Here is a 72,089-nt window from a genome sequence, read left to right as displayed (position 1 = left end):
AAGAGAAGGGCACATGGAGCAACGTAGAAACTTGGAGCCAAAACGACAAAACATCGAACGAACAAAAGGCTCTCTCTCTCTTTCTCTCTCTACCGCAATCTGTGTTGACACCGGGGGTGGAATGGCACGACCTCTTTGAGGGCACTGGAAGTGAACAGGCAAAAGGAAGAGAAGAAGACTCGCTAAACTCGTTACGGGCACTTATCTTATCGCGAGTTACGATCAGCGAATATTGCTTTAACCGAATTTCTCCGTGCTCCGTAGTCGCCGGAACGTAGAGGGACGTGAAAGCGGGGAAGCGGCGGGACAGACTCACGCCGCCTGCGCAAACTTCTATTTGTAATGCGAACGCGTGCCCTGGCTCCAGAACGTGTTACACATCCTCAAGGAGGCACGAGCTGAACAGGACCCGAAACGTTCGGCTGGCTTCGGCGAGGCACCAAGGACAGTGAGGGTCGTTCGACGATCTGTACAACAAAGAGGATAGTAGATGAGAAAGGGGGAAGAGTGGAGGGGCGAGATGTCGGGGACGTATGGCAAATGAAGTGAGAGATAGAGAGAGAGATACACCGTACTCGAAGTCGGGCGCCACCTGCCTTATTACCGGCTTCTCAATCTCGGCTCCTCCTCTCGAGAAGCTTCGTAGGGCTGCATCCGTTTTCTTTCGTTTGACGGCATCCGAATAAGACAATCGCGAATGAAAAGAACTAGAAACGAAACAAAGAGACAAAATAGAGACGGTGTGTCTCGCTTTGGGCGTGTCTGTCTACGCTTCTCGGCGAGATCTCGATTGTTTCGTGAAGTACAGACGCATTGTACACCACACGTAGAATACGTTAATGAGGGCCTATGGCAAGGGGGGGGGGGGATAGCTGCGACTGTGTCGCAATTCAAATAACACTGCGCGATCAAGCTGTCGGAGGAGGGATGAGCTGCGATAGACTTCGGCAATGTAGAGCGAACGCTGCTTGAAACGAGTATTGGCGCCTTTGGACTTTACTGTGTCACCTCGTAAGCGCACGAGAAACGAACGTGCAAATGAAACTTTGAGATCGAAGCGCCCTGACAACTTTAATCAGGCATACGATATCTTTTTGCTCAGTGCCTCCTCAGCTTTCCGCTGAGGGCAGAAAAAACATTGCAGCACTACCGCGGACAGCCTTTTTTTGCATTTCTTAGAATTTCGTGCCACCACAGTGCCTTCGCACTTACTTGTCGCTTTCCTATTCACTTGCTCTAAACTTGATCGAATGAAGACGCCAATCGAGTGAATGGGCGAGCACCGCTAATTCGTCTACGCGACAAGAAAGACTCAATGCATCTGTGGGTTGTCGAACTTGTACGTTGAACCGCGCTCAGGCGCAAATAAACGCGGCCTCTTTGTGTAGTCCGATCCCGGGGGTTGAGCGCAGCCGCGCCAAAAACGTTACATCATTTTCAGGCTTCTCTTATTGTCTCGCACTTTTAATATTTCAATCTGAGAAGATCGAACATAAAATGCATGCGCTGTCGGTGTTTTCTTTCACGAAATTTGTTTGTGGACTGTCACTCGCAAACTTCCGAGGAATAACTTTGTCGAGAATGTAAGACAGGGTGCGAGCAACTTTAGTGATAGAATGATGTGGCAATATAACCCGCATATCCCGCATGTAATATAGCAGGGCGTGGCATATATATCTATATATATATGCGCGAATTTTCGCCCACAGTAACGCTTGCGCCCCAAGCCGATAGCGGATTTTCTACGACGTGGGGCCGTCAACGCTATCGCGTTAAGAGGAAGCTTTAGCTCGAGGGCTCCTATATAAATACATGTAAAAGGAGAATTCGTTTTTCTCGGTAACCACTGCACCAAATTTGACGAGGTATGTTGCATTTAAAAGAAAAGCTTAAAATCTAGTGATTGTTGGTTTCGAATTATTCAGTTAGGTTATCAATTTATTATTAAAAAGCGGCAAAAATTGAAAATTTTCAAAAGACGAAACTATGAAGTTTACAACTCTAACTCAACAACAAAAAAAGATAATACAATTCTGTGAATTGCATCTAATAGTTCATCTAAAGCGGAGAAAATTGATATGTTACAAATGAATATAAAAAATTTTTTAATATGGAAATACAGCTTTTGCAGAACCCTTGTAACCAACGTAACAAATTCACGTAAGATGAAAAATGACATATCGAATTTGTCCGCTTTAGATGATCTAATGGATGCGTTTGCAGAACCGCAATATCTGTCCTTCATGCCGAGCTATGAATTCGTAAACTTCGTGCTTCTATATTTTACAAACGGTCGAATATTTGAAAATTTTCTAAACAAAATTCAGGCCCTAAATCGAAATTCCGCTTCCAACAGTCACTAGAATTTAGCTTTCTCTCTCAAATGCAACACACTTCATTAAGATCGGTCCGGGGGTTATCTCAGAAAAACGTTTTTGCGTTTTACATGTATTTGAATAGGCCGCGTTGGAATTGGGCCCGAGCTAAAGCTTCCTCTTAAGGTTGCCCGGTGTTATGATTGGGGGTTCAATCCCATCGCTAGTGATCCGTTGTCAAGATTGGAGTCGGGCATGAATTAGAAGGTAGCTGGCCCATGCCGTCGTCCAACTTATCCACGCTGAGAACGTTGATGAAGGGAAGGACTGCTTCTCATCGAGAACGAGGAATAAGGGTTTATTTACAGTATTTATATCAGTCTAACATGACTGTTTGAGAAAGTACATCAGTCTAACATGACTGCTTGAGAGAGAGTGTTCTGAGCAGCCGCACAACAGCGGTTTTTAAACACTCGGTCCTCCCGTGATACAAGGTGACGCGAACGTTCGTTTAGTCATCGCAAACTAGCCGCCTCTCCGCAGCACGGTTTACACACAAACGCATACACACAGGTGCGATGGTCCGGAGCCGACGTCAGAGGGGCTTCGTAGAACTCGGAGCCGTTCCGGGTAGCGCGTTGTCTTGCGTCGTGGTCGGTGCGTGGGAAGGAGCGTTCGTCGGCGTTCCCGCGGCAGCTCCCCCGCCCGTAGGATATCAGGTCCGCTTTGTCGTGTTGCGCACAAAGCCTGCTTCGCCGAACTCCTTCAGTCACAACGCATCCTAGCTGAAGCGATGGAGAGTGGAGGATGCGCGTATTGATACCGACCCAAAGTCGACTTAGCCACGCCGTGGCTAGAGGTTGGCGGCGGCATTCCAAGATGAGGTTGCCACCGCTGGCGTAACTGGCTGGCAAACTTGCACTGCAGCTGGCCGTTCTTAACACCGGGTAGCCATCATAAATGTTTAGCCTTACAATTTGGGAGATATACTAACGCAAGGCACGAACTAACAGCAGGAGAAGGCTTAAAATTAATTATTAGCAAATAGCAGAGAGCGTAAAAGCCCAAAGAAGTAAATGGAGGTGCTTCCTACAACAGTCTGGGAATATAAGGAACTCGTTGAAGTCATGCAGCAGGAGACGCAACAAACACGGCAAAAAATTGAGGCAGTGCAAAGAGGAAACCACGTGTGTATTCAAACGCGGAAACAAAACAAGCTGTAGAAAAGAGTAAGCAGGTGTCTAGGTGTCATAGAGAAGCCGGAAAGCTGGGATTCAGTGAGGTGCTCGTTAGATGGAACAAGTACTAAAAAAAGAAAAGGAGGTCACCTCGTGCAAGAAAAAACGAGTACAATTCAACGTTGGGTGCATAACATTTGCAAAAAAGGCACGGGCACATCAAAAAGATTCTGAAACCATGTGAGAGCGTTCGGAGCTCCAATTAGAAATTCGAAAACGGCTTTAAGGCACGAAGACGGTGATATCTTCGAAGGAGACGGTGCAATGCGGTACATCAGACAAGTTGTTGTGGACAACTTTGGCAAGAAAGAACGCGCAGTCCAGATTCAACCAGATCCAGCAACACAGAAGCATGGGAGATCAAAGTGTAGCACAGGAAACGTACACTGCAAGAAAGCAGAAAAAGATGGCCCTTATAACATGGCCGCAGGACCTGAAGAAATTGCTACGCAGCTAACCAAATAGCTGGGTCCAATGAGCGAGGCACTGCTTACTAATGTCATACAACAAGTGATTAAAATGTGTCCGTTTGGATGGTCTGAAAGAAAAAAACGAATCTCGTATACAAAGGCAGAGGAGATAAGGATAAGACGAGCTCGTACAGGCAAGTAATAGTAACATCGGTGATATACAGATTGGCGATGCAAGTCATGATATTAGAGGTGGTGAAAGGGGTGGAGAGAAATGAGATATTGGGAGAACTGTAGAATTGCTTCAGAACAGGCACACGCATAGAACATAATATTTTTGTACCAACCAGTGTATAGAAATGACAACGTAGACAGGGGAAAAATATGGGATATTATTAAGCACGAAAGCCTAGATCACGATTACGCGGAACTGCTCAGGGAGATATGTAGAGAGAGAACCGAGCGCAAATTGTGTGGGAAAGCTGGAAATGCAAGGAAGAGAGAGAGAGAACTAAACTTTTATTTTCTGAAACGGTAATCCGAGTCAGAACCCTGCTCACCCTAGGTGGGAGGATTCCTCATTCCAAGAACCGTCTGGCTTGGGCTGCCTCCTTGGACCGGGCGACGAGACATCGTTGGTCGTCCAGGTCATCAGAAGAACGCCTGGCTTACCATGTTTCAGATGTCGTATGGATCAGCGGCGAGTTGGGGCGCTCTTCTTGTGCTTCTATGGGGCGGCCTTCTTTGGAGTCGTCTTGTGGAGCTTGTGAGCTAGGGTCTGCGGACGTGCCACGCAGTGGGCAATCCTGGACCATGTGTTGCAGGGTGTCTGGAACGTTGCAATGGGGTCATGTGTACGAGTACTGCGTAGGGTACAGTCTGTGCATGATTATTCCGTGTACGTAGGTGTTGGTACGTAGATGTGGCGCAGGATGACTTCTTCCTCTTCGCTCAGATTCTTGTGCGGTGAAGCGTACGTTCTTCTGCTGAGTGGGTGGTGTTGCTGAAGCTCCGAGTACTTTAGGGCGATGTCATCAACGTTGGTGGCCGGCCTAGTGTGGGGTGGCAGGAAAGCCCGGCTGGTATATTCGCAGACAGCCGCCTCATTTCCTGCCATGACCTGATGGCCTGGAACCCAGTTGATGTGGGTGTCGGAGCGCGTGCGATGTGATTCCTAAGTATCTTGAGAGCGGTTTCAGATATGCGTTCTTTCTATAGTTGCGAGCTGCTGCTTGGTGGTCTGTTCGGATTACTGCTACTTCAGGGCAAGTTGTCATTGCCAGAGCGATTGCCGCTTCCTCTGCAGCCTCGGGGCCTCTTGCTCGGATGGTGACAGCTGCAAGTTCTTTGCCTTGGTGGTCCGTGACGCTTAGGGCAAAGGCGTTTAGTTCAATATACCGGGCAGCATCGGTGTACCTCGTATCAGGGTCTCTTCCGTATTTCTTGCTGAGTGCGCGGATTCTGCTTTGCCGACGCTCCTCATGGTAAGTTGGGTGTATATTGCGCGGTATACTTGCAACTCTGATACAGTCCTGGACTGCAGGTGGGATTCTTGCTTTCTAGTCTGTGTCTGCAATGAAGCTTTCACTGTAGTTCAGGTAGCGCAAAACTGCGCGTCTGGTGGGTGTGAGCTTGAGCCGCTCTGGTTGGCTGATCTTATGAGCCTCCACAAGCTCTTCCCACGTATTCTGGACGTCGAGCTTGAGGACTTTCTCCGTTGATGCCATGGGTGGGAGAGGGTCAAGGCTACTTTGATAGCCTTCCGATTGGCAACATTGAGTTTCTTGATTTCTGCCGGCTTGAGCGTCAAGTAAAGAGTTCCGTAGGTGATACGGCTAGTAAGGAGAGCTTGAATTATGCTTAGTGTGTCGTGCTCCTTGAGTCCGCTTCTTTGGTTTGTGATCCTCTTGACGAGGTGCGTAATTTGTGACAGTGTACGTTGGAGACGCGGGAGAGTGGCCGCCCCTGATTCGTCCTTGTGGATGGAAAGTCCGAGTACGCGAAGAGAGTCCACCGTAGGGATCTTGGTTCCGTTAAGCGAGACGCTAGGATCGGGTTCGATATAGTTAGGTGGTCTTCCTCGTGTCCGTGCTCTCAGGACGAGAAGTCCCGACTTTTCGGGTGCGCTTTGGAGGCCGCAGTCTCGGAAGTATCTTTCAATAGTATCGACGGCTTCTTGTAGATTGCGTTCTGGTTGTCCAGTAGTAGGTGCTTTGGTCCAGGCACTCCCGAGGCTACATGCTCCTACTGAGCGAAATCAGACTTCTACAGCAAGGGACACTTCGACTGTTCCTGATAAACTGACGGACCAAGATCAACAAATTATTGTCATGATCAGCTCTCTGGTGAGTGCTATTCGTGTTCTTCTGGGCAAGATACAGATACCAACAGCTCGAAGTGCGTTGCAAGTGCTGGATGCCATCAATCCGGTTCTAGCGAGCCTTCAGAAGTCCAGTGCTTTAGAACTTTTACAGCAGAACCGTGGCTCATCGACAGCAACAGTGATCGTTCCGGGATGATGTCAGAAGTGCCTCCATATTCCAATGGAATGCGAGACGCCTAAGGTCACGTATTTCCGATTTTCGGCAGTTCGTGTTTGGCTACCACTTTCCTATACTGGTGATCTGTGAACCGAACTTATCAGCCTCCATAAGACTATCAGGATATGAACCTTTTGTTTCAACAACGTGTGTTCATAGTAGTAAGGTTCTGGTTTACATTCTCAAGGACCTAACGTATTTTTCGCAACCCGTAGCGCCACACGACGGTAACCAATACGTCTGTGTTAGTGTGAAAAAGAAGAGGCTGTCTTTTACTATTATTGGCGTCTACCTATCCCCAACAAGTCAGTTTGACAGCAAAAGACTAGAAGATATTATGGCTACTACTCCCGGTGCTTTGATAATAACAGGGGACTTCAACGCTCACCACCATATATGGGGAAGCTCCAGGATAAATTCGAGGGGCAGGTCACTAATATCCTTTGCATCAGACCACAACCTGTGTCTTCTAAATGACGGAAGTCCGACATTTCTGCGAGGAACAACGTACAGTAGCTGCCTTGACTTGACTTTGGTGTCACGTTGCCTGACTTCGAGCGTGCAGTGGTTCACTGATATTGAAACCCATGGAAGTGATCATATTCCGACCTATGTGAGAATCAATGGTCTAGACGCCGCATTACCGGATGTATCTCGCCAAATTGATTGGTCAGTCTTTCAAGATCGAATAGAAGACACCTGCAAGAAACATATCGCACGCAGATTAGAAGACATAATTACAGACGCAATGCAAGATTGCACGCGTTACTTCACACATTCGAAAAAGCGTACAGAGAATGACATTGAACTCGAAAGGCTTCGTACAATAAGTCACCCTGCTGGAAGGATGTACAGGCGCACAAAGTCAATTCTTGACCTCAGAGAAGCTCGGCGCATACAAAAGAAGAGAAGACGCCGAATGGATAAGCTAGCGGATCAAAGACGGAAATGCTTTTGCGAGTCATTAGATCCCCGCAAGCCATTGTCCCGTGTGTGGCGTACCCTACGGGGTCTTTGCTCAAGACCCCAGCAACGACACCCTTTTAACGCTCTCGCTCTCCATCAAAACCGCCGTGAGATAGACGTTGCAGAGGAATATTGCGCGCAAATCGCCGGCGGCACAGTTTTAGTCCCTGACATGTCTTTAAGCGATATCCCCGGTCCACGAGATACCAGTATGGAGGCTGCATTCTCTATGGAAGAGTTAGAAGCTGCTATGGCACTCTGTAGGTGTTCGTCTTCACCAGGGCCCGATGGCATAACATATACTGCTTTGCGCCACCTAGGCCGAGAAGCACGAAGAGAACTCCTCAGCCTTTTTAATATTTCATGGCAAGATGGTGTCGTCCCACAGCAATGGAAACGCAGCCGCCTGGTACCGCTACTAAAGGCAGGAAAGTCGCCGCTCGAACTGGCATCGTATCGGCATATAGCACTTGCCAGCTGCGTCGGGAAACTCGTGGAACGCATGATCCTCATGCGTCTCGAATGGTACCTAGAACACCACAAGATTTACCCTGATTCTATGGCGGGATTTTAACGAGGCCGTTCATCGATTGACAGTGTAATCGATATAATGTCATCGGTAGAACAGCAAAAATCTTGGAAACGATTATCAGTAGCGCTCTTTCTGGACGTGCAAGGCGTTTCCGATCAACCCATTCTAGACGCACTTTTGAAAATTGAACTAGGAGGGCGAGTATATCGATGGATCAGAAACTACTTGACACAAAGGTCCTTGTTCGTACGTACGGAAGATGGTCCGACTACCGACCACTACATATGCCCAAGGTGAGGTTCTGAGCCCTATTCTTTTCAACCTCGCGCTTCTTGGGCTGGCCGAATCCCTACCGGAAACAGTGAGTGTCTCAATCTACACCGACGACATCTGCATCTGGTCATCAGCGGTCACTCGTCTGCAGGTTTGTGCAAGGCTGCAGAAAGCAGCAACACAGGCATCTCACTATCTTCACACACAAGGCCTTACTATCTCAACAGAAATATGTGCGTTAGTCGCTTTTACACGAAATCCAATGTCTCGTTATCGAGTATGCATTAATGGTCAGCCTATCTCCTACAAGAGAAATCATCGGTTTTTGGGTGTCATTGTGGACCGGAACCTGTCTTGGAGCCCTCATGTTGCCCACTTGAAGAAGAAGCTCACATCTATTGTTCATGTCTTCAAGTTTATCGCCGGGAAAACATGGGGATCGTCAGTGGGCTCCATGCTACAGTTATATCGAGCACTTTTTATCGGATTGCTACGTTATAGTTCTCCCGTGCTTGCTAAAACATGCAAGTCAAATCTTCGAGAACTACAGAGCGTGCAAGCACAGGCACTACGTGTTTGCCTAGGACTTCCGCGGAGCGCCTCAACAGCAGGAATCATTATAATGGCTCGAGACCATCCGATCACGACTTGCATTAGCATCGACACGCTTAGGGCCATGTTCGTCATGTTTCACGCATGCAATCAAGCTCTCTTGCCTGCCTGCCAGAACAACGACCACAGGCGTCCTTCTCCAACGAGGTCAGCATCCATAGTGCCTGTCTACCATCGGGCTTCACACCCTCAGCACGTTCAACCTCAGCTTTGTGGTGTTTAGAACAACCTCAAGTGCGTCTCACGGTTCCAGGGATAAGAAAGAAGACCGACCTGCCTACCTTGGCCCTGAAGCAAGCAGCTCTGGATTGTTTGAACACTTTCTACTTTGACCGAGTCCACATATATACGTATGGCTTTTCCGCTCAGGCCAGCTCCACCGGCGCAGTGGTTATATCATCACGATCAATTAGCGTCCGATACGAGATATCTCCCATGACAACATCGACCGGATCTGAGCTTGTTGCCCTCCGAGGTGCCGTTGATTACATTAACAACCAACCCGCTAATCGGTGGGCAATATTCTGCGATTCGAAGGCGGCCTTACAATGTCTTCTGTCATCTCTTCGTCGTGGGTCGTGTGAACAACTAGTGTCGGAGATACGAGAAATGCACCATCGTATGATAGCGAAAGGACACGACGTCGTGTTTCAGTGGCTGCCTGACCCCCCCCCTCCCCCATTGCAGGATCTCCGGCAACGACCTCGCTGACGAAGCTGCTAGGAAAGCACACGAAGGAGCAACCCTTGTTTCTGTACCTTTACCGCGGACCGACGCAGCCCAACACCTAAGCAAGGTAGCACACCGTATGACATTACAGAAGTGGCACACACCTGAATTCACCCAAGAACGATTGCATTCCCTCGACCCCTCTATGCAACTGCGGCTGTTACCAGGGCTTCTGCGAAATGAGGAAACAATGCTGTGCCGCTTACGCTTGGGCGTCGCATTCAGCAATGCATATACGTTTTTGATTGGAATGACTGATAGCGCCGACTGTAACGCCTGCGGTGCCGAGGAAACTATAGAACATCTACAGTGCTACTGCCCATCTTTTCAAAACGAAAGACATGACCTCTGTACAGCTCTCAATCAGCTAGATAGAACACCGTTCGCCTTGAAGAAGATCTTGGGACCATGGCCTCACATATCGCAGCTACAAAAGGCCACAAAAGCTCTGCTGCTATATTTGAAGGCTACTGGATTGAGTCAGGGTCTGTGATCCGGACTGAGCGACCGAACGATATACCCAGTACACTTTCTCTTCTTTTAATCTTTCCGTCCCCTTTTCCCTTTCCCCAGTGTAGCGTAGCCAACGGGGCTCAGTCCTGGTTAACCTCCCTACCTTTCCTTTATCATTTGCTCTCTCTCTCTCTCTTTGGTCCAGAGCGTGACGTCGTCGGCGTAAACGCATGGCATAGGTTTGGGATGGCATTCAGTTGTTTCGGTAGCTTGATCATTGCGATATTGAAAAGGAGGGGTGAAATAACTGATCCTTGTGGAGTTCCCTTTTTGGGTAGCCGATGTTTATTGCTGCAGATGTTGCAGACGCCTACTGTTGCTGTTCGGTCTGTCAAAAAGCTGCTGATCTAGTTATAGATCCGCGCTCCGCAGCCTGTATCTTCGAAGTCGCGGAGAATGGCTTCGTGGCTCACGTTGTCGAATGCGCCCTTTACGTCGATGGACAGCATGGATGATTTGCGTCGGTGATCGAGGTAGTCAAGCAAGTCTTCTTTGAGGAGCAGGAGCGCGTCCTGCGTGGACAGATGCTGTCGGAATCCGAACATGGTGTACAGCAAGTGTCCGTGGTTTTCTAGGTATGGTGTTAACCGCTTGTGCAGCATGTGCTCGAGGAGTTTGCCTACACAAGATGTGAGGGAAATGGGACGGAGGTTTTCGATGCGAAGGATTTTGTTGCGGTTGGGGATCATGGTGACCTCCGAATGCTTCCAGGCTGCTGGTAGGTTCCCCTTTTCCCAGCAGTCGTCGTAGTACTGTAGCAGTGCTGTAGTGGCAGATTGCGGGATGTTGCGTGGGAGCTTATTAGTTATTCTGTCCTTGCCGGGACTAGTGTTTTTAGTGAGTTTGGCTATGGCTGCGTGGAGCTCTGCCTGGGTGAATGGTCGATAGATATCTGGGTTTGGTGCACTGTCATACGTCTTTCTGCTCGCTGATAAAGTGGGCTTGTTAAGTTTTTGCTGAAGCTCACGGAGCAGATCATGCTCCGATCCAGCGTGATTGTGGATCAGTCTGCTCAGATCTTGCTTCTGTGGCATTTTGGTGCCATCGGTAGCTAAGAGAGCGCGTAGGAGATGCCCGGTTTTCTTGGTGGTGGATGTATCTTGTATGCTGCCACAAAAGGTGTGCAAATTTTGCCTGCTAAGTTGATCCGCGTAATCTTGGGCCTGTCTGGTAAGAAGAGCGATTTGTTGCTTAAGTTTTTTATTGAGCTTTTGTCTCTTCCACCTCTTTAGGAGGCTTCTTTTGGCCTCCCAGAGATGAAGGAGATGCGGGTCGACCGCGGGGGTGTTGGTGCTTAGCTGGAAGCTCTTGGTGCGGTTTTCTGCGGTGATGAGAAGGCCCTTGAGCCAATGGTCGATGTCGTCGATTGTTGTGTTGCCACTGAGGTTGTCTCTGAAGGACTTCCAGTCTGTTAATCGAGCAACTACAGTCTTGGTTGGTTTCCGGTTATGCGCGATGTCAAGTTGGATAATGTGGGGGTCGACTCCACTTGGCCCAGTGGACGTTCGCTGTGAACGTAAGGTCCGGGTTTGTGTCCCTGGAGACACTGTTCCCGACTCTCGTGGCCTGCAGTAGGTCTTTCCAGAGGGTCACCCTGTGTTGTTGTACAGTGTCGTGCACTCGGGCTCCCTTCTTGGTGGCATTTGGATAAGCCAACGCTGTATGTTGGGAGTTGAAATCTCCTATTATGACAACTTGGTGGCCTTTCGTTCGTTTCCTGGGTTCACGGACAAAGTGGTCTATTTCGGGAAGTTGATCACGAAGAGGGCTGTATATGCTGGCCATAAACAGGCTTTGCTGCGTTTTTCTGTCTGGTATGATAAAAAAATTAGAAGGGAAAATTTCTACGATAACATAAAGTGTAGTGCTTTGCTACTTGAGGCTCGAGCTCGTTGCCTAAAGAAGAAAAAAACATACCTGAGAAAATATTCGAAACAGGATGAGGAATGTATCTGCTGCAGCGAAAATTCGGTGCCAACCCAGCACATCCTTACGGAATTCGGAGAGATTCACCCAGTTAGACCCGCAGGTAAAGTACATTTTTCATAAGCACTTGGATTTAATGTCTACGGAAGCTTCAACTGGTCAGCGGTCGTGATAAGGAGGGGACATTTAGAGTATTGGTGGGAAAAGAATCAGGGAAGAGATTGACAGGAGTTGATCCGTTACAGGCATAGGCAACAGCACCAGCTAGTTCATGGAAGTTTTAAGGAAGAGAAAAACATACTGAGATGTAGACCAAATGCTCGACTGAAAAGTGTATATAGCATACCTGATTAGCCCATGCAAACTGGCTGACAATTTAGCAGCACCCTGTTTCAATGGGGACTCCAATAAACCAGCACGCATTACCATCATCATCATTCGCACATGTGTACAATGCTCGCGTGCGATGGCGCCAAGGCTCTAGTGACACAGTTTTACCACCTGTGCACTCGCCGTCTCTTCGGACAAACCTATGGCGCCTGGTATCCTGCGGGGTGCTGTTTACGCTGCGCAGAAGCGTAGTAATCGTGTACTTGCTATTGTTGTCATCGCGTCGCCCTTTGAGTAAAGACGTACATAATAAAATACTTTGCAAATTCATCGACTTGTATTTGTTAATGTACAACGAAGCTGCCCCTGCTTCTTAGAACGCACGTTTCACTTTCGGGTTATGACCAATTCTTCTGAAAGAGGGATCAAGCATTTTTTTTCCTTCCGCTTATCGTATGCGTCACAAACTATGACATAATGCTTCGCTCAGTTGTCTCGGTTGAAGAAAGCTAGGACAGCGCTGTTCATTCCGCTGCTGGCACGAGTCACTGCTGAGCCCCTACGCACATATATTAAACACTTTTAGAACTGCGTATGCGTTGCATGCCTAAGAGTGCTGCGTTCGGCACATTCGGCATGTGCAAAACGCGACACGTACAGTACATGATGAGTACATGACCGCTGCGTACGCACGCATCTCATTCTTTTGCGCGCGCACGTTGAGGGCGGGAGGGGGGGGGGAGAAGGGAGGTCTATTTCTCTCGTGGTTCTATAGTTTTTTCGGGACAACGCGAGACTTCCTTTTCTCAAGATGGCTGCTATTGAGCTGTAATATGGCTAGGGATGCGGCTAGCGCGTTTGGATTGGCTTGACTGTAGAGAGCAAACGCTTTCGCTTTTATCTTGGGGATGGCGCAGCAGGTTTACTTGCGTTTACGTTCATGCGCGCTCCCATGTACTCAAAGGCCCTGTCGATAAATTGGTATGAGTGGAACGGGCCAGCATACGAAAAGTAAAACATGTAACCATTTTTATATGAGCGCTGACAAAGGCAGATGGTTTCTCGTCGGTCTCATTTCTTGCCCCACCGAACCGCGATGTCCGCGACGTCACCGGCGGCGTTCTTTATAACGCCAGCGTTGTGAGGTGCATGCTAGCTGCCGAGGCGCTGTTTCTGCTGCGCTGCGGCAGTTTCCTCGCGGTGTGGCGTCGCACCAACATGTTGACCCCGCACATCACTGGTGCTCTCTCCAGGAGCCCCATGTTACGGTTGGCGTGCAACACCCCGGGCAAAGAGGATGCTCAACCACCACGCCTCATCTAAACGGAGGGTGGATTCCTAATTTGGTATGGTTGTCTCGAGTCGTTGCAGCTGTTACGGTTGGCATGTAACACCCCTGGCAAAAAGGATGCTCAACCACCACGCCTCATCTAAACGGAGGGTGGATTGCTAATTTGCTATGGTTGTCTTGAGTCGTTGCTGCTGTTACGGTTGGCGTGTAACACCCCGGGCAAGAAGGATGCTGAACCACCATGCCTCATCGAAACGGAGGGTGGATTGCTAATTTGCTATGGTTGTCTTGAGTCGTTGCTGCTGTTACGGTTGGCGTGTAACACCCCGGGCAAGAAGGATGCTCAACCACCATGTCTCATCGAAACGGAGGATGGATTCCTAATTTGCCATGGTTGTCTCGAGTCGTTGCTGCTGTTACGGTTGGCGGGTAACATCCCGGGCCAAAAGGATGCCCAACCACCATGTCTCATCGAAACGGAGGACGGATTCCTAATTTGCTATGGTTGTCTCGAGTCGTTGCTGCTGTTACGGTTGGCGTGTAACACCCCGGGCAAAAAGGATGCTCAACCACCATGTCTCATCGAAACGGAGGATGGATTCCTAATTTGCTATGGTTGTCTCGAGTCGTTGCTGTTGTTACGGTTGGCGTGTAACACCCCGGGCAAAAAGGATGCTCAACCACCATGTCTCATCGAAACGGAGGATGGATTGCTAATTTGCTGTGGTTGTCTCGAGTCGTTGCTGCTGTTACGCTTGGCGGGTAAGACGCCGGGCCAAAAGGATGCTCAACCACCAAGTCTCATCGAAACGGAGGATCGATTCGTAATTTGCTATGGTTGTCTCGAGTCGTTGCTGCTGTTACGGGTGGCGTGTAACACCCCGGGCAAGAAGCATGCTCAACCACCATACCTCATCGAAACGGAGGATGGATTCTAATTTGCTATGGTTTTCTCGAGTCGTTGCTGCTGTTACGGTTGGCGTGTAACACCCCGGGCAAAAAGGATGCTCAACCACCATGCCTCATCGAAGCGCAAGATGGATGACTAATTTTTATGGTTGTTTTGAGTGGTCACCGGTCTGCCGGGCGCCCCGCAGTGTTCACAGGCCCCTTTGTGTGTGTGTGCGTGTGCGCGTGTGTGCGTGCGCGCGTGCGTGCGTGCGCATGTGTGCGTGTGTGCGTGTGTGCGTGTGTGCGTGTGTGCGTGTGTGCGTGTGTGCGTGTGCGCGTGTGTGTGTGCGCGTGTGTGTGTGTGCGTGTGCGTGTGCGCGTGTGTGTGTGCGCGTGTGTGTGTGTGCGTGTGTGTGTGTGCGTATGTGTGTGCGCGTGCGCGTGCGTGTGCGTATGTGTGTGCGCGTGCGCGTGCGTGCGCGTGCGTGCGTGTGCGCGTGCGCGTGCGTGTGCGCGTGCGTGTGCGTGCGTGCGCGTGCGTGTGTGCGCGTGTGCGCGTGCGTGTGTGCGCGTGTGCGCGTGTGCGCGTGCGTGTGTGCGCGTGTGCGCGTGCGTGTGTGCGCGTGTGCGCGTGCGTGTGTGCGCGTGCGCGCCTGCGTGTGCGCGCGTGCGTGTGTGCGCGTGCGTGTGTGCGCGTGCGTGTGTGCGCGTGCGTGTGTGCGCGTGCGTGTGCGCGCGTGTGCGCGCGTGCGTGCGCGCGCGTGCGTGCGCGTGCGTGCGTGCGTGCGTGCGTGCGCGTGCGTGCGTGCGTGCGTGCGTGCGCGTGCGTGTGCGTGCGTGCGTGCGTGCGCGTGCGTGTGCGTGCGCGTGCGTGTGCGTGCGCGTGCGTGTGCGTGCGCGTGCGTGTGCGTGCGCGCATGTGCGCGCGCGTGTGAAAGCAGCCGAGAAGCAACAACGGGGACGTACAACATCGCCCAGGAGAAAAAGGAGCAGCAGCAAAGCAACGAGGGGGACTCAGTTGACGTCGCCTGACATTGACGTGAGCAAGATCCCGCCTACGATTTTGGTGGGCCTATTTAAGGGGCCTCGCAATGTACTTTTTCATCATTCATTCTCATATTTCACATCTTTCACCAACCATTGAATAAACAGTGCAAGTTTCGCATTAGAAATTGTGTCGTCCCTACCTGGTCGCCATGGTCTACCGGACACCTGCAGCCTGCCAACACTCCACGCTACCCAATAGTAAAGCCGGTCTAGTTTGGAGAAACAGGCATCGCAAAACCCACCGCAACGGAAAATGTTAATTTGATATTGCCCTCAAGCGTCGTCCTTCGGACGAAACTGTCATGTGCTTATGCGTTTACTTAAGTTTTCTTGGAAAAAAATGTACCTGCTACGTGCGTTCCACCAGCTTCACGTTTTAACATATCATGACCAGAGAACAAAAGTAGTGATTGAGGCGTGGTGCATGCACAACGAAATAGATTAACGCATCAGGGATCCATTAAAATTTGAGGCTGCAGAGCGTGAAAAAGAATTTCTGTTTCTGAGTTATTAATGTCAGAATTTTTTTATTTTGTATATGTTTCTATGTATTGCGTGCATCTTATGATGAAAGCTTCAGTTGGAGAGTCGGCGCTTGTGCTAGCCTATCTCCTTTCGGAACTTGTCACGCATCTACCTAAGAAATGAATGAAATAAGCATTTAATGAAATAGTTTCAGAATAACTTATGTTAGCATTACTTTCTAGTGAACCTTTGAAACCACCAGTGAGTCACTTAACCATCCAACCATTTAGATAGTTGCTCATCCATGCTCATTCAGTCAGTGAGTCAGTCAGTGAGCCGTTCAGTCAGTCAAGCCAAGTAAGATCAGGTCAGGTCAGCACAAGTCAAGTCATTCAATCCATACATGATGAATAATCGTTTCTCGGCAACAAATTTCTGTCCTCTTATGCTTCTCGTCGATGGACACTCAATCTGATATTTTGACCCACCTGGAAGTACACATTATTACATAGCGCGCAACAGCACTCCACGAGCACGTTCCCAGAGGTACCTTGTGGGCTGCTCTCGTGTCGATGGATTTAAGCGATGGAATTAAGAGACAACCCCCCGCCGCCCACCCCTTCCTCCTCACTAGATGCGTTCCCCGGTTCGAAGCAGCTCAGCGCGCTAGCAGTGAGCCGATTACAAAACGAAGAGCGACGCCTGCATACCAAGGCATGTAGTAGACCGCAAGCACGCGAGCCCACTAGCGGAATCGGGTTATTCCAGACACGCACAACGTCAAAACTTCCGAAACACAAGAAAGGACGAACCGGCTCGCATTGCGCCCGCGATCGCTGGGCTGCGTTTTGTCGAAGACGTTCGGCGGAGACGGCGTTCACCTTCGCGCATTTCTTCCTCGCCTGCACCAGATCACGCCGCCGCAACGCCCTCGCCACACCGACGCGCAGGACGGGAAGCTCCCGAGTGATCCGCGTGCGAGATCGGGGCATCCGCCGAGAAGAAGCCGAAGCTGCCACCGCGAAGGAAACGCGGACGGAAAACCGCGCGATGTACGTTGTACACGGTCCGAGACTTATGCGAAAGTCGGAACGTTGCACAAGTAATGAGAACGTCCAGGTGTATGCCACGTAGTTGAGGTCATCGAAAATGTCGAACTCGTAAATTTCTCGAAACGAGATGCAAGATTAGGGCACGGTGGGAGCGTAACGAAGTGATCCCTCGTCAGCGTGCGTAAGGACGTCACGTTTCGGCAGCACGTGCCGTGTTGTAAGCGCAATCCGAGTCTTTTAAGAAAATGAATAATAAAGCTGAAGAAAGGTCCGCCCGATTTCATTGCAGCATGCTGCGGGTGCATTCACATGGGTACATTGCGTTTGCACTGCCTATAGGCATCTACCGCCCAAAGCAAGCTGAGTTTCCTGAAGAATGTTTTTTTGTTGTTGCTCTTGCAATATACTAACGCATGCTTCATGAGCGAAGACCACACTCCCCGTTCATGAGTGGTGCACTTTGAAAACAGTTCAACAGTGTCAAATTCAATAAGCTGTGTTGTCGATGTTTCGTATATCATCTTGTTGCATCACGTCGAAGCGTTTTGCCGGCGAATGACTTACTGGCATGTTTTCTGGCGAGAATATATCTGTAAGAGATCGCCTCTAACTTTCTGCCACCCCCTGTTACGCTTCCCTTCTCTGGGAATCTAGTCCTTAACCCTTAATGACCATCGGTTATTTTCCCTTCTCATTACATGCCCTGCTCATGTCCATTTTTTTTCTTGATTTCAACTAAGATTTCATTAACTCGCGTTTGTTCCCTCACCCAATCTGCTCTCTTCTTATCCGCCCCTTGACGTTACACCTATCATTCTTCTTTTCATTGCTCGTTGCGTCGTCCTCAATTTAAGTAGAACCCGTCTCGTATGCCTCCAGATTTCTGCCCCGTAGGTGAGTACTGGTAAGACACAGCTGTTATACACTTTTCTCATCAGGGCCAAAATACCTCACGTATAATAAGATTGGATTGGATAAACGTTCAAACTTACGATGATCGACAGAAACTACTCCAGTTAGTTCTCATGGTACATTTAGTGAGTATATATCCAAAAGCCTTTCGAAAATTATGCTTTTTACCCATAAGAAATCACCACAAGAGATTGTCTCCTAGGAATTGATTAGAGGTTCATCGGCTGCCCAGGATTTAAAAAAAAAGTCATCAGATCGAGGCTCCAATGCTGCTGCACCGTCCAAAATACTTTACGTCAATTAAGACTACTTCAACAATATTTCATGGCATCTCTTGTGAATATCTCCGTAGGGTTTGTTAGAATTGTGTTTTCGCTGGAGAGGTCGGCACAAAAGAACCACAGGAACGCATTGATCCGAGATTCGAAGGGCATCAGCCGTCATGAATTTGGCGCCGGGTCGTAGACGTACATCATCGCTGACGTCAGCTATGTCGCCACGCCAGTTACAACTGTCTTGGGTGACCCATCAGGCTTTGCCACCAGTGTCCCACTGGAATTTTCCCAGCTGACGACACGCAAGAGGCGGAAACACGAAGGTAAAACAGAGGGTGTGCGAGTTGCATATTCTAGCATTACCTGCCATGTGGCCAGAAAGGACGATCAGGTGTGGCCGGACACTCAGTCCGTAGAGTTTGGTAGGACAAAAATATCGCTAAAGTGACTCCTGGCTCGTAAATGTCTTGTCCCCTTTTATCTCAAGAGAGAAAGATTGCACATAGTTTCTAGGAACTACGAAAGAGCATTCTTGTAAAGCTTTCTTCCCCTTTGACACCGCGCCGCAAGAAGCACCTGCCAGAGCCACGAATTCTCCGCAGAAAGCCAACTAAAGATAAAGCTACGAGTCAAGAATCAAAGCTTAAAGTACACAAATTCTATGCGGCACGAATAACGATGCATTTGGTATTGCATTCTTATCTTGTACGCGTTGTTCATGCCATTCATAAATCGCTGCCAACTTGAGCCGAAGCGTTGCTATAAGCAACGCGTACAGCCACAGCAACAAATCCCAACGCATATTCAACACGCGTTCTTCACACCTCGGAAAACATGATCACGAAACCTCTAATCAGAGTAAGAATCGGACGATGCAAACGCGAGTAATCTCTCGTTCTTTGTTTTTTTTTTTTTTTTTTTCAAAACGCGCGTTTCATAACAAACCGGAGGCCCGCCTATTCGTGCATCTCATCGCAGATTTCATCCAAACAGAGCTTGGGCACGCACGCCACGAGGCTCGGCTGTGCTGCGCCGATCGTCTCCCGAATGCCCCGGAGCCAACACCGTCGGCTGGCACGGAGAAAAAAAAAAACACGAGATACGAGTCTCAAAAGCGCCGGCAGGCTTCCGATGCAAGCAGCACCCGCGGCGGCGATCAACGTTTTAAGCCCCCAGCCGCGCACGCTGAAAGAGACGCTTTCATATTTCATTTCGCCGTCGTACACGATGTTGCCTCGCAGCGTTTCGTCGACAATTAGGGTTATATCGTGTGAAAAGGGCGTGTGAGCGAGCTCCGACACAATCTTGAGTGCCGCCTTCTCAGCCAATGTCGACCGGAATCCACGTCACCAAAGAAGAAGAAAAAAAAAAGGTGGCCTCGCTTCGGTTATTTGTATCACTTTGGGGGAGCTGTGCGGTCTATTCAAATGATGCTATTTCTATGCCGGATGTGAAAGTACAAAAGAAGTAAGGCGCCGGTGTTGTGATGGTCGGGCTCTCTTTCCATCTGCGAACGGCTTCGGTTAAAAGATCTGGCTCCGACGCGAAGACGTCTGGCACGCGTTTCGCTGTACAGGGTGTGTACTGTCGCGCTTTTCCTTTCTTTCTTTTTTTTTTTTTTGCAGCTTGCCCTTGTTGCTCTCTGTGTGAACGGAAATTGGAGCATGGTGCTGTGCCGCCTTGTCGCTTTCTTTTTTTTTTTTTTAGTGGAGGTCCTTTCTACCCGTGGGTGGAAAGGCTACTGGTGCACTTTAACGGCGTTCGCTTGATAGCGGAACTACAGGACTAGGCGACGAGGATGCCATTGCAGGAGAAGCAGCGTTGCTTTTTGTATGCAAAGCATGCGTTATGTCTGTGTGTGTCGGGGGGGGGGGGGGGGAGGGGGCTGGAGTAGTTAACTGAAGGTCGAGTTCTTGTTTTAAACTACTCGGTTGGATAAGGAGAGCGGCTGGAACCAGGCGGCACTTTGAAGCTGTATAGGGGCATACATCTTTTATCGACGCGTGGCGAATCGAAGTGCGGAATAGGAATTAGGAAAGGGCGTGTTTCGTGCGCTGTCTGCCAGAGGTCTATGGCGTCGACGAATGTTTTTTTTTTTCTATACGTCTGTGTTCAGGATCATAGGAAGAAACAAAAGAATAGGGACTTTCTTGAGCGCATAATACGAGAAACAGAAGGAAGCGTCTCTATTATTCAAAGCGAGAACAAACACGCTGAAGTATCCAAAGGCATAGCGCCAGGTGCTCGTCGGCAACGTTAATCAAATTTTAGCCGAACTATTGCTTTCTGAACAGACCTTTTTCAGCCGCGATACCGCAAACCATGCAGCATGTCATAATTAAGAAAGCAACGTCTGCCTAACTATTCCACGCCACGAACTTAACCCCTAGGTACTCGATTCCGCAAAATGCCGCTTTCTTTAAGTACGCGAACGATGCTCTTTTGAAATTCCTAGCACACACGCCTTGGCATGCCTCTTGGTATGGTATGGTATGAATAACTTTATTTAGGTCCTGAGGGATCAGTCTGCGACTGATGCGGGCCGCTCCCACGTCGGTACAGAGAGGCCGAGCCCCTCTGCCGTCACAGGGGCCCTCTGGACAGCCCTGAGTTGATCCGCCAGCACTTCACTGTGCAGCATCCGCTGCCACCACTGTTCACCTCGAGAACCATCACCGGCCAACGCCAAGCAGTGCCAAAGCATGTGTTCTAAATCGAGCAAACCCCCACACTTACTACAATAGAGTGAAACCCCGCAGTCCGGATTAATTTTGTTCATGATGACCGGGTTAGGGTACGTACGTGTCTGCAGAAGCCTGTGGCCTGTGGCCTATTTAATTTAGAATGTGGCAGGGGGAATGCCCTGCGCCCTAGGTAATAGTGCTTGGTGATTTCGTTGCAGGTTAACAGCTGGTCCCTGTACTCAGGAGCGGGAGATCCAGCCCCTTCAGGGAGTACACGGCACACTAATCCTCGTGCCTCCCTTGGTCAGTGTGGTTTTATACGATAAATGTACAGCACAGCCCTACTGTTAACTCTACAAATTCGTTTATGCTTGTGGCTGTGATGGGGGTGATAACTGCAGGTGAGTTGAGCAAGGTGACGTAGGCCGCCAATTTCTCCGCCTAAGCACACAGCCAGAGTTCCAAAAAAAACAGTGTAGCTAAGAAAAACAAGGCTGGATCGTGAAACCTCCTCACGGTCAATGATTGATCCCATGGTATACATATGATGTTCTAAACATTCATGACCTTCGCTGTGTGGGCTCCTCAAAAATTATTTCTTTCCAGCACGAGCACGACAAAACAAAAAAAGTGTTTGATGTCACGTACCTCATGGTCAAGAGCAACAAAGCGGAGAGAAGGAAAGTCGCCCCTTAAAATATAGCCATGATGGCGTGCAAAGAATTGTTGACGCAAAAACACATTCGGAAGTTATTTTCATTCGGACTTCTCAATGTTAGACCCACGTCGATGAAAAGAAGCACCGTTTAATACCTGCAACGTTTAGGCAGTTTTTGCAATCATGAAAGGAACATTTAAAGAGCAGACGGACATTGAGGGAGAATGAAGACTTAAATAGCAACGTAGGAAAAACGAGAGGTCGCATACCATAGGGATCAGTTAGCGTAAGCCTGCTGATAGCTGGTGCTCAGAGGCATCAAAATTTGAATGGAAGCAAGAGAGAAAGACAAAAGGGAAGGAAAGAAAGGGAGGTTAGCCAGTGTAAGCATCGGCTGGCTACCCTGTGCTGGGGAAAGGCGTAAAGGGTACAAAAGGTGAAAGAACAAACAAATAAAAAAAATAAAGTGAGAAGAATTCACCACAATAACGTTATGCTACGCGCTACAACTTTCAAAGCCTGTCGCACAGTTCAGACGCCATTAAGAAATTCAGCAGAGCTCTTAGGGCCTCGAGTGCCGAAACCCGTCTGGACCACTATCCTAGAACTTTTTTTCTCTGTGAAGAAACGATCGTACAGTTTTTCGATCGTGGTCGCGAGCACTTTTTTTCTTGCCGCATTGTAGCAGGGGCAGTCACAGAGAAGGTGCTCGATCGTATCCTCGCCACCACAGTTGTCACAAGCAGGGCTTGAGGCGATTCCAATGCGGAGGGAATAGGCGTTCGTTAATGCCACACCGAGACACAGGCGTCATAGAAGTGTTGCTTCCGCTTGTGGTAACCACAGCGGAAGACGGAGTTGCAGACGTGGATCGAATCTGTGGAGACGTGCGTTGGCGAATTCACTGGTGTTCCCCAGAGTCTGCGTAGGCTCGCGTGTGAGGGAGCGATGCGTTGTGGCTGCATCTGTTCTCGAGAGCGGTATTGGTATAATATGGGCACCATCGTGGGCCGATCGGGCAGCGTCCTCCGCACTGTGATTTCCCGAAGTTGCGCAGTGACCCAGAATTCACTGGTAGGTGATTGTGTGCCCCTTTTCGATTGCGTGATGGTGAAGTAGTCGGATGTCTGCGAATAATCGCACGTTAGGTCCGCGGTTAAAAGGGGGCAGCACACACTGGAGAACTGCCTTCGAGTCACAAAAGATGAACCTCGACTGTCATGATATGTGACTAATAAACTCCAGAGCGACATGGAAATCTGCGAGCTCTGCAGCTGTCAATGATGTAATGTGAGACGTCTTGAATTGGATAGTGACAGGTTTCGCGAAAATTACCATTACTCCAGCTGAACTTTTGGAGGAGACAGACCTTCCGTGTAAACGTGCATGTCTTCTTGTGCTCCTCACGCAGGAGTGAAAGCACGGTTTGTTTGAGGGCGAGAAGATGACATCTCTGTTTTCTTTTTGATGCCAGGTATGACAAGAAGGGCTTGTAGTGAATGCAGGTACCACAGCGGTAGAGATGGTCGTGCTGTAGGTGTGAAGTTCAATGGTAAAGTTCCATGGTTGGCGGCGATTATCCTGCCAAACGCTGAACGAGGTCGAGCGGCAGGAAGGGAGGCGAGATAATGTAACGGAATTTGGGACAAAGTGCCTGATGTGCCTCCTTAAAGCATCGACAGACGGCTCAAGAGCACCTGCTCAGCAGTGTCAGATGTTTTGGTGAGATCGCGGGAGCTCAAGGCCAGTTGCTAATGGTAACGGCGGTGACACCATTCCAGCTACTATCATCATCACCTGTGATCTTCTCCTTCTGTTACCTGTGCACCTTAGGTAGCCCTAGCGCCGGTCTCTGTGCAGTGGCATGACAGTGAGCGAGCGGCTGCACCCTGTGGCGACCTGCTGCGTGCACTAGTCAGAACTGGGTCGGCGAGAAGCCCATACCAGGTGTCCGTCGAGGAATGGTTTTGGGCCTTCGGGTTCCTGCAAGACCTCGACAACTGTCCTCGACCTCGACCTCGACAAGCTGGTCTGCCGCCTCTTCGCGAGGTGTGCGTCCGGGAAGCCACCCAGGTTTAGAATGCTGTTTCTCCATCTATCCTCGTTTGGTACAGCAGTCTGCAAGGTTTGCTCGCCGGTAGGGATGCCGTGCCGGCGCTGCAAGTCACCCTGGGCCAGAGCCATCATAGCCTTCGCAGAGGCAGGGGCAGTATGGGAGCGCCACCGTGATTTACATTAGAGCCATTGGTGAAAAAGGACCACGACAAACGCGCGAGCAGAGGCGCAAGTCATGGCTGGGCACTCTTGGGTGCGGCCGGCCAGGACTGAGGCCAGCTGGCCTGGATTGCGGGGCCGCGCAGTCCAGGCCCACAGACCCATACAACTAAGAACGAATTCACAGAATGACACCGGTTTCGAGATATGCATTCCTAAAACGTGCTACGAAATATGCTGTTGTTCAGGCAACTTTTTTTTGCTTCAATGCATACGGCACCAACCTTAGAAGTGGTGCAAGTTTAAAAATTTGTTCCAAGTCCATTCAATTCGTTCCAAATTTTCTTCTTGTGAATTTATTTCCTGCAGTAGCGCTCTACAAGCATAATGTATAAAATATCTTAAGATTTGCGTGTTCTTGGGCCGTAGCTCGTATGTTAGCCATGGCACAAGATTAGTTTTCAATGTAGACATCAGTGGAGCGAAAAGAACACAGCAACAACCTTTTCAATATCGAACTACATTCTTATCTCTGAGCAAACTCGCTACCTATGTAACAGATACTGCAAAACCAGCTTGCAGCAACCTCTCATCGGAATGGAAGCCGTCTCACTACTTTTCTTTTTCATCAACTCGCGCTCACAACGGCCCTCGGAGCTCGGTGCTCTACGCAATCAAGCGGACTTTCTGTACTGCTGCAAAGACCAACGTAATGCATCGACAAAACGGCGACCCATTTGTAGCACATCTCGTTGCGAAAGGGCCGTTTACTCAAAGGTGATGAAAAAGGTAGAAACGTGAAGCGCGTACAAAACGATTTATTTCATCGATTGAAGAAAAAAAACGAAGTGCGAAAATCGTCATTCTCGAAGGCGGTACTGTTCCTGATGGGCAGCCGATTGCGTTCATTGACAGGCTTAAGCAAACGACTCTTCACGCTCTGAGACACGTAATCGGACATCTGTGGTTGCGGAGGCACCAGAGGTAGGGATTCTCCCGGACGGTGTTGTTGGTGTTAGAATGTGAAGAAGTTTTCACTTTCTTTCCGGGCGCTCTTTAACCCCGATTCTGCTTTAGAGCCAAGGTCGTTGCCGCGTCGAGGTTGTTAGCCTGCTTTCCATCTCCCTCTACAACCCTCTCCCCGCTCGCTTCAGTAACACCTCTCCACCGCAGCAAGCAAGGGTTCGAAGGTAGGGGCGAGCATAAAGATCCGTTGTATACCTTCTTCCGACCGAGAAAAACACAGCCTTCCCTTGCCTTACGGTGTACAGCCCACACACGATCTCATCTGAACTGAATTCGAATTACGCCGAAATACGGCCTCTTCTTCGAACCAATACAGCACCGTTTAGAGGGTGGGATTCTCGACGCATCTGTTCACTTGTGCGGGACCCTTCAAGACGTAAAGGCGAGGAGAGAGGGTGAGGTTGTCCTCCTGCAAACGCCAATTAAGTCCCGCGACGTCGCGTCGTGTTCCCGCCGCTCGTGACTCCTTGAAGCCAAGGGAGTCGCCGTGCGGGGAGAAAGATCTCTCCACGAGCCGCGGCTTATCTTTACAGTATACCTCGCGCTCATCGGATTAGCCGCCGGCGGCATCGGGCCTAGCGGGGGTGGGGGTGGGGGGGCTTCGCGCACTCCTTGCGACGTCTCCGCGCGCCCGCGATGTTGAGGACGATGCGACAAACTTTTCGTCGCCGGCGATCGTTTCCGAGACATCGTCGTTCCTTCGCCATGAAAGGAGGGGCACAGAGGAGGAGAGGAGGTGGAGAAGGGGCAGGCGCGGATTTGTGTTGTGTGGGAGGGTGGCGGCAGAAGAAGAGACGTTGTTTCGAAGCCCCGTAGATCCTCTTACTTCGTAACGCTCGTCGAGGCGTTCCACGCGCGAGGCACAGGAGAGGAGCAGCGATCGCGGAGACTGATTTTCGAGCCGGTATATAAAAGTGAAGGGGCGCCAAGGATCAGAGGCCATCCGTTCGAAAAGTGCCACAACGGTTGGGACGAGGGGGGACCAGCCACCACACTTCAGGATGCAGGCCCTCGTGAGTACCGGGACACGCCCCGCGCGACGCTGCCGTAGTTCTCGATGGCACTGCCATGTGCGACGGTGCGCCGCGAAACCGGCTACACGTCGCTTTCCGAAGACGCGGTCCGTGATCCAGCGGTTCTGGGACCCTGATGGATTACTCTGCGTCATCGTCTTCAGTGAGACCAGCGACTCCCTCGGCTCGGCTCCCGATGCGCGCACCATGCCTTGATGTCAGAATAACCCTGTGCTAGTTTCGATTACTCGCGGCGTAACGGGCGAGTTGCTTTGCAGTCCGGTGTGCTTCCTTTTTCTCTGAGTGGTAGTTGTACGTTGGCTCTGAAAGAAAAGTGCAGACGTCTTGCGAACACCGATGGCACATGGTAGACTGTTAAAACGGGTGACGTGCCGACAGGGTACCGGCAGCTTTTCTTCTCTAAGCTTTAGGCCGGTGCCAGCAATGCACCTCAGCCATATGAAGCTGCTGTAATACTGCGACCCAGGTGACCAAGCCCTTGACAAGACATTTGCTCTGATAGTAGCTGCTCCGTTATGGGACTGGGCGTGTGCCCAGAGCTGCTGTACCTGCAGGCCTGTTCCCGACTAAGACGAACATCAAAAGAAATTGATTAACAAATAACCTTGGTTATATACATAATGTTCAAAAGACTCCGGAACCCTTCTTTCGTGCAGCGGTTCCCTTGAAATCAACTTTCTTCGTTTTTAGCGATGGACAAGCTAGGCAGGCTCTTGACCAGGCCTTAGTATATGAAACCCACACGATACTTGGCCGATGATGCGTATCGAAGCATTGTATCTCTTCTCTCTTTCACTAATGTTTCCATCGGCATGCTGCGTTCGATCGCTCAAGGCGATCACCGAGTGGTAGCTTGTGTCTGAATAGAAACGGGGAAAGAACGGGAATTACTAAAGCTCAAGAAAGTGGTCAGGAAGATGGAGATTTGAAATGATCAACAGTAGACAAACAAGAGAAGTCTCAGTATGGAATCAACGATTCGGCAAGAGGGCTTATCTTCTTCAGGAATACAAGTCCCCTCGCCGGATCACTGGTTCCGTGGTTTCATTTGTTCACTCCGTGGCTGTGGCTTCATTTGTTCGGCCGACATGGATCCCTGAAGAACAAGAGCGGTGTGACAACCTTTACGGTGCTTTGTTGTGACGACGGACGCGAAACGACAGTTTCTTTTGGGCGACCTACAATATTTCACCCGTCAGCCAATTCCACTCACTCTTTTGATCGACGCCGCTGAAATCCACAGCTCCCGTCCATCTCGTTTCTGTGTTCCTTTCCTGTCTCCGTTCTTTATTGCGCTGCACAAATTTTGTACATTTCAAGAAGATGTACCAACTTGTTCGCGAGCGGATTCTTCTAACCTAATATGCTGCCGAAAAGCTTTCAGTGCAACAGGAGCTACTTCTTCGCCACTCATAGAACTTCCACCTTTCATCGTTTGTTTCATTCAGTGGTTCGAAGAGCTCTCGATTCTTTTGGCAAAATCTGCGTATCAAGAAAGCCTATAGCTCACTCCTGTTTTCAAGAGGCAACGCTGATGTCCCGACCCCTTTGCATTCGCGTTCACACTTCTCAATAGTTACAGGCCCTTATAGGAGTAGTAGCCATCCAGCAATTGCGGTAATTCATATAGAGTCGACTGTTATTTATTAAACAATGCACAAATGAAAGATGGTGCTCTTCCAAGGTGGGCGGAAATTCTTAACCGCACTTGCTTCATGTGCCCATATACAGCCAGGCTACAACGTCACAATTAGCCTACAACTATATGGCTGAGAGCTACGAGTCTTCGGGAAATAGTGCACATCTAATTTTTGCTTTCTAGGTGTCACATATCTTGCCAGCAAATGTCAGGACGGCAATTATCCTGGCAAACCTCAGATAGGCTTCGAAACTCTTGAGCAAATAGTAAGACTGCATCTTCACCAATCATGTCACCTCCTCTGCCTTACGACAGAACAATATTGATTTGGGCAATACGATCTATATACTAATTGGAAGAAGTGGTCAATGAAAACAATAGGCTCGGATAGGTTCCGTAGGTTGCAGTTGAGAAACTGTCTCAGCCTTTGTCCGATCGTACACATTCACAGTTACTTTGTATCTTTCACTGGTGTTGTCCACTTGAGCAGTAAATTGGCTCTCTAGTATCCGGTGGCAAAAGGCCGAGGCGTCCGCGAGGTCAACAAAAAATTATCAATATTCCCCGACGATTACGGCACTCCATAATGTAACTTTGGAGAGCAGCTGTTAAAGTACTTCAATTCGCGACAAATTATGGCAAAGAATTTGATTTTGAACGATAAGGTCCTCTCGGCGGCATAGCTGTGCCTCTGCTCGGTCAGCGCGTTTGCAAGCAGCGGCTGACGAAGCATTTCCACCGGTTGCGTCGCTCCTTGTTCAGAAAGAAAGCGTGAACACGGGAACGCGCTGCCCGCGCGGTGCACATTCTCTGGCGGTGGAGCAGCAGGCTAAGCCGCCAAAGCACACAGGTTCCGAAGCCCACGCCAGTGCTTCGTTTCCATATATGATATGCGTGGACGCGCTCACCACATGCCTGGTCGCCGCCGTTGAGCACGTCTCGTGTGGCACTCCGCTTTCCTCCTCACACTTTAGCCATGCTCTCCTCCTCCTCTTTCATCCTCACGTTCTCTTCGCTGTCGCCGTCCTTCATCTTCCTCTGCGCTCCGTATTCGCTCTTTCATCCTTCGCTGAGCTCGTTCGCTCGGTTACGCCGAGGGACGCCGACGCTCAAAGCAGGAACGGGTGCCTAAGAACTGCACTTCAGAAAGAGAAAGCGTAGCGTGTCTCTAAGCGTAGTCGGTGCTGCGGCGTCAATTGAACTAGAAACAGTAAATATCGGCTTACCATTCTTTCATATGGCGTAACGACGACAAAGAAGTAAATGAGAAAAAAGAACATTTCCCGAAGGGTAATCTACTACAACGACAAATAATACGTAGCCCAATGAAGAATGGATAATTGCAACAATCGCTGGCATTAACGTCTTTGCCGACATCTCGCACAGAGAGCTTGGCTTCTCCGAGCACATTTGAGCCTCTTATCGAACGTTGTAGCTTAGCTGAGACTTCATCCGAGTTCAAGCCAGCCACCGTTAAATAATGTACAGACACCAATGGTACACAGATACGCTGAGCCTGAAGTTAATATGTGTTGGCACGTGTACAATCAGGAAGTACAACAGATGCATCTCCAGTCCCATGAAAAGCTTTTAACAGTCATCCTTACAGTCATTTAGATACAACGAATTGGCTTCACGATCTCTTCCAAAGGCCATATAATATTCCTTCGTCTTAAATTGCGTGCTAGGATATGTCTTCCCAAACCTCTCCCTCCTACCTTTAGTACATGCCAACTAAACAATAGAAAGTGTGTGAGAAAACAGTGTGAGAAAACAGTGTGAGAAAACAGTGTGAGAGATAGGCAAACCCCAGGTTAGACAACGTTTTGACAACGTTTTGACTTTGGACCCTATTAACATAACATTATTCCAATCTGTTTTTAATCCCCGCCGTCGAATTTACGTAACCGCCGACACAAGCATTAGGTGGTGACGCGCGGCGTTGTCCGAACAGCCCAATTAAACGCCCTCCTCGTTTACAAGAGGTCACCTTAGTATGCTTTCCAAACGAATAAAATTGCATGCATTGAGCGGTTTTTCTTATCTGATTGGCTGACAAGAGGCGAGGAGCACGCTCATCTGGAGAGGGTTAGGACGGCGCAGAGCTAGTGCAGTGACAACAGATAACCAGATGAGGAGCGTGGTACTGGCGTCAGCGATTGGTCAGCTTCCCCTTACTTTGCTTGCAGTGGCTGGTCGAAAGTCGTGGTGGCGTGCAATGGAATGTTAAGAATGCCGCTTGAGCGTATTCTCAGCAAAGTTGGCAAAATGATGTCGTATCCGTGCCAAAAGGACTCGATAACGTCACACTGACAGGCAACAAAAAGTTTATTGTACGCAAATTAATGCATGCTCTCTGGCAGGTGCGAATAGCAAGTGCATGAGCGATTGGCGGAAAGCCATCTTCTATTCTTGTCAGAACGGGGCAGTCTCCGGCTATTCAGAAAAAAAATCTCAGTGCCCTTCCACTCTGTGAAGGAGGATGACCAGCGGAGCTGTCTATGTGGGCCCATAATGGCGAACTGCACCTCCGCCGGGGGTCGACCCGGCATTGCACTATCTTCGGGATCGGCCCACGTATGGGGAGTGATTAACGCCTGCTAAACCTCCACCGCGGGTCGACCCGGCATCGCACTATCTTCGGGATCGGCCCACGTATGGGGAGTGATTAACGCCTGCTAAACCTCCGCCGGGGGTCGACCCGGCATTGCACTATCTTCGGGATCGGCCCACGTATGGGGAGTGAGTAACGCCTGCTAAACCTCCGCCGCGGGTCGACCCGGCATTGCACTATCTTCAGGATCGGCCCACGTATGGGGAATGCTTAACGCCTGCTTCACCTCCACCGTGGGTCGGCTCGGCATTGCACTATCTTCAGGATCGGCCCACGTATGGGGAGTGCTTAATGCCCGCTTCACCTCCGCCGCGGGTAGTCGCGGTATTGCACTACCTTCGGTATTGGTCCATGCATGGTGAGTGCTTAACGCCTGCTCCACCTCCGCAATGGGTCGGCCCGGCATTGCACTGTCTACGGGATCGGCCCAGGTGTGAGGAGCATTTTTCTTACGACACGTAAATTTCCTTGGACGGTAGAGGTATACAACTTCGCTGTAAACTTCAGTTTTCTTCGGCATATTAATGCGTTGTTAACACGTATACGGGATTTTAACGCGGTGAGTTTTCGTGGTATTGTGAGGTCGTGTGACCGACAGGCAAAGTGGGCGCAGCCCCAAAACTTTTGACCAATAGCAGAGGGCTATTGGCGAAAAGTCACCGAATCAAAAATGATTATTTTTCTTTTATTTGGTCTATTCATGCATAATCAGTGCTTGCACGTCATATCAGATGGGGAGCTACCGCGGTTTTAGTGACGTCGCGTGACAAGCTGGAGCGCGCGCAGCATATATCGCGTTCAATTAAACGTGTTTATGTGACAAAGCATTATTATTTCTAATAATACAAACATGCCAACCACTCAGCACAATGGAGAGGCTAGCTAAGTTACACTCACATTAAATCTTGTTCAGTCTCAGTTGCGCTGCTTGGTCGAAGGAAAGGCTGGCAGAACATGGCGGTGTTAATGGTGTTACATTCCGCTGACTGATGGGAGATATAGATTAAATGGGTAGTACAAGCCTACTCTCCAACCTCCATTCATAGTGATGAATAAATATAACAGCTTGATGAAGATGTCGAGTTATCAGTGATAAAGGTGCAACAACAGTATACTGAACTCATGGACAACTTCAGTGCAAAAGTGGTGAAAAAGCAGGCTGGGAAACAAGCGACTGGCAACCACGGCATCGATTCTAGGAAGAGTAGAGGAAAGATGTTGGTAGAATTCGAGGAAAAAAGTAGACTCCGAATAATGAATACCTTCTTCAGGAAGCGCAGTAAGAGGAAGTGCACCGGGAAATGCCCCGATGGAGAAACAAGAAATTAAATAGGTTTCACACACTATCCCGGTCCCAGCATAGTGCCGCGTGTAGAAGTGTTAGGTAGGGTAAAGAGTAGTGATCATAGGTTAGTGAGGAATATTATTGAACTGAAGTTTAAGAGCGAAAGAACAAAATGATCAATAAGAAACAGGCCAGCCAAGATGCAGTGTGGGTAAAAACAAACGTATTTGCGCTGGTGTTCGCAAACAAAGATGCAGCTTTAGGACAGGAAGATAAAGACACAGTAGAGGTAATTAATGAAAAAGTAACTAGGCTGATATCAGAAGTTGCAATTAAAGTGAGAGGTACGGGAGCAAGGCAACCAGTAGGTAAGCTCGTCAATGTAACAAAGGACCTAATGAAGAAATTGCAAAGAATACGCGATAACTAAACGATTTCCTCGTGATCCTATTTACCACGAAAGCATACAGATATATTAACTCGAAATCCGAATTTTACAAACTAGTATGGAAATTACAGTGAATAACTTTTTGACCGAAAAGGCAACAAGATTGGTCCTGATGTGAGGTTTGAAACTTGTCATTCGAGGCGTTCGTAACCATTGGAGACATGAAAAATATGTCATGCTTCTGATTTATGCAGTTCACTGAATTTCAGCCAGTGTCACCTAGGGTAACAAAACTGAACTGCCGAAGAACGCAGCTGTATCGCTTTTAGCAAATGGCAATGAATGACGTGAATGTTTATGCCTCGCCGTCGAGAAAGATTCAGGCGAGAGACAGGGAGGCTAAACAGTTACATCATTCGTGGGCACCTGGTGAGGGCGTAACAGTTCCATCCTTCGGTAGTTTCGGTGTCCAAAGTAACATTGGCTGGCATTCACTAAGTAGCGTAAACCAGCAACGCCGACTTGTCGCATGCCTGGAAATGATTATAAACTACTACGACGAAGGATTTCAAGTCTGGAATTGGTAACACTCGCAAAGCTCATTTGGTTGAAATGCATTTATTTATTTATTTATTTATTTATTTATTTATTTATTTATTTATTTAAAAATACTGCAGGCAGCAATGCTGCCGTAGCAGGAGAGGTTTAAATTAAGTGCAATGACAAAGATTTCACAAAGGAATCTACATTCGCACAATCAACAAGAGACGCTGGCAGACAATTCCACTCTTCAATTGTGAGCGCAAAAAACAGATTTCTGAAACATCTTCGTCCTCGCAAAGTACGGGCGGATAAGATTCGAGTGATTAATTCTAGAAAACCTGTGTTGTGCGCAGGAAAGATAAGTTTCGCGCGGCATACCGATATTGTTCTGATAGATGAAATAAAGCATTTTTAGTCTCGCAATCTTTCGGCGGACACGGAGGGGTTCCAGATTCAGTCGCAGCAACCTGTCAGTAACAGATGAAGAAGACCGATAGTCAGATACAATAAATCGAGCAGCGAGGCGCTGAATTCGTTCTACTTGTGCAATATCTTTAACGTAGTATGTGTTCCATACTGCGGAAGCGTACTCAAGGACTGGTCGAACCATAGTGCGGTATACCTCAAGTTGAACACTTGACGGTGAGTCCTTTAATTTCCTGCGCAAAAAGCAAATTTTATTAAACGCTGTTGTACAAATGTTCTTCAAAAGTTTGTCCCATATTAAGTTGCTTGTGATAGTTAGTCCTAGATATTTGACAGACGTTACTGATTGAATAGTTTTATTAGCAATGTGGCACGTATGAGACAGTGGCTTTTTCTTTGTGGTTATTTTCATAGCAACTTTTTTATCAAAATTGATTTGCATACCGTTTCGTTCGCATCAGTCCGCGAACTTACACAGGCTATTCTTCAGTAGTGTTTGGCAAGAGGAGCTATTGACAACACTATACATCACGCAGTCGTCAGCGAAGATTTTACTGTAACAGAATGGTCAATGTTAGAAGCAATGCTGTTTATATAAATTAAAAACAACAGAGGACCTAGCACGGAACCTTGTGGATCCCCAGGGAATACCGGCAGATCAGCAGACCCAACACCCACACACTCCACAAACTGTGAGCGATTATTCAGACAAGCCTGCACGCACAATATCAATCTCTCAGGAAGCCCGGGATTCCTTAATCTGTCAGTGAGTAAAGTGTGTGGCACACGATCAAAAGCCCTTGACACGTCAAGAAAAACCGCATCTATCTACCTGCGATTATCTAGGGCTGAAGCAAAATCATGTATAACCGAAATTAATTGTGTAATTGTTGAGACAGTCTTCCGGAAACCATGCTGATACTCAACGAATAATTTTTTTATTCAAGGTGCTGAGACATATGGTGAGGTATTACATCTTCAACCAATTTACAGCATGTGCTTATTAGAGAAATTGGTCTGTAGTTACAAGCTTCGAGCCTATTTGCCGATTTAAATATTGGAACTACTCTTGTCGTGAGCCAATCCGCGAGTAAGGAGCTGTGATTGAGTGATGCGTTAAACAGTTCATAAAGTAAATGGTACACAATCTCTGAGTACCGTACAAGGAAGGCATTCGGTATGCCGTCAGCGCCGCTTAACGCTTTCATTTTTACATTTAAAAGAAGAGAAAGTATTCCTTCGCGACCAAGAACTAGGTCAGGCATTCAGTTTGCAACGGGCGGTGAGTTAAAGTATTGCGTTCGTAAATATTGAACATTTGGTCTTGTAAACGCTTGGTGAAAAGTAGTGCTAAATTCATTTACAATTAAAGTAAGGTTTGTACACATGTTACCATTAATCTTTAGATAATTCACACACGGTTGGGAACCTGACAAGTAGCGCCAGAATTTCTCAGGAGATTCCTTAAAGAAAGCTGTAAGAGTTTCGCCATAAGATTTACTACGCGCAAGCTTTAATTTAGTAACCAGCCGTTCTTGAAGGGCGGTTAATGCTGACGTAGTTTTACCCTTCCTTTTCGTTTAATACGCCACTTTAGATGGATTATGTCCCGACTAATCCATGGGTTCCGACGCTTTGTAATCTTTCTACGCAAAGGAACAAACCTGTCAATGCATGATGACACTAATTTCTGGAACTCGTTCCAAAGATGAGAAACGTCGCCACCATGCTCAAAATCGGAAAGCGAGAGATGCATTGCATCTAGGACATTGGCATAATTTCCATAACTCCTTGTTTAATTACTGCCTCGAATCATTTTCAAATGTAGCTGTGCTTGTTATAAATGCAATACATTGTAAGTTAGACAATTATTACATATTACAAATGTTTTATAAACTTCTAATGCATTTTCTGCAACATCCTGCACTAATGTCGAGTTGTGTTGGAGTCTGTAGCCATCATTTAGTAAGAACAGATGAAAACCTGTAACGTGCTTTGAATATGAGCTCATAAGAGGGGCTGCGTAAGCCGCCAATCTAAATGCGGTTATGATTATTTGGTTTACATAGCACACAGGCCCGCTAGAAAGTTGGTCTCGTCGTGTCCAGAGTATAGAATTCACAGGTACACGCGCGCAATGGCTGGCATGTTTCAATAGCTGCTGTGGTCTAAGATGCGGTGCCCGCACAATGCAAATACTGCGTAATCTTCTGCGCAGTGCATCATCGTACTCTTGGGCCTGGCCAGCAGCGCCTTCGCAGGATTCCTCCACGGGGGTGGCGCCGCCATCCTCCAGCCCGCCGCGCCCACCGGAGTAGCCGTCGGCACAGCCTACCCGGCAAACCTCGCATACAGGCCTGCCCCGGCAGCCACGTTCGTGCAGCAGGCAGCGCCCGTCGCAGTATCACGGCCTACCGTGACGGTAGCCGCCGCGCCCGCTGCAAACTTCGCTTACCAGCAGGCGGCACCGGTCGCCTTCCGAGGCCTACTTGGGGGCGCCGCACCGACGGCGACATTCGTCAGCCATGGCCCTGCCGTGGCTCAAGTTCGGCCGTCGTTCGTCCAGTCGGCTCCGGTTAGATTCAGTGTAGCGCAGCCGGTGTCCTACGCCGCACAAGCACCCGTGCCAGCCGTGGGACAGACCCTGGTCGGACCCGGGCCGGGAGGTGGAATACACGTGAAGCACATTGTTCCCGCCGCCGCGCCCGTTCAGCTGAGACAGTTCGTTGCCGCTGCGCCAGCGCCGGCAGTCATCCAGCAGGCCCCCGTGCACGTCAAGCACTTCGTATCGGCCCCTGCGCCCACTTTTGTACAGCAGGCGCCCGTCGTGAGACAGGTCGCAGTCGCGGCACCTGCGCCAACGTTCGTCCAGCAAGCACCAGTCTACCGACAGGTTGCCGTTGCTGCTCCGGCTCCGGCAGTCGTCCACCAAGCTCCTGTACACGTCAAACAGATATTCTCCGCCCCAGCTCCCGCGACCTTCGTTCAACCGGCACCAGCCGTAAGGCAGTTCGCCGTACCAGCACCGGCCCAGACCTTCGTTCAGCAAGCGCCTGTGCACGTCAAGCACATCGTCCCTGCGCCAGCTCCGGCAATCGTTCAACAGGCTGCGCCAGTCTTTAGCGCTCCTCGCGTGACCGTTGCAGCGGCTCCAGCTCCTGCGTTCGGTTTCCGTCAGGTCGCTTTCCCTGCTCCGGCGCCTGTGCATGTTAAGCAGTTCGTGTCGGCGCCAGCGCCGGCTTTCGTCCATCACGCAGCTCCAACATTCGCCGCTCCTAGATTTCCAGTAGCCGCTCCAGCCGTCAGCGTTGCCGCTCCCGCAGTCGCTTACCGAAGTGCTGCTCTTGCTGCTCCAGTGGCGACCTTTGGAGCAGGTCTTGGCTTCGGTCACACACTCGCTGCTCCGGCTTTTGCTGCGCCAGCACCCGTGCATGTTAAACACTTCGTGTCCGCTCCCGCACCAACGGTTGTTCACCACGCCGCGCCAGCGTTCGCAGCGCCACGCTTCGCTGTAGCTGCCCCAGCCGCGCCTGTATTCGCCGCTCCGCGTGTCACGGTGGCCGCACCAGCACCGGCTGTTGTCCATCATGCCGCTCCCGCGGTTGCTTATCGTACTGCTGCCCTTGCCGCACCGGTAGCGACCTTCGGAGCTGGTCTTGGCTTCGGCCACACACTCGCTGCACCAGCGTTTGGTGCCCCAGCGCCCGTCCACGTTAAACAGTTTGTGTCCGCTCCCGCGCCAGCGTTCGCAGCGCCACGCTTCGCTGTAGCTGCCCCAGCCGCGCCTGTATTCGCCGCTCCGCGTGTCACGGTGGCCGCACCAGCACCGGCCGTTGTCCATCATGCCGCTCCCGCGGTTGCTTATCGTACTGCTGCCCTTGCCGCACCGGTAGCGACCTTCGGAGCTGGTCTTGGCTTCGGCCACACACTCGCTGCACCAGCGTTTGCTGCCCCAGCGCCCGTCCACTTCAAACAGTTTGTGTCCGCTCCAGCACCAACGGTTGTTCACCACGCCGCGCCAGCGTTCGCAGCGCCACGCTTCGCTGTAGCTGCCCCAGCCGCGCCTGTATTCGCCGCTCCGCGTGTCACGGTGGCCGCACCAGCACCGGCTGTTGTCCATCATGCTGCTCCCGCGGTTCCTTATCGTACTGCTGCCCTCGCCGCTCCGGTAGCGACCTTCGGAGCTGGTCTTGGCTTCGGCCACACACTCGCTGCACCAGCGTTTGCTGCCCCAGCGCCCGTCCACTTCAAACAGTTTGTGTCCGCTCCCGCAACAACGGTTGTTCGCCACGCCGCGCCAGCGTTCGCAGCGCCACGCTTCGCTGTAGCTGCCCCAGCCGCGCCTGTATTCGCCGCTCCGCGTGTCACGGTAGCTGCACCAGCACCGGCTGTTGTCCATCATGCCGCTCCCGCAGTTGCTTACCGCACTGCTGCCCTTGCCGCTCCGGTAGCGACCTTCGGAGCTGGTCTTGGCTTCGGCCACACACTTGCTGCACCAGCGTTTGCTGCCCCAGCGCCCGTCCACTTTAAACAGTTTGTGTCCGCACCCGCACCTACGTTTGTTCACCACGCCGCGCCAGCGTTCGCAGCGCCACGCTTCGCTGTAGCTGCCCCAGCCGCGCCTGTATACGCCGCTCCGCGTGTAACGCTGGCTGCACCAGCACCGGCTGTTGTCCATCATGGCGCTCCCGCGGTTGCTTACCGCACTGCTGCCCTTGCCGCTCCGGTAGCGACCTTCGGAGCTGGTCTTGGCTTCGGCCACACACTTGCTGCACCAGCGTTTGCTGCCCCTGCGCCCGTCCACTTTAAACAGTTTGTGTCCGCCCCCGCACCAACGGTTGTTCACCACGCCGCGCCAGCGTTCGCAGCGCCACGCTTCGCTGTAGCTGCCCCAGCCGCGCCTGTATACGCCGCTCCGCGTGTAACGGTGGCCGCACCAGCACCGGCTGTTGTCCATCATGCCGCTCCCGCGGTTGCTTACCGCACTGCTGCCCTTGCCGCTCCGGTAGCGACCTTCGGAGCTGGTCTTGGCTTCGGCCACACACTTACTGCACCAGCGTTTGCTGCCCCAGCGCCCGTCCACTTTAAACAGTTTGTGTCCGCCCCCGCACCAACGGTTGTTCACCACGCCGCGCCAGCGTTCGCAGCGCCACGCTTCGCTGTAGCTGCCCCAGCCGCGCCTGTATACGCCGCTCCGCGTGTAACGGTGGCCGCACCAGCACCGGCTGTTGTCCATCATGCCGCTCCCGCGGTTGCTTACCGCACTGCTGCCCTTGCCGCTCCGGTAGCGACTTTCGGAGCTGGTCTTGGCTTCGGCCACACACTTGCTGCACCAGCGTTTGCTGCCCCTGCGCCCGTCCACTTTAAACAGTTTGTGTCCGCTCCCGCACCAACGGTTGTTCACCACGCCGCGCCAGCGTTCGCAGCGCCACGCTTCGCTGTAGCTGCCCCAGCCGCGCCTGTATTCGCCGCTCCGCGTGTAACGGTGGCCGCACCAGCGCCGGCTGTTGTCCATCATGCCGCTCCCGCGGTTGCTTACCGCACTGCTGCCCTTGCCGCTCCGGTAGCGACCTTCGGAGCTGGTCTTGGCTTCGGCCACACACTCGCTGCACCAGCGTTTGCTGCCCCAGCGCCCGTCCACTTTAAACAGTTTGTGTCCGCTCCCGCACCAACGGTTGTTCACCACACCGCGCCAGCGTTCGCAGCGCCACGCTTCGCTGTAGCTGCCCCAGCCGCGCCTGTATTCGCCGCTCCGCGCGTAACGGTGGCCGCACCAGCACCGGCTGTTGTCCATCATGCCGCTCCCGCGGTTGCTTACCGCACTGCTGCCCTTGCCGCTCCGGTAGCGACCTTCGGAGCTGGTCTTGGCTTCGGCCACACACTTGCTGCACCAGCGTTTGCTGCCCCAGCGCCCGTCCACTTTAAACAGTTTGTGTCCGCCCCCGCACCAACGGTTGTTCACCACGCCGCGCCAGCGTTCGCAGCGCCACGCTTCGCTGTAGCTGCCCCAGCCGCGCCTGTATACGCCGCTCCGCGTGTAACGGTGGCCGCACCAGCACCGGCTGTTGTCCATCATGCCGCTCCCGCGGTTGCTTACCGCACTGCTGCCCTTGCCGCTCCGGTAGCGACCTTCGGAGCTGGTCTTGGCTTCGGCCATACACTCGCTGCTCCAGCATTTGCTGCCCCAGCGCCCGTCCACATTAAACAGTTTGTGTCCGCTCCCGCACCGACGGTTGTTCACCACGCCTCGCCAGCGTTCGCAGCGCCACGCTTCACTGTAGCTGCCCCAGCCGCGCCTGTATTCGCCGCTCCGCGTGTAACGGTGGCCGCACCAGCACCGGCTGTTGTCCATCATGCCGCTCCCGCGGTTGCTTACCGCACTGCTGCCCTTGCCGCTCCGGTAGCGACCTTCGGAGCTGGTCTTGGCTTCGGCCACACACTCGCTGCACCAGCGTTTGCTGCCCCAGCGCCCGTCCACTTTAAACAGTTCGTGTCCGCTCCCGCACCAACGGTTGTTCACCACGCGGCGCCAGCGTTCGCAGCGCCGCGCTTCGCCGTAGCTGCCCCAGCCGCGCCTGTATTCGCCGCTCCGCGTGTAACGGTGGCCGCACCAGCACCGGCTGTTGTCCATCATGCCGCTCCCGCGGTTGCCTACCGCACTGCTGCCCTTGCCGCTCCAGTAGCAACCTTTGGAGCGGGTCTTGGCTTCGGCCACACACTCGCTGCTCCAGCTTTTGCTGCTCCAGCGCCCGTGCACGTTAAACAGTTTGTGTCCGCTCCCGCAGCTACGGTTGTTCACCACGCCGCGCCAGCGTTCGCAGCGCCACGCTTCGCTGTAGCAGCCCCAGCCGCGCCTGTGTTCGCGGCTCCGCGTGTCACAGTGGCCGCACCAGCCCCGGCTGTTGTCCATCATGCCGCTCCCGCGGTTGCCTACCGCACTGCTGCGCTTGCCGCTCCAGTTGCAACCTTTGGAGCGGGTCTGGGATTCGGTCATACTTTTGGAGCTCCAGCTTTTGCTGCTCCAGCGCCTGTGCACGTTAAGCAATTCGTGTCTGCTCCCGCACCGGCCGTGGTCCATCACACCGCTCCACAGTTCGCCGTTGCTGCTCCCGCGCCTTTGCATGTTAAGCAATTCGTGTCTGCTCCCGCACCGGCCGTGGTCCATCACGCCGCTCCACAGTTGACCGTTGGTGCTCCCGCGCCGGCGGCCACACTAGTCCACCACGCGGATCCTGTCGTTGCTTATCGCACTGCTGCCCTTGCCGCTCCAGTGGCGACCTTTGGAGCGGGTCTGGGATTCGGTCATACTTTTGGCGCTCCAGCTTTTGCTGCTCCAGCGCCTGTGCACGTTAAGCAATTCGTGTCTGCTCCAGCGCCAGCCGTGGTCCATCACGCTGCTCCACAGTTCGCCATTGCTGCTCCCGCGCATTTGCATGTTAAGCAATTCGTGTCTGCTCCCGCACCGGCCGTGGTCCATCACGCCGCTCCACAATTCGCCGTTGCTGCTCCCGCGCCTTTGCATGTTAAGCAATTCGTCTCTGCTCCCGCACCGGCCGTGGTCCATCACGCTGCTCCACAGTTGACTGTTGCTGCTCCCGCGCCGGCGGCCACACTAGTCCACCACGCGGATCCTGTCGTTGCTTACCGTACTGCTGCTCTAGCGGCACCGCTGGCGATGTTCGGCGCTGGACTCGGTCTTGGCCACACTCTTGCTGCACCCGCTCCGCCCTTCTTCGCGCAGGCTCCGGTTCACGTTAAGCATTTCGTCAGTGCTCCTGCACCTACCGCGGCTGTAGTCCACCACGCTCCACTTGTGAGGCAGGTCGTCGCCGCTCCTGCTCCATCTTTTGTTCACCACGCCCCAGCGGCACCTGTGTTTAACGTCCCACGCATCACGGTAGCCGCTGCTGCTCCGGTTGTGCACCACGCTGCTCCCGCCGTCGCCTACCGTACCGCTGCTCTCGCCGCTCCTTTGGCAACATTCGGAGCTGGACTCGGCTTCGGCCATACTCTTGCCGCACCTGCATTTGCGGCAGCGCCAGCTCCCGTGCACGTAAAGCAATTTGTATCGGCTCCAGCGCCGGCTCCAAGTTTCTTCCACCATGCCCCAGTTTTCGCTGCGCCCCGCGTCGCAGTAGCAGCTGCTCCAACGATCGTCCATCACGCCGCTCCAGCCGTGGTTCAGCACACCGCTCCGGCTCTTGCATACCGCAGTGCTGCCCTGACAGCTCCACTGGCCACTTTCGGTGCAGGACTCGGCTTTGGACACACGTTCGCTCCTGCGTCAGCTCTGGTCCACCAAGCCCCTGCCGTCGCAGCTGCCGTTCCTCACGTTAAGCACTTCGTTTCCGCTCCAGCTGTGGCTCCAGCACCCGCCGTGTTCGCTGGACCAGCAGTCGCTCCTGCTCCTGTCGTTCACCACGTGAAGCAGTTTGTATCCGCCCCGGCCGTCGCTGCTGCGCCAGCATTCGCTGCAGCTCCCGCCCTAGTCCACGCCGCTCCAGCAGCCAACCTAGTCGCTTACCGCACTGCTGCCCTGGGCGCTCCCCTCTCCACGTTCGGAGCCGGTCTCGGTTTGGGCCACACACTCGCTGCTCCCGCGGTACCTCATGTCAAGCACATCTTCTCTGCTCCAGCTGCCGCACCTGCAGCTGTCTTTCAACATGCTCCCGTGGTCCAGCAAGTACACGCCGCTGCCCCAGCCGCCTTCGTCCAACACGCCCCCGTAGTCCAGCACGTTCAGGCAGCGCCCAGTGTAGTTGCCTACCGCCAAGCCGCGCTAGCAGCTCCACTAGCGACGTTCGGAGCTGGTCTGGGTTTCGGTCACACCTTCGCCAGCCCGGCTACTTCGGTGCTCCACCACGCCACTCCGGCCGTCCACCATGTGAAGCACATTGTCCCCGCTGCTCCAACCTTCGCTGCTCCAGCTGCCCCTGCCGTCGCCGTCGCCCACGCTCCGGCGCCAGCTTTGGTCCACCACCTTGCCGCGCCTGCAGTCGCCGCGGCTCCCCAGGTCGTCGCTTACAAGACTGCTGCCCTGTCCGCTCCACTGGCCACTTTTGGCGCCGGTTTGGGTTTCGGACACACCTTCGGAGCTCCAGCCCTGCTGCAGGCTCCCGCTGCCGTTCCTCACGTCAAGACGCTCGTACACCACGCTCCGGCGGCCGTCGTCCAGCAGGCAGCTCCGGTGACAGTGGTCCAACAGCAGCACGCAGTAGTCCATCACGCCGCTCCGGCCGGCGCAGTGGTCCACCACGCCGCTCCTGCAGCAGCCGTCTTCCACCACGCTGCTCCCGCCGCGGCTGTTGTAGACCCGCTGGCTTTCGATCTCAGTTACCAGAAGCTCTTCGCTTCTGGTCTCGGTCTGGGCCAGACCATCTCGTACGGCAACGGCCTCGACGAGGAGCCCGGCTGGGAGGTGAAGTACGTCGAGTTGCTTCGCAGGAGGAAGAAGAAGTGAGCGGCGCGCTCAGCTCCGTCGGGAAAACTAATGTATTGTTGCGCGAGTATGTTGTTGAAAGGAAAATAAACTTGTACAGGTTGATAATAAATTTTGGCTTGCGAAAACTGACACGAAGGCGCTTTTATTTCGCGAACCAGCCCACTCTTCATGTATGCGGACAAACCAGCCAATCTGTACAATGATTAGAGGCCGCTTGCACGTGGCATTTTAGCCGTGATTGATTTTAACCACTGTTCAACAGCGCTACATCTGCGAGAGTATGTTCCAGCAAACTAGACTGTCGATGAGCAAAGAAGACATTCGAGCGAAAGCACTTTTGCTGTTTCACTTGATGACATACGGTGCAGCAACATAGCGTCGTTTGTGGGACACGTTTTAGCCTCGGCTATACTGACCCAATGGCGTCGCATCCCTCAGAGGAGGGACCCACGATGTCTCAATGGTTTCGATAATAGCGTTTAATTGAACAGGACAGAGCATTGCCATAACTTGTATTTTTTCCCCTCTTGCGCTTTGGTCACACGCCATAATGTGGGTTCGTATACTTAGTGTTTGAATGACCACGGTCTGAGATTATTCAATGTTCAAGATTCGAGAGAAAGAAAAATTACTGCATTCAAAACAGCGCTTCATAAGAGCTTCAAAACAGCGGTGTACATCAACAGTGGCGCGATCAATCCCAATTTCAAAAGCAATAAAGTTGACTTTTTAAACACCGACTTTACAGAGCACGCTGTAATTACAAAATTGAAGCCAGCCAGTGCTCGAACCACAGCCTCCGGCTGCAACCGCTCTTCTTTTATTATTATTCATTATTATTATTATTCATATACCCTAAGGGCCCATTCGGGCATTACATGCCCGAATGCGTCAATTAGCATGAGCAGGTACTTAAATGTGCAGCTAAGTGCATTGCTGTTGCAATATATATGAGCTCCTTAGAGTAAAACTATGCCGTACGCAATACTTAACTTGAACAGCAATGTACATAATGGCACAATTTGAATGCGTGGGTCTCAAAAGTGGCACTATGCGTGCCACGTTTCTAGCACAATGTTGTGATTTGGGTACTCGCAGATTTCAATTCTGCAATTATAAAACGCGTCCCAAGATCATTAACCAAAAAAGTACAAGTGTAAGCTTCGCCTGTATATATATATATATATATATATATATATATATGTGTGTGTGTGTGTGTGTGTGTGTGTGTGTGAACATAAATAAAGTTGATCCAAGGCGCAAGAGGTCATCTCGCGCCGTCGTATACCTCGCAGATATATATATATATATATATATATATATATATATATATATATATATATATATATATATATATATATATATATATATATATCCTGAACGTCACGGCGACGCTGAAAATTCTTCTTAAGTGTCCAAATATTTGCTATCACACTAAAAGCTCATTAATGCGAAATGCGTAGATAATCCACCTGCAGATAATCCCATCCACCACTATTACGAAGCTCGGTAAGTAAAAAAAAACGATCAGTTTATCTCCGATATCCCATTTCTAAATAATCGCAGATCTTCGTCACAGGAACATGCGACATCTTGCGCCCTTAAAGTAAAAGACAGAAAGCTCTTTTCCAAGAAATATGGCCTTCGAGTTGAGTAAAATGATCCCTATCGTAGACGAGAAAATTTACGTAACAGAGGAACACGCCAGTTTTCATCAACGTTAAACTTCCTCGGCAGGAAGTCCGATGCAATAGCGACTTCGCTCTACTTATACGTTGATGGCTACACACTATTGACCCGCCGTGGTTGCTCAGTGGCTATGCTGTTGGGCTGCTGAGCACGAGGTCGCGGGACCGAATCCCGGCCCCGGCGGCCGCATTTCGATGGGGGCGAAAACACCCGTGTACTTAGATTTAGGTGCACGTTAAAGAACCCCAGGTGAACAAAATTTCCGGAGTCCTCCACTACGGCGTGCCTCGTAATTAGAAAGTGGTTTTGGCACGTAAAACCCCATAATTTAATTTTTTACACACTATTATGCCTCGTGCGCGAACATCTATTATGGCATAAGCAATAAAGTTGAATGATACAAGCATATCAGTTTGCCTGGTAACCATTTTTTCAATGCCGGAAGTGAACCACCATGAATGTATATGGATTAGAGTTATATTCTTCAGAAGATGTCTAGCGCTTCCGTGCGAAATCAGCAGTCCATTTTTCGGCAATACCGTTATCACTATCACAGACACGCGTTCAAAAAAGAAACTGTGCTTGGTCGTACCAATTTTTTTAAAAGCGAAAAATATGCTTTGTGCTTCGCAGCTACAGCACCCTATACAACTTCATCTAACCAGAAAAAGAAACAAAACTACTGACGATTTCACCTGACCATTTCCACCCTCTCGTACTCATAATTCTAATGTGCCATATCCGTGCGATCGGAAAGATTTGATATGGCGCTGTATGATATATCAGGTCATCAGGTGCTCCAGCTAGGCATGTGACGTTGTAGTGGCACATGCGTTATCACCGTCTTGTTTCGCTTTAAAAAAATTCGCCGATGATTACGATGCCTCCTATTTCGAAATCCGAGCGCTCGTGTGTGCGTGATATGTGGGCTGGCGCTGACAATCTGCCTCGTGCGGCACGTTGCAAAAGCAGCCAACTAAGGCGCGACTGCCTCCCTAATCGTGGGATCGTGAGAGGAAGCGCTTAGGTGACGCGTGGGTGCGATTCACAGCAGCCGCCGCCAACTTCCGCTCATGCAGCGCCTTGTTTCGATGCAGACGGTGCGCGCTACTTTGGCGCCATCTCGTAGCCATCGTCGCCGCAGAGCTCTTCGTTCGCGGCACTACGCTTCTCTTCTGACGCCTCCATCATACCCTCCTCCACCGTTTTCCTCCTCGCGCTCTCTTCGCTCTCGCCGTTTCTTTTTTCATCCCTCACTACGCACGCTCTCATCTTTCGTTGTGCTCGTTCGCTCGGTTACGCCGACGCTTGCCGAAGGAACGGGCAGCGCCAGTGACCGCGCTGGCGCGGCACTTGCTTGTAACGTAGGACCGGGCAGTCCGCCGTCACCATTCACTCGATGACTAAATGAAGCCTCTACGTCTGACGGCAGGACCACTACACTGTCGTTCCGTCAGGCATGACGGTAAGCAAACAAGATCTACAAGTACAGTTCGATTGACATGGCCGGTCATTGCCGAATTTAACCCATTATGATATACTTCCTTTGGAGTCTAAGCTTCGAGTACGCTTATAGGGAGGTTCGCTGTGTCACTGCGTTTCTCTTGTGTTCTATTTTTATTCAACGAACTTATCTTGCTAAAATTTTTCATCTTGTTATAGTTTCTATTTTATTTCAGGTTTTTTTTCCGTCAATCTCTCCATCGTTATTATGAGTGCAGTTGATCTTATCGACTAGTACTACCGTGCCCTTAGTTAACCCTCAATAACGGTATTGTGGTAATCACAGGCCGAAAAGAATTAATTAAATAAGGAAGATCATATCTTGGTTTTTGTTTTTTTACCGCACACTTGTAATTACCACACAGATGTGGCAAACAGATGTAGTTTACGTAGTTTACCACACAGATGTAGTTAGATAAATGAGGGCAGGACTTGTTCGTCAAGAAGTTCCATAAGTGACCAGATAAGTCAATTTTATTTCCTGACGGGTCACCGCTTCTCCTCTCTGAGCAGTAGGAGGGCATCGGAAATCCTTGTACGCTAGTCTGGCCGGCTCTTGAATGTTCCTGTGTTTTTATCATTCGGATCATAAATGATAAGGCAAACCCATAGCAATCTATGCGTTAATTGTCATGGAATTTTTCTAAAAAAGCTTATTTCTGACTCCCACTGAGTAGTCCACATTACTGCGCTTATTTTTCTTTATCTCCTCCTAGTAGTCCTTTCTTCATTCGTTTAGTTCAAACACAAACACGAAACTTCCATCACCCTATTCTGATTGCCCGATTTCACTTTTTTATTTCACTTCCTCGGCTTTATTGATTGATTTTGTAAAGTTTGTTTTGATAAGTCTTTTTGTTTTTTTCTTGAGCCGCCTCAATCCTGTGTAGCCCCCCTTAGAGGGTGTGCGCCACAACATTTCGAGATTATCATCATTATCAGGTCAAATCAAAGTCAACATGGCGTAGCGTGGCGTCGCAAGACGACTAGACCTGCAATATAAATTGTCACGTAACACTAAATTGTCGCCCCCGTTCCGTTCGCACCGGCTGACGTGACGATCCCGTCAAAGTCGTCGCACTATGCCAGCAAGCAAGGAGGCTAGCAAAGCAAGCATCTCAGGGCTCTAATATAGAAGACCTACAGCATCCGTCCACGTGTGGCATAGGAAACATCCGGTGGTGTTTGAAGTATTCACAGGTCCCGGTGACGATGTATGGTAGTGTCCCCGACTACGGAAGGCACACCATCGGGCCGTGTACCTAGCCTACAAGAGTGTGTTGACCGGCAAGAGGTTGGTGGCCATGAAGCTAAGAAGATGCATCGCGGTGGCACTGCTTATGCTGTTATGGCCTACGCTGGTCTGGGGACTGCAAAAGCCGCATATTGTCGTCATCATGGTCGAAAGTTTGGTGAGTTTGCATGCAGGATTTTATTATCTCAATTAGACCACTGAGCGAGTATAACCCTCGTAGTCATAAATTAGGGTTTGTGCTAAGTAAACCTCAAGCGAGATTGACGAGAAGTGCTTGTGCCTGTTGGCGTTCTTTCCTCTACGCTTTCGAGAGAGAGAGAGAGAGAGAGAGAGACAGGCACTCTTTAATGGCTGCTGGAGATGTTTGCCTGGTTGTACACCTGGCACGCTACTGCGAATTACTTTCGTGATGCGTGGAATTATCCACTCGTACGTGATACACACGTACACAACATGCGCGAGTAACAAGCACAATCACACACGGTAACAAGCTGAGTGTCCCGGAGGTAAAGTAAGAGCGCCTGCGTTGCATGCAAAGAAGTAGCAGAGCTGTGCCAAGCTTGAGGAATATGTTCCAGCTCTAATTAAGCCGCCACATATATTTAAAGCAGATTTTAGGACAATTATATGTGGTGTAAGCAAAGCATGTGCAGCCGCAGAAAACTTGGTGTAAGTCGTATCACGCACATTGTACAGTTGCGACCGCATCAATTGCCGCACCGCTTGCTGCACGAGCTATCATGAATGCCACAGTTGCGCGGTGAAGCCTTTGCCAGCGCAACTGAAACCAAACACAAGAAACCGGACACTACTGGCGATGTCACAACGCTTCATGTTTGTTTTATTTGCGCTAGAATTGCTTCACCAAGCATCAACTCACTTGCGCACGAACGAGAGACTTTCAAATTGCAGTGGTTCATGGGAGCACAATGGCGAAGCCAGAGTCCAAAGTCTGACATTATCTGCGTATGGAGAATTCAGGTACCAAAACTCTGATGTGTGGCTGGGGGGGGGGGGGGATTATTCAAATGACCCCGAGCTCACTGAGCCCTGCCGATTAGCGTCGCCCTCGAGTCGTTCGAGCCGACTTTGTGGCATTGAATCAACTTGACCTGTTCCTGTCAGAGAAAATTTACACGCCAGAGGAATTTTAAATCGGGCTTCATTGGTAAATTATACTTTGGTGTATCATAGCAAATGTCGTTAGGTGGAGGGATTGGGGCGGCAAGGAACGCTTAGAAACTAAAGGCAGATGGCGATGCCACATGGAAGTTCCGACACTAGTTTCCCGTGTCATCACGGATTTCGACAGCGTCAGCTGGGAAATATTAGACTCTCCATAAACATAGGATTACATACTATATAAAAATTGAAAGAATTTACCTAGCGAGCTTTGAAACCTTGGACAATACAATAACATACGGGCTATGATCATAGTGCGAAAATAAAAACGGAAAACTTCCTCTCACTCTTTCTCATCTACTGCGTTGCCTTTTTCTTTCACTAATTAAATAAAAATGGCGTATTGAAATAATGTTACACCAGCCGCAGAAATCTATACGTTCGCGCTGAGTGGAAATTGTACCGCTGGTACAATCTAGGAGACACACGCAGTTCTCGGTCATAAATTGAATAGCAGTATGTGCTCAGTGCTATTTAGCCTAGTGCTTTATCGACCCTCAGGTAAAGGGATTGCAGTCTGCATAATTTAATCATGCATCACTGGAATTTCATGCTCTGTGACAAAGGAGAAGCAATGCGAATGTATCAGATGTGACGAAAGATAGCGAGGCTGATGTACAGCACCTGCAGGCGAGATAAGCACTACCAGAAAGTCTTACAAGGTCCGTCAAAAAGTGGCACACATCGCGATTAACCTGTCATTATGGTACGCCATTTCTTTATCACGATACGCCACACTCTATCCGTAGCATTGATATAGGAAGCTCATTTTAAAGTTTTTGTGCTGGAAGGCAAATAAGAGGGACCTAAAGGCTTGATCAGACTTCCTGTTACTTAGGCTTCCACCATGGGTGCGAGACTTCAACCATGCCTTACTTTGAGAATGTTGCATTACTCGTAAAATACGCCGGCATTTGCAGGCTTAAAGTTGGAATTGCGAATTTCTGCTTGCCCTAGCTTTCTTCTTTGTTTGTTCCTTCTAAAACGGCGACTATGTTATGCGCGCACCCTAAAATGTTTGCTTATGTGACAGATTAGGCAACCAATAGGCGTCGCAAACCTGGGTGCACAACTACCCTTTACGTTCTACTCCACAAAACCTGTTGCCCAGGGTTGGGCTGACGTCGGCTTCCACGGTTCGCGCCAGATGCGCACGCCCAACATCGACGCTCTGGCGGCGGACGGCGTCATCCTCAACAAGTACTACACCCTGCCTTCCGGCGTGGCCTCGAGGGTTGGCCTCCTCACCGGGGTGTATCCCTACCGAGCAGGTACTAAGCGGGCATCACCGTGCTGTCTGGCGCCGAAGTCCTTATGCCGCCAGGACAGGAAAATGTGGCATCAAAATTACAGAAATAGCCGATTTTCGCGAAACCACCTTTTCATCAAACTTTGCTCCGCCTGCCAAACGCGTGCCCCATCGTTTTCACAAGTGCCATTTTGCTTTATTCGTGCTATGTGCTTCAGTTTGCCGAACTATCTGCTCTTCCTTGACTGTCTACTGGTCTCCTGGTTGGCTGAATTGCAATACTCAGTGCATCAGAAACACAGAAACACAACTTATTCTTGCTCACCTACGAAGCTTTCCTTGTGAAAAAAACTAGCATGCGTTCTTATTGGCATCGAACTTTATCTTTCATCGTGAAACGCCTATAATTGAGCGATGCAATAGGAATCCCTTACATTATTAGCACCCCAAGCTGCGCAGAGGTAATGCCTGGGCTACGGGCAATAACCTCTGAGGGATCGCAGTTTAGCAGGCGTGAAAAGCTTAGGTATCTCAAAAGTTCTGTTGCGCCGGCACTTGGTTCGAAGGGCGACGAGCAGAAGACCGCTTAACGAATCGTTGGCTCCCGCCTTCATACATACTTCCACATTAGACAACCTATGCTTCACTTAACTCGTAACACGGGAATGCTCAACCTGGAGCCAATGTTTCCACGACGCATCTTCATCCTGTCTTTGTCTCCCAAACGTTGTCGAAACGTTCGCTCCGAGTGGAGCTTTCCTGGTTTGGACACTCTCTATCCCTTAGGCTATAGTGGACTTTGAACAACGTGAAAGAGACCTTATTTAAAGAGATGTACTGTCTACAGAGGCTAAAGCTACGAAACATGTGTTTCTCACCCGTAGGTATAACAAGAGTGATACACCCTTCGCAACCGACTGCGCTCCCTACGCTATTCACGACGCTACCGACGTTTCTAAAGAACTTGGGCTACGCTACGCACTTCGTTGGAGTTGTGAGTCTGTATTCTTGGGCCACGCTTACAGATATACAGGCTGTCCCAACTTAAATGCTCCAACATTTAAAAATATACAATAGTCACGTAGCTGGACAGAACCCAAGGTAATGTTGTGTGCCGGCGCTTGGAGATACACAGATTATTATTATTTTTTCATTCAGCCTAATCACATGATTAGTCTTAACAAGTCATCAACTTCTTAAATATTATAGTTAGATGAAAAGTGTCAATGGGAATATTGTGGAACGACATGAAAAACTCCCGATACAGCTTTATCTTGCTCCACGCGAGCTATGTAAAAGTGTTCTTCCGAGCGTGAAAGAAGCCCGCAAATGGACGTAAAATTGCCGTGTGACTGGCCACTCGAGGCACTTTGCGGTATTCGCGGGCTTCTTTCACGCTCGGAAAAGCAGTTTTATATAGCACCTGTGGAGCAACAAAAAGCTGTATCTGGACTTTTTCATGTCGTTCTACAATATTCCCATTGACACATTTCAAATAATTATGATATTTAAGAAGTTGATGAGTTATTAAGACTAATTACGACATTAGGTGGAATGCAAAAACATAATAATTTCAGTATCTCCGAGCGACGGCAAAAAAACATTACTTTGGTTCTGTCCAGCTACATGGCATACGCATATTTTTAAGTCTTGGTGCATGATAGTTCGAACACCCTGTATATCGCGCAACCTGCTCTCGCGCAGTTTCCATACGTTTTCAACTCCGTGCAATCTGGCGTTCGCGTTTAGGACGTTCAGATGCACCAATGGGTTTCAGCGAAGAAGCGAATTCTTTTCAAGACTGTGTAAACAGATACAAAGAGGTTATTCTCTCGGTGACGGAACATTTGCTTTGGCAAGCGTCAGAGACTGAGAGGTAATTGCAGGCTAACTGTTTAAATAACTTAAATTCCGTCATTGTCTGCAATATCCATTGTCAGTTGCTGCCACGTGTTAAAATTCGCGGAACGGGAGCCAGTCACGGGAAAACCTGTAAAATTTTCAAGATTTCGCATGGTCGCGGCCCGAAATGCTATGTCTTGGCAAGACGGTCCCAAAGCAGAGATCATAATCATGAGTATGTCGTGCTATGAGTTTTGTATTCTTTTAATTTTTTCCTAGATGTCTTTTAATAATTTCTTTTTAAAGTACAGTTTGAAATTCCCACTCGTCGGGGCCAATCAGCGGTGGCAGTGTGAAAAGGCAAACTAAGATTTTCTAAAAACGGCATCAGATCTCAGTGTTGTGTTTTGTTAGAAAAGCAGCTTTCATAATAAGCTCTTCCATACATTTTAGAAGTAGACCGAAATCGAGGTTCCTATACCTTCCTTGTAATAAAATAGGCGCGTGACATTGAACTTATTCCAAGATTCTCTGTGCCGATTTAGCTGGACAATTTACGGGCTATTCATGTCTCAAAAAAAAAAAAAAAGATGCACTATGAACCAAAAAGGAAGAATCTGTCGTTAGCTTTACTAAAAGTTCACGAGATTCAGCGAATATCTGGCTAAGTTACCGACACTGAGTCAGTGCTCAAGCCGTGTCCAGTGAGAATTATCTCCGCTATTGCCACTAGTTTCCATACTCTGGCCCTTAAGTTCTTGTACGGAGTAACGCGTTTCCTGAAGAAGCACTAGATATACTTAAACGGGGAAAAAGGTGGGACACGACTGCTTTTTGGTTATACAGCTGGCTTCTGCGTTCTTGGGACGCTGCTGGATTTAGACACCCTCGAGGCTCTCACCTTACACCTTGCTTACGTCTCCTCACTGAACAGTTGCTGAGATTGCTTTAAAAAAAAGTTGCCTTGTAGAATGCATTACTTCAGCCAAATGAAAATGCAACATCTTCGTCACGTAGAAACAAACTGTAATAGTGGCTAACCCACCTCGTCACCCATCAGCCAGCCCGCATAACTCGCAGAATGACCACTCCATAAGTAGACCGTTCTAGCATAACATCCCGTGTACTGTCTCTTTTTGCTGGGAATTGCCACAAAAACTAGCACTGTGAATGTTGGAGAGCAATTATTTTAGCAGTTTCAGCTCTCTTCAGGTGTCAGGTGTGTGTGTGTGCTTAAAACGAAGCCGAAGTTAGAGCTTCGAGCGTAAATAGTGACGTAGCATTCGCTGTTTCTTTCACTTCCAACTCGCCGGAGCAGTGGAGCCTGGGCTTCTTCAAGGACGAGTTCACACCCGAGAACCGCGGTTTTGACACGGCCTTCGCGAAGTGGAGCGGACCGGGTGACTACTGGACACACGTCTCATCGGATGTGAGTCGTGTGCATGTTTTACACTATGCGAATGCATCTGACTCAGCAACAAAACAAAGAAACAGGCATTGTACCGTAAACTCCGCGTCAGCGAGCATTTCAAGACGATACAAGTTTAATGTGTTGAGCTGAACTCTACCACGCCTTACTGCCGCTTAGCTCACGTGTCTCTCGCATAAATCTCATTGAGGAGATACGGATGCACTGCAGGAGCAAAGTTTAGAGTGCGACAAATTGGACCTTAATAGGCGGTCTGACAATTGTAAGCTACGAAATCGCCGTACTTGAACACTTGAAAGCATCTTATCATCTTCGAATTTTCTGCGATTCCTTGGGGTACATCGTGCTGGTTGACGCCACAAGGGATGTTTCAGTGACTCCCAAGAGTGACATTTTTTTTTTAAAGAGCAAATGCACAGACGTTACCCGGATGAATGTTTCCGATTCAACGCCCGGATCACGGGCAGGTAAATATTTGGAAAGTAGTAGTAGCACAAACAAAGAACATCAAAAAGTTACGAGAAATTCAACGCACTTGGATCAAACGTTAAGTTAACCTTTTTTGTATCGTTACAATTAAATGCCATTGAAATAAACACTTGATACGTGCAACCTGTGCAAACCCGTCTTACCATGGAGACTAAGCTGAGTGTATCCGGCAAGATATATTTCCTGGCTATCATTTCGTACCTTGAATATTCTATGTGTTTTCCCTCTCCGCGCCACAGCTATTGAAGAGGTTCCCCCGGTATCTCTTTTTTCCCCGCTCTCCCCCAACTACATTTGCGCTGAGCCGTGCACCCTCAAAAACTCCAGAAGATAGGGCCAACCTTTTCCTTCCCAACACACAATTATTTCTCCCTCTTTCCCTGCTACATGCTCTCCACGCGACAGTGTCGCCCGATACGGAGAAAGAGGCAAAAAGGGCAAAAGAGGAAAAAAAGAGACGTCCACATTATTTGTCATAACAACTGTAATATGCTTAACAGCTACTGTAACATCGTGCAATACGATAGCAGGAACCATGATTATCAAAACTGAACTACCCTCACGATCGGCTCGTTTTACGAACCACGCGGCAAGCTTGCGAGGACGCATACGTAGCAGAATGGTGTTAGGATCGGCCGACCAAGCCACCATCTTGCTTACCCGGTCTCCGGGATCAGCCCAATTTGGATCGCCACATCTCCGGCCGTGGTTCTGCTTACTCCTACACTGCCTCAGAGATCGGTTCAGTGAACGTATCCGTTGACGCACACCAAACCCCGGGAGGTGGAAAACGAAAGCTCTCTTAAAGAATAGGGAGTACTCTAGGCGTTCATGCAATCCAGCGAGTCGCTCACTAATGCTTTGCACGGCTTTTTGCTGGGAACACAGGTCACGTCATCTCAACTGAAAAACCGTCGTCTGATTGGCTCGGAATACTGGAAAATGTGCGTCATTGCGCATATTCCTGTGGGAATTTGAACCCACCGCGGTAGTTTATCGGCCAAAATGTTGCGCTGCTAACCGCTAGGTTGCGGGATCAAATCCGGGCCGCGGCGGCCACATTTTGATGGGGGTAAAATGCAGAAACGCCGGTGTCCCGTGCGTTGGGGGCACGTTGAAGATCCCCTCGTGGTCAAAATTAATTTGGAGTGCCCTACTATGGCGCACCTTATAATCAAATCGGGGTTTTGGCACGCAAGGCGCCAGAATTCAATTGAACTGTGGGAACTTGGCCTCCAATTTGTTGAATCGGTGGCTTGTGGGCAAGGAGCGCATTTCGATCATTTGCATGGAAAAAGCAAATAACTATTGTCTTCAATAAGAGTGAAGTTAATGTAATTTTCCCCAGCTGAAGTACAACTACTTTCACGGCTACGACCTGCGGCTAAATCGGGAGGTGCTGTGGAACAAGACGGGGACATACGCGACCCGCGCCTTCACGGAAAGGGCAACGGAAATCATCGCACACCACGACAAGGCGAAGGTGAGCGTATTGTAAGTAATACCGGTGGCGTGGTCCTCCATTGATGCAGTTATAACTCGCTGTGCAGGTGTTTACAGTTAATCGTGAAACATCCCTTCCGGCATCTGCCATAGCCAGGCGTTGCAGCCCATGTCATTTGACAATGTCGCTGAATCGACAGTTGCCTATCTAGATACACATATACTCATGTGACACTCTGTGTTTTAGTTTTCTCAACCTGTCTTTTCGTCCTGTGCTCTGCGTCTTCTACAGAGTTCGATACCACTACTGGAGGGAACTTTGGCGCTGGTGTCTACAGGAGCTGCATGCAGGACGGGCCAGCCAGATTGGGAAGGGTTGGCAATACAGGAATTTGCCTAAACTTCGTCATTTTGGCTTTAAACGGCTTCGCGATTTAACTAAGTGGTCATATTCAACAAAACACTGCGTTATAGAGATAAGTAAATAAATATTATTAAAACAGTCTCATGGTAGGATTCGAACACAGGGCCGCTCTACCATCTAAGCTAACCAGGCGGCTCAGATGAAGAGTGGGTGCCCCGGAAACGCGGTGGTCCTGGGTTCGAGTCCCGTACCAGGACGAATTTCTCTTCAACTGCGAGGTTTTTCTTTCGAGGAACCCGTATGGGGTTTCCTTTGTAGAAATTGCTACGATTGGGTGAATGTCTCATTTTCCTTTCATTAATTACCTCTCTCCAACTCTGGGCTACCGAGCAGGCCTGCGAAGCGGCGAAGAGGCAAGACCTCGACGTCCCATCGTGGGAGGCCTACGCCCAGCAGACTAAACTGCTGGTTCTCATTAAAGTTTACTCTCCCTCTCTCTCTCTCTCTCTCTCTCTCTCTCCATCTTGCAGGTTTCCGCAGAACTATTGCGTCAAACTTTCTGATGTGGAACGCTTTGCTTATTTCTCTCTCCGGTCAACTGCGCTCTCTCCCAACTATCGAAACACAATGAAAAACTGGTCAGTACTCGCATCTTTTGCAATGGAAGGATAAGTTCCCCGCTGTGCCTGTAGGAAGCAAATTTCGGTGCTCACGCATTCGCTCATATATACAGTGGCTTACCTCGCCAAAGTAAGACTGCCCCGTGGACTGTCCGCACGAGAGACGTATAAATGTGACACCCGACCGATGATCCACATCTTTTCGTGAAAAAAAAGTGCGTACACTTTTTGCATCCCAAAAAGTGATGCACACATTTTTTTGTCAGAAAGTGTGCATCATTGCTTTTGATAGTGTTTCGATAGTTGGGAGAGAGCGCAGTAGACCGGAGAGAGAAACAAGGTAAGCGTTCCACATCAGAAAGTTCCACGCGCATTTATGTGTGAGTGAACCTACGGTCCATACCACTGATAAGGAACTTCAATTTTTAAAATTATCTCACTAATCCACGTATTGTAGCCATTGTCGGGAGGGGGTGTGGCCTGGATTTTTCGCGTTCATCTCTGACTACAAACCTTGTTATTGTTCTAGTTTTCTACGCATGCGTGGCGGAGAATTTATGGAATCCATTCGCAATAAGTTTCAGTAGCAAGCCCTGTGGGTTTCTTTTTCTTGTGCTCGCCTCTGTACTTGTTGGAACCACTTTACTTTCATCATGCGCCAACTGGCCCACAAAACCCCACTACTTTACAAATAAAGCTAACAATGTAAAGGCTTAGCTGCCGCTTCGTTTACCACTGCCGGCGCTGCGCTGTCGTCGTTTCGATGGCGGCGACACCCCAAGGCTTGGACGCGCAACAAGCCACATGTCGCAGGCTTGACGCCGTCTCGACGCTGATGCCGACGCGACGGGAAACGCGCGGGCTAACGAGAGCCCAGACAGCTTCAACACCAGGGTGAACTACAGAGTGACGGTGCTAGCCCACAATAGTCCATGCTTAGGCAGAGTTAAATTGATAGCCACTTTTCGTATAACGTCAGCTATCGGCGAATGGAAAGCTCTAAAGGAATCTGCCCGCTGACGCCAAGGGGCAGCACTGAAAGAATGATGAGAAGTTGAAAGAAGTGTTTGAGAAAAAGGTGACTTCGCACTCCACTTGTGAGCCCCACGTGCCACGTACGAGTGCGAAGCTGGTGTGAGAAACCTTCAATAGCGCATTCTATCCGCAGAGTTTCTCACTTAGCAGAAGGGTGGTTCAGGGCCTCCTTAAGTGAGCTCGAGCGATTACGCAGCAAGGTTGAGTGGGTCATGTATATGTAAACGATGCATCTGAGCCACACTTCAGGTATGCAATATCAGCGATTCTGCTCGCCGCTGTCATTGTGCTCAGTGTGACCTTCTTTGCCGGACACAGGTTCACCCGATGACCAGTTAGTTCAGTCACTTTCGTTGTTCCATAGTGATTGTAATTGAGCTCATAGCGCTCAACTGACACGCAGAAGAAAAACGACAGGACGTAACAGAATGTCTTTCTTGTTCGTGTCAATTCAGCGCTATGACCTCAATTATCTTCAACGAACCAACTAGCTCAGAAATCTGTAAGCCTTAACCTTGTTGACGGTTTCGTTACAGCCTCTGTTCATGCTGATCGCTCATCAAGGTGTCCAGGCAGCCAACAACTACGGTTCAGTTCAGTGTCCACCCGAGCACCTGGACACATTTGCGACCATCGCACACAGAAAAAGGATCCTACTGGCCGGTAAGGCGGCATGTACCTTACGTGAAAAAAATTAAACTGGAGGGTTTTACGTGGCAAAACTTCGATCTGATCATGAGGCACGCCGTAGTGGGGGGCTCCGGAAATTTGGACCACCTAGGGTTCTTTAACCTGCACTTAAATCTAAGTACACGGGTGCTTTCGCATTTCGCCCCCATCGAAATGCGGCCGCCGTGGCCTGTACCTTATATGACTCGATGTCCAAAACAATCGCCTTACGTGGTATAAAGCTACGAAGTAAAGATCCCGCTATCGGCGAGATGATCTTGTTCGAGATTTTTTTTTTTTTCACGTGAGGCCTGCCTTCGCTGCGTCAATCCAAGTAATGCTATAGCTAAAAGGGATAGTCCCGATTGCTTCCCATGCAGAACGGGATGGGTTCGCGTCTCCTAACTCTGGAAAGCACTGACTCTAGTCGTTTCTTGGTACCGGAACAAATTTGCTTTTGTGAGCACCTACTCCTACGTCTCCATTAGGAATGCCGCATAGGTGGACAAGGGCCATCTAAGGTTGCGAGACGCTGCCGTTCTCAGAATTCACAATATATAATGCGGACGTATACTTACCGAACGACGTTCGCAGGAGCCTATAGTCCCCTGTTTCCCAACCGAAAATGCTTTTGGAATCCTTCGCAAGGCTTGATGAGGCGTATCAGTCTTCGTCGTGGTGTTCGTTAAATGCTGCAAACACGGCTGTATCGAGTAGGACGGTTCCTATTTAGTGGGAAACTTAGCATGTCAAGTTTCGTTACGTTAATTGTTCTATGCCAGCGTTCTTATTCAGTGCGAAGTTCTGCCCAGAAGGGGAAGGGGGATCCTTTTGCTCACGAGAAGAGCAGCCGAAAGCCTTCCTGGGCTCACCTGGGGTTGTATTTTATGTGTGCCCACGAAGTGAACTGATCACTTCAGCGCGCGCTGATATTGGATAGAGCTGGAAGGCGGTAGGGCAGGCTTCGTTGCCACCGTTGTCAACGCTGTCCTCACCGTTGTCACCACCGGCGAAAGTGGGAGAGTTACGTTTGAGCACGCAAGGTAGCACGTTGATACGATTATGCGGTATGCTTCATGTCCATCTTTACCAACTGAATATGGATGAGCGGCCCTCCTGCTTTTTCCAAACGCTCGGCGCATGCGCCGTATGCAACAAGCAGGCGCCCTGGCCGAAGTGGACGACTCCGTGGGCAAGGTGTTCGGCGCGCTGCACAACCGGTCCATGCTAAACGACACGGTGCTGATATTCGTCTCCTCCAGCGGCGGCCTTGCGGATCGGGAAGACGAGAGCAGCAACTGGTCCTTCAACTGGCCCCTGCGAGGCACTAAGGGAACGTACTTCGAAGGCGGCATCCGGGTGCCTGCCTTTGTCTGGAGCCCGCTTCTCGGCGACTGGTCACCGCGAGTGTCCAGTCAATTGATGCACGTCACCGACTGGCTTCCTACACTAGTAAACGTCGCCGGTACGCAAGCGAGCGGTGGGAAAGCGCGGCGTGCTTGGTGAACTGGGTGCAGGGTCGAAGGGACGCGATTAAAGTGGATACAATTGCCGTCAGCCAGGTTTAAGCTTACTGCAAGCGAAAAGATGTAATCCTCCCTGGTCTGCACAAGTTGACTTGATGAAGAAGCACTCGGCGAGCAACGACTTGCTTGTTTAGGTGCGTCATCGGCGCATTCCGAAACGGGCCGGGACGAATAAGAAACAATCGAGCGCATTCCGAAAGCGCGAACCATTGTGTCAAAGCAAAGCATGCGGGCCTATATGCCTGCCTGGCTATTCGCTAGTCACGTCATCGCCGATGGCGTGGTTGGTCATCAGGACACGATGTACACGGAGCGTTGGCTAGGCTACGCTCGCACGTGACGCTGCGTTTTTATTGTTATCTAAAACTGTTTTCGATGCCAAGATATTGCTCTATATAATGGTAGCACTTGTGGCAGCAACTACGAAATGTGAAAGCGACCTAATTTTCACCGACTGAATGGACCTTTAAGAAATGCACTGAAGGCTTACTACACACACACGTGTGTGTGTGTGTGTGTGTGTGTGTGTGTGTGTGTGTGTGTGTGTGTGTGTGTGTGTGTGTGTGTGTGTGTGTGTGTGTGTGTGTGTGTGTGTGGTAAGCCTTAAGTGCATTTGTTAACGGTCCTTATAGTCCTCCAAACACACACACACACACGCGCACGTGTGTGTGTGAGGACTACAAGCATGTTATCTGCGAAAGACGATTTTTAAAAATTCCGGAAAACTTGAACATTATCACCCCATATAGTGGTCTTGCTTAGGATGCCCTTTTTGCGCTGACATGCGCAATTGCGCACGCATCGCCTGAAGCGGATGAATGCGCCATATTTTATTCTTATCAGCGCAGCGGTTCCTTGAGAAAAAATTTTTATGCTTCACGTGTATTTGCACAAGAATTTAGGATTTCGCACCCGAGCCGACGCTGCTTCTTAACCATTCTATTCCTGCACCGACAAGAATGACGACTCTGTCTTGCGCAGGCGGGGATGCGAAGATTTTAGGAGACCTGGCCGACTTCGATTCGTTCAACCAATGGCCGACGATCAGCAAGAGCCTCGTCTCGCCAAGGAAGTCCATCATCCACAACTTCGACCTAGCCCGCCAAAATTTCGTGATCCTTCTGGGTCAATACAAGGGCTTAATCGCCAAGCACCGCAGCGTCAGCTGGGATAGGAAGTCGAAGTGGTTCCCACTTGAGGGTCTTGAGCTCAAGCAATTGTTGAAGTTCGAGAAACGCATCTGCTCCGGCGAGGCCTACAAGGTGCAAACATCCAGTACTGTTTTAAAACCAAATGTGCAGAAACATCGACGACTATTGTTATCGTATACGTGAAGAATAGCGGAACGCTTGTAGAACGCCATTCACTTTAAAGGGACACTAAAGGTTACTATGAAACCAAGTTAAAGTGATAAAGCAATGCTGTAGAACGTCTAAGGCGTCAATATAATCGCGAACAGAGCTTTAGTAGCCGAGAAATCGAGGTAAGTGCATGACACGATTTGAGACTCCCCAGCGACATTCCGGTACTAGTCCGATTGCGAAGGCACTCCTCATCGTAATTTATGTCACTAGTACTCAACTACTCGTATTAAAAAGATCATTTCATTAGCTTATAAGAAGGAAGAAAACGCTACTTGTCTACTTCTGTTCGATTCTAAGAAAAAATAACATTTTAACGTTACCCTTGAGTACTATGAGTGGTCGAAAGGTTTCGTTTTCGCTCGACTCTGCGCACTCGACTCTGCGCCGCGCGCGCTTTGGAGTTTCAGTTGTTTCGTTATCGCGTCGTGCTGCGCTGGTTCTGCTGGCTCGCGAAACTTGCATTTGGAACAGGCAGCGAGAATGCCACGTCCATGTGATGTCGCGGGATGGCGAACGGTCCGCAGAACTTGGCCAAAGGCAGTTGTAGCGGCAAATCCAACATTACTTATCACTGTGTGCCAACGAGTCAACCTCTCCGTTCGAAGTGGTTAAGTGCCGTAACTCTGCCACAGCGCACTGGCAGAAAAAAAGAGCCGAAAAATCGCACAGTATGCTCGCTACACTTTCGTCCAGAAGATTTGGAGTGCAACGCCGACTTACTAAAGTCGTGTGGAGTGCATGTCAAAGCAATGCTTTCCCGAAGCGCTGTTCCGTCGGTCTTGCCTGCATTCTCTGAAGCACAAGAACAACTGCAGGTCGAAGACGAGGCGGTGAGTGCGGCATTTGGCTTTCACGAAGGAAAATCTACAAATGTGCGAATATGTACAGCCATGACATACAGTTGCCGTCGTAGTAGTACGCAACGACGCCGGCAGCGCGAGCCCTCAGCTGCAGGTCACGTTCATCAGTGCTTAAATCGCTGAAGTCGAGCCCAGCATCGCGAGCCAATGTGTCGTTGTCAGGGTCATCCATTGCAACGAGCGTCAAAGTTGGCGTCATAAAATAAAGAGCCAGCTTATCGTCGCGCCCTTTCCCTTCCGCTAGCCACCATAGTTCCGCTTTCGCGCTGATGTCGGCTTTGTCTTGGCTTTGTTTCTGGCCACGCGTTCGCGTTTTGCGCAAAAAGCTGTAGCGCCGTCACCGACGGCGCGACGTTACTATGAGACCATGACGTCACCACTCCTTGATCGGAGGGTGGGCGATTTGAACTGCGCTACAGGTACACGGACGCTTCAGAGCGTATTTTCTCTTAAAATAAGTCTCTTCGCATGAAACAAGCGTTTGAGGTTTCTGGGATGGTATTCCAACAGTCCACGTTGACTTAATATTAAACTTTAGTGTCCCTTTAATAAATGACGCGCTTGAAGATGCATATGTGTTGCAGTGAGGATATCTAGGTAACCTTTTTTCACTCACTGCGTAATTTAGTAGATAACAGAGCCATTCACCAGCATAGATGTGGCGCCAATGTAGGATGCTATACATGTAAGCCGCGAAATTGAAAAAGAAAATTGTCATCCACCCAAATCAAGCACCAAGCTACAAAGGAAAACGATGCGGGTATTTCAGAAAGGAAGCAGGATAAATTTTTTTCTGAACTACGAAGCTTTCATTCTTTGAAACAAGTATGCCTTTCCGCCGTAGCTTCGTGATACATTTTGGAAGACGACAATTTTTTTTCCCATTCACGACCATTCTTCGACCTTGCGGGATTCCGCAGAACCGACTCGACATATAAACCTAATTGTCATATATATGTTGTCTTCAGCGACGCGAGCAGAAGCATGAAAGGCGACTGCCATCATCCTATTCTTCCGCAGCAGCCACAGATAAAGAGCTCGACTGTAGAGGAGGAAGGTTGTCTTTCCCGAGCCTTCTACCAGATAATGTAAATGTCCAGACGCTCCGAAGCTTTCGCGCGGCAAATCGTACGTCAGACCCTGAACACCCTAGTGGGCGATCTTGTGCGCGACAGCTACGAAACGGGCCGTCCCGCGAACAGGATGTCCTTGTCTTGTCGCTCGATCGCTCGGTTCTGGCAATCTAGAACTCGTCGCCCGGAAGCGCCATTAGTGACTAGCCAATATCGCCAAAGCCGGAACGGGATGTATCATCGGCGCCGTACGTACAACCGGTTGTCGCGCGGCGCGAGCAAGTGGCCAAATTTTGAACTACTGCAAGACCTTCAGAGATATTTATGCTGCTCTGCGCAGCAAAAATAATCAAATTAACTTACTGTAGCGTGCGTCAAGCCACTTGCGGTGCGTATTCGCAGCCCTCATACCGGAGCCACCGGGGAGACGTCGATCAAGGTCGGTCGTTGTGGGGGTTCGCCTAGTACAGACGGACGAGTGGACGCGACAGCCGTCTCCATCGCGTCGCTTTCCGCCGTCCGCGCAAAATCGCTTCTACACGGGGTTTATACCTTATAGCTGGCGTTGGGTGACCGGCAGGCCTCGCAACTCGGTTGCGCGAGAGCACACGCGAGAGCAGGCGCGAGAGCAACGAGAACAGGCGAGAGCACATGCATCAGTGCCTTTGGATCGGCGGTGAAAATCAGAGCCACCGGCCACCATGACGAAAACTGGCGCGAAAGCGAAAGCAAAGCTATTCGCTTTAGGAAAACAAACAAACAACATATTCATCCGGTGTCCGCGAAGCCGAGCAACTTATGATACATCGAAGACAGCCGAAACAGTATGAAGTCATTTCTCACACTCTTCCAACGTCATATGGGCGTGGTTTACGTCACTATCTGGAATCTGCCCAACCGCGACGCCGGCGTCCGGTTGGCCGTTCACACCGACGTCCTGGCCAAAAGGCCGTTTATTTTGCTTAGTCGGACGCAAGCTGCGTTGGTGGCTCTTTATTCTTTTTTTTTGGGGGGGGGGGGGGGCATTAGAGACCGTCTATACGCTGCCGCACGTCGCCGTCACACGAGCACTGCTTCGGAACTCCCGTTAACACATTCACCGCAAATTTACACTTCCTGCACCGTTGACAATCCTGGGACGATGCGATTCTTGGGTTGGATAACTATTCCTCGCAAGAAATTCGCACATAAACCATCAGAAGGGATTGGTCAGAGTCATGCGATAGCTCTCCTGTGGACCGGTTGAGATATGTCGCTTGAGATGCTTACAGGTCAGATCTATTAGTTAACGCTACGAAGGGCGCGGGTGCGGCGACAAAGCGCATCCTCCAGGATTGACCCTTGTTACAGGTCGCAAACCCTCTCGAGGACATATATCCCGAACTGGTACCAGTATCGGAACACCAAGACATCACTTTTGATTAGGTGTCTATCAAGTCAATCCAGTTTGCACGGCCAGACAGCCATCCGAGTAAAATGGGGAACAGCTAATGAGAGCTTCGCTTTAATTAAAGTTTTAACGCCAAACCTTTATATGCCCCATTACGCGAAAATCCGGCGGCGTAGTAGGCGTGACCGAAATATGGTATCGAAGATCGCCGACGACGCAACGAGTAAAAAAATGCTCGGAGTGACGTCAAATTTCTCGGTAAGGTTCCTGTGAACAAAGTAAATCAACGGCTTTGAAAGAAAATTTGGTAATTTTCTGTCTGGGTGGGAATCGGACCCGGGCCTTGGGGGTGCGAGACGAGCACGCTCCCCCACCGCCCCGGCGGACCCACGGTTCTGGTTGAGTAAGGTGTGGCCTAGAGCGTGCGTCATTGTGCACGTGACGGCGCAGCCAATGGGGAGGTGGCGGCGCCACGTCGTGAGTGTATAACATGAGCGCGTTCATGGGGCTCCGAGATCTACAAGCGGTACAATGCTTTAGTATTCCCACGCGTAAGCAGCCTTAACGGTGTCCAAGTTTTCTTACGTCTTCTGTAGAATGTATACATCGAGTTCTTTTTATGAACTATGTCGACTGTCTATGGACTTAAGTCTTCGCATCTGCGCATATTGTGCGTAAAAGGAACTATTCTAGGATTCTACAGATAACGAATAGCTAGAATTAGATTTGTCCATAATTCGCTGAAGACGAAAACTGGACCTTAGTACATAACAATAGAATACAAATAGCTCATCAATAGTGTTAAAATCCCACTTTCTGTAACCATGACCGTTGATTGTCAGATGACGCTATGGTCAGAGGACTATTACGTGCGAAACTACAATTACGCCGCGTAAAGAAAGCCTACCGAGGTCTTCTTCTAATCTTTGTATACTACCAATGGACTAACTGCCTGATAACTTCTTGCTTAGTATTTTCAATAGTCAGTGCAAAAGTAACGACTTCGGAACTTCACGGACCATACACGGCCTGCTGTAGCCTCATTAAATAGACAACAGATAAATACCGGGCATCGTTATTTGTTTATTTTATGTTATTGAGTACTGCGGATACATGGTCCAAGCACAGAAGTCCCCAGACAGTACGTACAATGGCAACAACTGTGACAGGGAATGGTAACGTAACACTGAAGCACAGAAATTGATTAATACAAGAATTGGGACCTGAATTCAATCATACAACTGCATTCTATTAAAAGTAGGCGGGAAGATACTTGTGTTTCTTCCTGCAAAGTACGATCTTAACGCATTCCACCTGTAATGTAAGAAGCGTCAGCAGAGCTAACATAATTTTTTTTGCTTTGACCATCGCGAGTGATTTGATACGATATGATTCTACGGTGATTGAAATAGTGCTAATAAATCAATTGAAGCTATTTGGGAGATGCGTATAGATATATTTAAGTAAGTTCTTCAGAATATCAATGAATATCTATCTATATCTCAAGAGCATCATCATCATCATCATCATCATCATCAGCCTGATTACGCCCACTGCAGGGCAAAGGCCTCTCCCATACTTCTCCAACAACCCCGGTCATGTACTAATTGTGGCCATGCCATGCCTGCAAACTTCTTAATCTCATCCGCCCGCCTAACTCTCTGCCGCCCCCTGCTACGCTTCCCTTCCCTTGGGATCCAGTCCGTAACCCTTAATGACCATCGGTCATCTTCCCTCCTCATTACATGTCCTGCCCATGCCCATTTATTTTTCTTGATTTCAACCAAGATGTCATTAACTCGCGTTTGTTCCCTCTCCCAATCTGCTCTTTTCTTATCCCTTAACGTTACACCTATCTCAAGAGCGATGCACTTAAAAACAATGATATCTGGCTTTTCGGACGCCGTAAGCGTGACGTAACCTTTTATCCCCCTTGTTGAATATGTAAAGGGTTTCGCGCCCAACGGTCGGTAGTGGGGCTATGTGGCGTTTGACCTTCAACAGTCTGGTCGTTAGAAGGGTTTCGCTATGAGTAAATAAGTAATGCACTACCGCTCGACGCTTATAGTTTATGTCCATTTGTGCAGGTACTTCAACAGCTTCGTGGCAAAGGCTTCAATCTGACAGACCCCACACAAAGGGGCTCTTTACTGAAATGTAAGACCATCGCGAAGCCCCGGGGTTGTCACCTTGGGCGAGGTCCGTGCCTGTTCGACTTGGCCAATGACCCTTGCGAGCAAGATAACGTTGTTGATAAACATCCCGCTGTGAGTCTGCACACTTCTTTTTATTTGAAAAAGGGCTCTACGAGGAAGTCGGTGTGTTATCGTGATCATTTAAGGCGATTATCCAATTTGTACTAAGCAAATGTTTCATTCGTTCGTTATCTCATCGTCACGTGACCTTGTGGCACACAAATGTCATAAGCTTTGCTCCTGAACGGTGTCGGCTATTGGCTACGGAAGTTTTTTTGTACAGCGATTTTATATGCAAATCACTTGTAAGGCTGCCTTTGTGATGTTGCGGTAGCCACAGTAATGACCCGGTAACGATCGTTATTGTAGTAAAGAGTTGAATGAAGGTTTGCCTTGTCAGTCCTTGTGATGAAAGGTGTAAATTGAAGCCATGCACCTTCTTAGCCAAGAACAGTGTGGGGAGAAGTGTCTACGTGTTTGACCGTTCAGGAACCTTTCAATGCTCTACTTGTCCTCAGGAAGGGTTATTGTCAACAAGGAACACAATCAACCCCTAACATTCCGACCTCCCCCAATTCTCCCTCTCGAATTCGTCAATACCCTTTTAATATCACACTATTAATTCACCAGCTTCAACCTACGCCACGACGGCTACTGACTGATTGACTCATTCATTTTTTTGTGGATTGATCAATTGGAATGGCTGAGTGTCCGAGAGAAACACCTGGTTTACGGTGTACGCCGATAGGCCCATAAGAAAAAACCGCGATTTGAAATAAACGGACGGTACCCTACAAGACAACTTCGAACTCATCTTAGGACTGGCTCGAAGGTACAGCCGACGAGGGACGAAAGGTTACATGCGCTTGTGCTTTGCACAGGGTTTTTTTTTTGGGGGGGGGGGGGGGGGGTGGGGGCTGTCCTACACGAGCAAAACACGTTAATTAACTTTGCTACGCCTGCTACGCAGGTTGTGGCGAAAATGAAGCAGACCATCATATACGGCGACAGCTTCGTTCCCTGGGAGAACGAGAAGATGGGGGACTCAGACGCCGACCCGGGACTGTTCGGCGGTGTGTGGGTCCCGTGGCGGAGCCCACCGCACAACCGCTACGGCCAGAACAAGCGCACCCAGGACTGTCACTTCGACTGCTAAAGGGCGAGAGCTCTGCGCCGTGTTCCTCCGTCATTGATATCCACACGGCTTGCCCCATCCACCCGTCAAGATGCGGCCTAAAGAATGCTAAAATATATCCCTGAGTCAGTTACACGCAGGGACTCATTAAAGAAGGCTGCTAGAAGTGGATGAGAGGCGCTTCGTCTTTGAGCTCCAGGAGCTCCCGGAGCATTGCGCGCTGCGGGAGTGCTGGAACTGGAGGTCTCCTGCAAAGCGATGGCTTCTTTTCGTTACCGGCACTGCCATGGCGAAGCATTCAAAGCTAGGTGTGCTTAGGTGAACCGGTACGCCATTCTTTCCTGGTGCATTTCCTGTAGAGGTTGAAGCCTTTCATGGCGGCTAACAATTGGGCACTGACGGCGCTCGCAAATCGGTACACATGGACGTGGTGAAATGTGCACGGCGCGAAATATATATCGACGGCCAGTCGGAGTTGCGAGAAAGCATTGTTTTCTTGGACCTTTCAGAAGATTGAACATTTCGCGTGCGGCTGTGGCATAATACCCATTCACAAGCAAACCATGCGTGTACGCAACAGAGGCTTATTCGGTGGCGAGGGTGCCACATGGTGGGAGAAGGTCATCGCTTCGTTTTTTGGCCTTTGGTGCATGACAAGCTTCCGCAAAGACAAATCACGCGTCATCGCCTCAGCTAGCTGGGTACCGTTATTTGGTAGTGTAACTTCCAGTTGCAGGAGGTCGTTCTAGTTTTTTTTTTTTACATTTCGTACATCACGAGATTATGCCATCCACTAGATGGATCCGAGAACCAAATTAGAGTCATAATGCTTTCGTCAAAGCACTGTGACAATACTTCGTACTTCCTTGAAAATACGCTGAACTCGTTGATCTACGTATCCACGGTAGTACGTACGCTGTAGTCGACTAGGTCCCATGAGGTGTCTCTCGGTGTCCTCTGCTGCAACTGATATCAGGAACGCGAGGCATTTCGAATAGTGTTGCATGCGCTCAAGACACCCAGCTGCTCAGCATTGGTCTGGCTGCGCCTCAACACATGTCACCTCTTCAGCCTGGACACTTGGCGTCGTTCTTAAGGGCCACGGTGTATTCCGGAAACTCACGTCTCCACGTCTCGTTTGGTTCCAGTCCGTGTGACTCGATAACGGAGTATACGCGGCATTTGTAACTTGTCAAGGCCACGAAAAAAAGGAAAAAAGAACGTCTCGTCAGGCGATCGGCGTCAGACACTCTTGATTCCAAGTTTCGAGGCCTCTATGCTAAATATACAGGTTTCAATCAGACTTAAATACTGATTGAGCACAAGAAATAACTCCCACTTGCGTTGCTCTGCTAATTCAATCGAGTATTTGTAGCGACGTACGCAATTCATTTGATGCCGCGGCAGTGCCGCCAACGTGTTTTGGGAATCCACAGCTCTATCATGGTAACGAGAGATAGCTTTTACCGCGGGCTCCTCTACTTTCACGTACATACGTGTTGGCGAAATAAAAACAACTGGCAACGAATGTTGTACGCTTGTGTGTGTTTCCCTCTTCTACAGTGGCTGCGAATTTAAACTCGCAACTCGCAGCGAAAAAAAGAAATAAACGCAGCCGAGTTGTGCCCCTCAAACATACACTTCTTGCGTGTGCGCTCTTATTTACGGCGGCAGTAACTGTAGGGTCCCGGCGAGCGCGAGGGGAGGATTATCTTAATGCATACATTTATCACATCGAAGGTTTTCCTGGGAGTAGGTCGCCCGCACCGTCCCAGCTGCAGAAGCAGATTAATCGCCCGCCCGAACGCGCGCCGCCTGGCTTTTTGCTCCATCTCGAATGCGCGAGGTTTGCGGGGCGATTGCCTCGCGCGATGGCCTTGCAGGAGCCAGCCCGCTGGCAGTGCCTGCACCGTCTTTCCCCTCTTGCGAAACAAGAGCGAATGGATGAGGGGAAAAAGAAAAGTCAAGAGGGGAGAAGAGAAAGTGGGAGGGAAGCCAGGATGCAGGGCTTTCCGCTGTCAAGTGTCGCCATCTGGCGCCGAAAAGTGAAGATGCTTAGGCACGAAGTGTGCGTGCAACCCTAGCCGAAATAAAAGGAGAACGGGCGACGGTGAAAGGAGAGTAAGCAGAGGAGGAAGGAATTTGTGCGTGTGCGTGTGCGTGTGCGTGCGTGCGCATGTGCGTTCGTGTGCGCGCGCGTGCGCGCGTGTGCGGGTGTGTGTGTGCGTGTGCGTGTGCGTGTGCCTGTGTGTGTGTGTGTGTGTGTGTGTGTGTGTGTGTGTGTGTGTGTGTGTGTGTGTGTGTGTGTGTGTGTGTGTGTGTGTGTGTGTGTGCGTGTGTGTGTAACGTAACGCCGTAGCGCGACCCGAATTTATGGCCTTAGTCAAAATTCGTAATAACGTAGAACAAGATCTTCTCCATTTTGTATTCTTGTGTTTCACCGTTCACATTTCTTTCTGTCCCATTTATTCTTCTCTTTTGTTTCTACAATAGCCATTATTTCTCGCCATGAGATATTTCTATGCTATCACTATTCAATGTAACATGATCGTGAATTTCGCAGCTACTACGTAATTACGCATTGATTTCGCGTCCTCTTTCATGTCAATCTTTGTTTCTCCTTTGCACCCTCTCTTCCTTGTTACCGTGTCGTTGACAAGCGAAGGTTCTTAAGTTCTTTTTTAATCGTCAACGAAGGCCTATTGCGGGACTCTCCTAAACCATGTCCATCAGTGGCGTAGCCGGAAATGTCTTGCAAGAGGAAGGGTAGGGACACTTGATCAGGGCGGGGGAGCTTGAGGGGAGGGAAGGGGAAGTTGGATAGGCCCCATATTAACACATAAATGTCTGGGGGGGGGGCGGGGGGGGGGGTAGGCTGCCATGTGCTACCATGTGGTAGCACACATGCCCGGTGTGCTACCACATGGCTACGCCACTAATCAGCACAACTCCGACTCATATTGGCGTGCTTGCCTCTTGATGTCAAAACGAAGGCTCTAGTTTCAGTCGGCCAACGCTTGACTAATAAGGGGCTTGTTTCGAAGAGTACACATGACCCGTCATTCTTATGTAATCAGCCGCTCGTGAACAGCTTCAATCATCTAAGTGCGAAGTATCCAGAAAAGTGTCTGCGCTGATGGGTTCATGAACGGAATGCGCATATCTTCTGGCATCTGCAAATAAATTTTTTTTTGAACGCTTTCTTGAAATTTCTCACCACGCCTGTATGCACAAGCGTTGTCAATAACTACCATTAAAAAGCGGTTAAGGGTACAACGTTTGAAGGTGTAACGTCTGAGAAGTACCTCGACATTAATTACCTAGTTTTGCTCAGAAGTAAACTGAAGAGACAGGCCTGCTTTGCCTGAATGAATTTCATATTGAATTATGTATTGATGTTGTACTCCGTAACTCTGTTTCGGTCAAGGTGAATGTGACAGGTTTCATGTTGCCTGAACACTCCGAAAGATAGATTACTTCTTGTTTCCAGAAGCGAAGGGAGTTCCAGGGAGAAGGGAGAAGGGACAAATATTCAAAACTATACTTCGAGAGCGAGCGCTCAGCCCTGTAACAGCCAAAGATCAGCCACGGCGACACTTTTGAAAAACATTACGTCATGTACAGTGCCTACAGCGCCCCTATACTCTCTCCTGCACCTTGATATATAGTGACATTATACTGATGCATCAGGGCGTTGCAAGATGCAAACTTAGTTGTACGGCTTCCGCTTCACTGATAGAGAAAACTACGTCACCGAAGATGCCAATTTTACATGCAATTAGATGAGACATGTGGTAACCGGCGTCATTTTGGCACGTGGTCTTGGCTGAAACACTTCCACTAACCGTACTTACCTGTAAGCTTCGCGCTTAAAAAAAAGCAGTAGGGGAAGCCTGCTAAGGAAGCCCCGTGGTAAACTGGCGGCCTGAATTTCGGTAAGCCCGTCTGCTCTCGGATGATTAATGTTGTTTTCGTCGCACAACATCTCCGAACACATGTTACCGCGCCAGTAGATAGCCTTCCAGTAGATAGATTGGTGCGCCAGTATGACGTCACTGACGTCATACTGGCGCACCAATGATGGTTCTTAATTAACAAGGATTAAAGCAGGGAATAGCTTAACTAAAACTAAAGGGAGGTGCAGCTTGCTTTCTCTGCTATACTGCAGTGGTCGCAAAGCTGAGTGCGAAATTCTTATAGCACCCCAGTGTTTCACAACGCGGGCTATCTCGCCAAACTTTATCGCTTTCATTTAAAAAAAAAAAAGCACCACCTCTTAGTTCGCGTGCCCAAAGTGATTGACGCTATCGACGGCTTTCCCGGAAGAGATTCGGCCACAGTCACGCGACGTGCATTAATTACACAAGATCACAGCTCAAGACGGACGGATATTTTTTTCGTAAGGAACAACCAGAAAACCCCGAAGCTATGCAAACCGTTTCCCAGTTCAGGGGGGGTGCCACACGTAAGAACTGACGCAATACCACGCACGTCAACGCACACGCACACACTGGGGGCTATTTGTACCGTACAGTGTTCGGCCAAAGCAGCGAATCAGAGGAAGCGAAGAGAAGGGTGGAGGCCAGAGAGGGACATACTTTATCAGTGGCACGGTCGCGCAGTTCTCCTTGAGCCCCGTCCACAGTTGCCCCGGGGCTCAAACGTTCAGAAAGAAAGAAGAAATGAAGGTAGCTGCAGAAACAATCTCCCACATAGACCTCGCCGTGGCGTCAAGCCCAGCGTGCCAGAAGCAGGCGTCCGGCTCGTTGCCGGCGTTCCCAATCGGGGGCAGCGGGTTGGTTGTCGCCAGCCATGGCGCCTTCGTCGTTGCCTCCGCCGACGTTCATTCGAAACAACACACACACACAAAAAAAAGAAGGCCATGCTCGCGCGCATACCTGAAACAAGGCCGGGCGCCTTGGGTTTCTCACCTGCCACGCCCAGGAACTGACCGTTGGCCGAAGGAGAGAAGGCCGGAACGCGATGTCCTCGCTGATGCGGCGCCTCGCAACTCTCGATTACGCTTGCCGGGCGCTGTGAGAATTCAAGCCTTTGGCACGCCCGGCATTGGGCGCAGGCGATGGTGTATACGGCCAAAGCCAGGTTTCACGCGGTCCGAGTCGTTTGCGAAGAGCGATCTCGATGCTTTCAAGAACGCTAACACGAAGGCGGGTGGTATAACACAGATGTATAGCGTGTGTTGAACCTAAACAGAATCCCCCGAAAGCACACAAAAGAACATATACTTCAAACAGATAAACCGATATCACTCGCTCGGAATTTTTTGTCATGTTTCTTCGCGGGATATAATCGACAACTGCGTATGTCCGCATGAATAGGTTATTAAATGCGCTGGCTACGCATCTTCTTTTTTTAACAGTGAACATACTTGGGAACCGTATGCGATTTCGAAATGCCAACATCGTATTAGGGTTTGGTCCTGTAGCGAAATTTTCAGCGATGCTTGACCACACGAGCTTTCGTCACAACCGTTGTCTGCGAACGAT

General features: G+C 49.9%; 1 protein-coding gene across 1 annotated transcript; it reads left to right on the top strand.

The window, feature by feature from the left end:
* The first annotated feature begins 46,859 nt into the window (after positions 1 to 46,859).
* LOC142591323 (arylsulfatase B-like) lies at positions 46,860 to 66,603 on the top strand. The gene is made up of 8 exons (XM_075703649.1): positions 46,860 to 46,874; positions 49,011 to 49,133; positions 52,309 to 52,419; positions 54,257 to 54,391; positions 56,907 to 57,033; positions 58,202 to 58,504; positions 59,547 to 59,827; positions 66,418 to 66,603. The coding sequence occupies exons 1-8, from the start codon at positions 46,860 to 46,862 to the stop codon at positions 66,601 to 66,603; spliced, it is 1,281 nt and encodes a 426-aa protein (XP_075559764.1).
* Positions 66,604 to 72,089: the final 5,486 nt, after the last annotated feature.

This window comes from Dermacentor variabilis, chromosome 8 (genome assembly GCF_050947875.1).
Source record: "Dermacentor variabilis isolate Ectoservices chromosome 8, ASM5094787v1, whole genome shotgun sequence".
Taxonomy (NCBI): Eukaryota; Metazoa; Arthropoda; class Arachnida; order Ixodida; family Ixodidae; genus Dermacentor; species Dermacentor variabilis.
This window is presented reverse-complemented; position numbering and strand designations above follow the sequence as displayed.

Bases quoted from the DNA above. Each gene is read 5' to 3' on its own strand.
- LOC142591323 (XM_075703649.1), top strand. The intron at 52,420-54,256 runs GTGAGTCGTGTG...AATTTTCCCCAG, and splicing joins GGACACACGTCTCATCGGAT to CTGAAGTACAACTACTTTCA. The intron at 58,505-59,546 runs GTACGCAAGCGA...TGTCTTGCGCAG, and splicing joins TACACTAGTAAACGTCGCCG to GCGGGGATGCGAAGATTTTA.